Source organism: Lactuca sativa, chromosome 8 (assembly GCF_002870075.4).
Source record: "Lactuca sativa cultivar Salinas chromosome 8, Lsat_Salinas_v11, whole genome shotgun sequence".
Classification (NCBI taxonomy): domain Eukaryota; kingdom Viridiplantae; phylum Streptophyta; class Magnoliopsida; order Asterales; family Asteraceae; genus Lactuca; species Lactuca sativa.
The window spans coordinates 319469501-319541589 of NC_056630.2; the positions used below are offsets into that span (position 1 = coordinate 319469501).

Below are 72089 nucleotides of genomic sequence, written 5' to 3' on the forward strand. Positions count from 1 at the left end.
GTTAGTATGGTTACGAGTATCCCAGGTTACCTTATAATTCATGGCCTTAAGGTAATGGTTTTTCACTAGCAATTTACACTGTATGTTGGAACCCACTCTCGGAGTCACACTGTTTTAGACCTTGCTAGACGTATTATTCATTTGATACTGTCTGGGGTCTGTATTCACTGTCTTCACTGTATTCACTGTTTTAGACCTTGATAGATGTATCATTCAGTTGATACTGTCTGGGGTCTGTGTTCACTATTTTAGACCTTACTAGCTGTACCTTTCATTTGGTACCATCTGGGGTCTGTGTCTCTCTCTTTGTTAGACCGAGCCAGGCGTGTCGTTTGTTCGATACTCTCCTGGAGTCTAGGATTCCTTTTGCCTTAGTCAGCAGTCCTCACTGCTGAGGCATATGTTATTTTCCCTGATTCCTCTTGCTTTCTTTAATAAACAAATTCTGCATTTTGATAATGATAGTGATTAAGGGAAAACTATTTTTACCACGTAACTCCGACCAGTCTTGGTAGAAGACTGCTTTTAGTTAGAAAATATAGGATTTTCTAGAAAGGACTCTATTTCACTGTGTACTTGAAAACTACTACTTACATAAAGTTATTTGTATAAAAAGTCACTAAATACTTATGAACTCACCAGCATTTGTAAAAATGCTGATACTCGATTTTCAAATAACTTGTATTCTCAGGTCAGCATTATACAGGTACATTCCCGGAGCTGTTGATGAAGATAGCTTAGTACCAAATTGTACATATTATACATACTTGTATTACTTTGTTGTATTGTAATGTATACAATGTAAAACTATTACTATTAATGCAATGTTTTTTTGTACTTTGATTACTATAATGCATGCGTTGTGATACTTGACATGACGTCATCCACCCCAAAACGTTTCCGCTGTTCCGGTTTTGGGGTGTGACATATAAGCTGGAAAACGCGTCCCTGAGCACTCGGAGGCTCCGCTCCACCCTTACCCCTGCCTGTAATCCTCAAATTGGCCGGTGCTGGAGCCTGCACCGGTCTTCCAACAATCTGTGGACATTTGGCCCTCAAGTGCCCAACCTGATGGCAATGATAACAAATCCTCATATCCTGAACCGGAGCCGACTGAAGACAATCCCTAGCTTAATGCCCCTCTCTCCTGCACTTGCGACACGCACCACCAGATCTGCAAACTCCGGCATGACCCTTCCCACACTTCTCACAAGTGTGGTTGCTCTGACCCCGAATCCTAGAGTCAACGGTTTTGGACCATTTCGGCGTCAGCTGCGACTGCAACGGGGCCTGCCTCTGCTCTTGCAACTGCAACTCAATCTCCAACTCACGCTGGTTGGCGGCCTCCTGCAACTCTAACAAGGCATCACATCTCTGCGTGGACACAAACTGCCGGATATCCCTCTTGAGCATACTCAGATATCAGGACATCTGAGCCTGCTCCGAAGCCCGAGAAAAACATCGTCCTCTCAGTGAACATCCTGGTGATCTCCGTCACCGACTCTGAATCCTACTTTAGCTCCAAGAACTCATGAGCCAACCTCTCTCTCTCTCTCAACCCATGGAACATAACGAGTACTGGACATTTCCCGGAACTGATCCCACGTAACCGCACCCCGCTGCGCATCAGAATAAGATCTCGTAGTCAACCTCCACCAATCCTTGGCTTCGAGCCTCAAAAGGTTCAGAGCACACCTCACCCTCTGATCCGCAGGTCATGAACTGTAACATCTCGTTTATAATAAGATAATTAAATAATAAACCCGGGACCCCGAGAAGTAATTTCGTATTATTATTTAATATTGGTATAGTCTGAAATCAAATAATAATTAGTGGGGTGTTGGCTTCGGGAAGCCAAATGATGAGATTTGAATCTCCGACGGGTTAAAGCGTAATTTTGGTACTTAATTTGTAAAGATTTTCATAAGTCAAGGGGTGTTTGGTATTATTTGGACTTAAAATGAAAGAATTTATGGAAGCGGGGGCTGAATGGTAACATATGGATTTCATTTGAAAACAATTTGTAGAAGAGGGTCTGCTTGGTAACTGTTGGACCTAATATGAGAGGAATTGTTGGAACCAGGTTTTAAACGGTAAATATTAGGGTGAATTCGAAATGCCTTTTAGAAGGGAGGGACTATTGTTGTTATTATGAGAATTAGTTTGTAAGGTACCGGGTATATAACTTCCTTACCCTCTCAAACCCTAACCCTAAACCGGTGGTTATGAAACAGTCGTCACCCCCCTTCTTCTCCATCGTTCAGCCACCACCTCCATTCCTCACCAGGCTGTCCCGATCAACTAGGAGCACCGATGACATCCTCCATGACAGGAAATACCGAAGAGTGACGGGGGAATCACGGGAGAACCAAGAAACACATCGGTTGTTGTCGTTTTCCGGTGGAGGTGCGACCACTGCAGCAGAAGATGAAGAGTTGCCGACTGCAGCCGCTGTTCGCAAAGTCGGGGTCGTAACCCCTTCTCCCCATTCTTCTGTTTTAGCGAAGTCATGGTGGTCGAGTTCGTGGTTGTTATGCGATGGCGTGCGGGGGAGGGTTCTATTGAGTGAAAGGCGTGAAGAACCACCATGGCAGCCGGCCATGGTGGATGCCACCGTCAACGCTGTTGCTACCCACCTTGTAGTGTCGCCGCCTGCCGCCATAAACCACCTTGGGTGTGTGTGTGTTATCAGTGAGTGTGTAAGTGTTTATTAGTGTGATTGTGTGTGTTGGTTAATTGGGGTTTAGCATTGTAATTGTAACAAAAGAGGAATAGTGAAAAGAAGAACCCTAACCACCACCGTATGGTGGTGGCTACTGCCACCAGTCGCCGTGTCGGGTGGCCGTGTGCTTTGATTGTGTTTGGACCTCATTTGGGGGATGTTTGGACAATGTGGGACCAATGAAACCCTAATGGGCCCAAAGAAACCCTAGTAGGCCCAATGGAAATTCTAATGGACCCAATAAGGCCCAATGTGACCTAAAAGCCCAATCAATGGACTAATGGGCTAGTATTGTGTTGGAAAACCCTAATAGCATAAAACCCTAATTTTTGGGAATTGATCGGCACGCACACGAGAATTATTTAATAACTTGAAATATTAAATAATAGTCATTGGCAAATTAATGTAAGGCAATAATGGAGTTAATAGATTAAGTCCTTAATGGGTTAAGTAAGAAACACTTAACCCTAATCATCATTTCATGTGAAAGCTCTAATCTTACTCGGTCCTTGAGTTGGGCCTTACTATTGGGCTTTGGTGATTGGACTAATAATGGGCTTTCCAAGAATAAGTAATTGGACTAAATAATGGTATGGGCTTAAGGACAAGGCCCATGTGAGATCCTTGGGCCCAATTTGGAAAATTGGGCCATAGATGGGCCATATTTGGGCCATTATGAGTATGTGATATTGGGCCATGGAATTGGATTGGAATAATTGGATGGGCCTTAAGGAAATACCGTGTAGAGGTCTGGGCCCAATTTGGAAAATTGGGCCATATGTTGTACTTTGGCCCATTACTTGACCTTTTGGGTCTTTGGAGTGTGAGTTGGACCTTGGACTTGGAACCAAATAATTAATTGGGTGTTGTTTGATGTTGACAGTTCGGGAAGCTGTCAACCAGCAGCTGGAGTTTTATCTGCGGGACTTCATCAGTGCTAGGTGAGTTATCCTCACTATATCAACAGGGTCTATGGCACCAAGGCCGGCCCGTTATGAATTACATCCTTGTTTAGGATGGTTGCTATTTTATCGATATGCTAGAGTACATCCTGGTTTAGGATGGTTGCTATGTTATTGATATGCTAGATTACATCCTGGTTTAGGATGGTTGCTGTGTTATTGATATGCTAGATTACATCCTAGTTTAGGATGGTTGCTATGTTAATGATATGCTAGAGTACATCCTGGTTTAGGATGCTTGCTATGTTATTGATATGCTAGATTACATCCTGGTTTGGGATGGTTGCTATGTTTTTGATATGCTAGATTTCATCCTGGTTTAGGATGGTTGCTATGTTAGATTTCAGATAGATTGGTATCCTGGTTATAGTATGCTTGTATGCTGTTATGATATGTTAGATCGGTATCCTGGTAGATAAGATGTTGTTATGCTATTATGATTGTTATATCGGTATCCAGGTATATAGGATGATGGTATGTTAGTGACCTGGTTAGGTCAGTATCCTGGTTATAGGATGTGGTTATGATTAGTGATCTGTTAGATTGGTATGACTGCTGTTATATATATATATATACATATATATATATATATATATATATATATATATATATATATATATATATGTATGTATCTATATATATATATATATATATATATATATATATATATATATATATATATATATATATATATGCAAGTGTATGACTTTTATGTGCACATGCTTGTTTAATTTGGGGTTGGGTTGAGGCAATCCTGCTTTGTGCTGGAGGCCAACATACCCAGGGCGGTCCAGATAACCTGAAGGCCCTACAAAGGGATTCAGTCAGACCGAAAGACGAGCGGTCCGAATAGGCTGTAGGCCCTGCGAGGCGGTCCAGACGTGTCGAAGGCTCGGAGAACAGTCCACATAGACTGAAGGCCTGTGAGGCGGTCTAGTAAGGCTGACGACTTATTATGCATGCTGTTATGTATTGGTTATATGATATGGTTATGTTGTATGGTGTTGGTATTTTGGGGTAACTCACTAAGCTCTCGGGCTTACAGTTTCAGTTTATTGTTTCAGGTACATCAGATGATCGCAGGAAGGCAAAGGCATGATCATACAACTCCTCATATTTTATGGTCTTATGAATTGATTATGGGGATACTCTGATGTCTAAACTATTTTGAAAACAAACTATAATACTCTGATGGTTTTAAAATGTATTAAAAAGTTTTAATTTGGCTCAAATTTTATGGGTGTTACAAGTTGGTATCAGAGCCTTGGTTTGAGTGAATTGGAGGAACATTCGTGTGAATCCAGTCTCAAATCAAGGAAAGGTTTTCAAAGTGATTTCTAAAATGGTTTTCAAAATAAGTAAAGGAGGATGCAGAGTGTACGATCAGCCAGAGCCAGCAAGTAGACCCCAAAATACCATACAGTTATTTGATTATGTGATATGTTAGAACAAGATGCTAGTACTAGGCTAGGGATCTTCAGGAATTTCATGATAGAATTTCCTGATTACATGATGCCTGCTAGCCTAGGGTTCCCTTATATGAGATTGACATCATTATTGTAGTTGTTTAGTGTATGCATCACGATTGTACTTAACTAAGATCTTATAGCCCAAGAATGTTTGATTTGGCCTTATGTTCTGTTCTTATTGATTAGGGCTTAGGGTAAGATTAGATATTCGAAAGTCTATAGGATCCAGCGTTATGTATGTCTGGCATACACTAGTGCTACAGGGTTGGTGGAAGTTTCACGGATGGGTGGGTTGTGTGGGACCAGTAGACTAGTTATGAGATATTTGGCAGTCCTCTAGGGGTGAGGGTCGAGCGCTCACTATGTTTATGTTTATTGTTAGGGTGTTGTGGTGATACTTGAGACAAATACGGGTAGGTGTGGAAGGTAGTATGGGCCCGTACTACTGAAAGCACAGGACCCATACGCGTAGTAAGGAAGTTACAACCCCTAGGGTTTGGTTGGGAGTAGGTCCCCTATCATTATATGAGTTATCTGAGACCTTTCTGGTGTCTTACCAGAATGGTGGTTACAAAACGTCTTGAGACCGGATCCAGGTTAGGATCCCGTATTGTCAGAGGATCGTGTTAGTGAGATCAGGGAGGAGATATCTGAGATTGTCCAAGGACAGTTGTTGAAGATGTTGGGCCTATTAAGACTGTCATGGTTGAGTATTTCGACGAGCGTTATGCAGCCATTGCTGAGACGGCTGCCACAGCAGCTTCAACAACTGTAACGACGGCAGGACAGGAGCTGGTCGAGCTTTGCAGTATCAGGACTTGTTATCGGCACATATTTTGATGAGCAGAGTGCTGCAGTTTTCTGGGATCAGGGAGATGTTCTATACTCGTTACATTTCGCGGGATAAGCGGGAGTGTCTGGCACACGCGTACTAGATTGAGGCTCTGGGGGTTTTACTCGAGGCCAGAAGGTGAGTCGTGGGGACTCCGGAAAGGAGTAATGATTATTTTCAACTGGAGTTATGCAGCTGGATCTAGAATGGTTAATTGATAGGGTTGGAATGTTGTTTTCTAGGGCAAGGAATGTGCCCTTTAAGTTTACAAGCTCGAAGGATTGAGCAGGGCTGTGACCCTAGGATCAAGTTGTATTCTAGCTTGGGGTTAATTGGTCGCCAGGATTGGCGACAGTAGTTTAGCGTTGGTAAGCGCGAGTGGGCCGATATGGCATAAGTATTTTGGAGGTCCATTTCGCCTTGGATCTCTTGTATCAGACAACAAGGATTGATTGTGCGATCTATTGCACTTTCAGGATTGGAGACTATGTCTTGGGAGTAGTTGTGGCTCGGTTTAGGGCAAAGGTTGTTTCAGTTACTACAGTTTAGCTGTGGATGATCGAGCTGGTGAGTGAGTCAGGGTGTGAGATCCTAAATGATATGATTTCTAGAATCGAGAGCGGGAGATTTGTTGGAGCACCTTGGGAAGAAGGGTATTATATGGGAGGTCTGCAGACAGGGTCCCACATGAGGATTATTCAGCATTGTTAGGATTCAGTGGTTTTAATAACCATTATTGATTGGTGGATGAAAGCGCCAAAGGAAGTAACTCGTTGCTCATGTATTAGTGGGAGTATCTGTCTTTTGGTCTTCAAGATTTGAGCGTGGGATCATTCAAGTATCAGGGACTGTCAGTGTCACTAGGCTTCAAGAAGTGTTCAACTAGTTCTTAGAAGTGGGTGATCACTTGTGATTGTCTAGTTTTGAAGCACTAGTTGAAAGGAGTTGGTTGTCATCAGATCGATCATTAGAAAATGAGAAGAACTGGGAATTCTTTGATTTTCATGTGTTGAGAAGACTTAGTTGAATCTAAGTGGGGGAGAATCGTCCCGGAATGCAGAAGCAGAATCGGTTTTGAAACTGGGATAAGTTTCGTGTCATTTCCAGGAAAGAAGACAACCCTAGTGGTTGCTTGGTTTGAGAGCTGTGTGAGTTGGGAGTTCGGTAAAAACCCCCCAACATATGAACCGCGTTTTCTCGGTGCTTGATAGCAGGACTTGGGGAAATCAGGTTGGGTCTATAGCCATGAATTAAGTTCAGTGGTGTGTTAGGTCGAGCGCGTGTTCGACTGGTATGGGAAGTGTTTTAAGACTGCGGGGGTAGCCGTAGCATTCACTAGCAATCAGTTAGTATGGAAAGTGTTGTAAGACTACGAGGGTAGCCGTAGCATTCACTAGCGATCAGGTAGTATGAAAAAAAATGTTATAAGACTGTGGGGGTAGCCGTAGCATTCACAAGGTTAGCAAATAGTGCTAGATTGATGTAATTCTTTGGGGGTGTAGCCGCAACATTTGCTAGGTTGGTAGATAATATGAGCGCGTTGCTAGGACACGGAAGGGGCAGTAGTAACCACTAGTTCGGGTGTAGCAGTGAGGATATGGAAATCCATGGATTGGTTTATGGGTTTCTCCAGAGGGATTAGACCTGGTTAATCTAGTGATAAGACCATAGGAACGCCACTATAGTTATGAGATCAAGGAAGCAATGGATTGCTTAAGATTGCTTGTGATATATGGCTACCGTTGGTCAGGTAACAATCATTTTTAGCCGTATATTTGGAAACGACGGGATTTGACGCATGGATCCGACTGGTTGGATCAGGAGGTTGTTAAAGTTGCAGTGGCATGATAAACTAGTGGTAGCTAGTTCCAGTGAAGGATTTCGTTCGGGAGTCGTGTGAGGCAACTATGTGGGAGTCATTTAGCTCCGCGACCGGGCCGGAACCCGGTATGTTGGATGATTGGTGAACGAAATGAGACCAGGGAGACCTTGGTAGATTTTGGAAAGCAACCATGTGGCAACATACTGCGTCAGGCAGATCAGTGTTCAGACAGTTTCCGTGTTTAGGGCAGTATTGACAAATTAGGTCTTCATGTGTATGAGAAGTATCTAGATGACGGAACCCCCCATATATCAGAAGTTGAATAGTTAGATGAGAGACAAGTGGATTGGGCTCAACAATGGTGATTTGGTATGAGAGGTCTGTCAGGGAGCCAGGCCATCTCGAGACCTCAGGTTCAGATCAAGTAAATGTGATCATATTGCAAGGGTTTCGTTTGTTTTCAGATTTTAGAACCCTGCGAGGGTTGGTTACGTTTGCCTTGGAAAGGCTAGGGTTATGCTCATAGTTGTGGCCGTGTTGCTCAAGTTGTCTGGCGTGTAATGAATGATAAGAAACGATTTCGAGGACGAAATCAAATTTAAGTGGGGGAGAGTTGTAACATCCCGTTTATAATAAGATAATTAAATAATAAACTCCGGACCCCGAGAAGTAATTTCATATTATTATTTAATATTTTTATAGTCTGAAATCAAATAATAATTAGTGGGGTGTTGGCTTCGGGAAGCCAAATGATGAGATTTGAATCTCCGAGGGGTTAATGCGTAATTTTGGTACTTAATTTGTAAAGATTTTCATAAGTCAAAGGGTTTTTGGTATTATTTGGACTTAAAATGAAAGAATTTATGGAAGCAGGGGCTGAATGGTAACATATGGATTTCATTTGAAAACAATTTGTAGAAGAGGGGCTGTTTGGTAACTGTTGGACCTAATATGAGAGGAATTGTGGGAAGCAGGGTTTAAACGGAAAATAATGGGGTGAATTTGAAATGCTTTTTAGAAGGGAGGGACTATTGTTGTTATTATGGGAATTCGTTTGTAAGGTACCGGGTATATAACTTCCTTACCCTCTCAAACCCTAACCCTAAACCGGTGGTTATGATACAGCCGTCACCCCCTTCTTCTCCATCGTTCATCCGCCACCTCCATTCCTCACCCTGCTGTCCCGATCAACTAGGAGCACCGACGACATCCTCCACGACAGGAAATACCGAAGAGCGACGGGGGAATCACGGGTGAACCGAGAACCACAGCGGTTGTTGTCGTTTTCCGGTGGAGGCGCGACCACTGCAGCAGAAGATGAAGAGTCGCCGACTGCCACCGCTGTTCGCAAAGTCGGGGTCGTAAACCCTTATCCCCGTTCTTCTGTTGTAGCGAAGTCCGGACCACCGCCCCTCCGATCCATTGTGGAAGCTGGGAATCACCAACCCGACGCTGCCATTATTTCCACCGCCCAACGCCTGTCGTACGCCACCATGCCATGGTGGTCTAGTTCGTGGTTGTTATACGATGGCGTGTGGGGGAGGGTTCTATTGAGTGAAAGGCATGAAGAACCACCATGGCAGCCGACCATGGTGGCTGCCACCTTCAACGCTGTTGCTGCTCGCGTTGTGGTGTCGCCGCATGCCGCCATAAACCACCTTGGGTGTATGTGTGTTATCAGTGAGTGTGTATGTGTTTATTAGTGTTATTGTGTGTGTTGGTTAATTGGGGTTTAGCATTGTAATTGTAACAAAAGAGGAATAATGAAAAGAAGAACCCTAACCACCACCTTATGGTGGTGGCTGCCGCCACCGGTCGCCATGTCGGGCGGTCGTGTGCTTTGATTGTGTTTGGACCTCGTTTGGGGGATGTTTAGACAATGTGGGACCAATGAAACCCTAATGTGCCCAAAGAAACCCTAGTAGGCCCAATGGAAATCCTAATGGGTCCAATATGGCCCAATATGACCTAAAAGCCCAATCAATGGACTAATGGGCTAGTATTGTGTTGGAAACCCCTAATAGCATAAAACCATAATTTTTGGGAATTGATCGACACACACACGAGAATTATTTAATAACTTGAAATATTAAAATAGTCATTGGCAAATTAATGTAAGGCAATAATAGACTTAATAGATTAAGTCCTTAATGGGTTAAGTAAGAAACACTTAACCCTAATCATCATTTCCTGTGAAAGCTCTAATCTTACTCGGGCCTTGAGTTGGGCCTTACTATTGGGCTTTGGTGATTGGACTAATAATGGGCTTTCCAAGAATAAGTAAATGGACTAAATAATTGTATGGGCTTAAGGACAAGGCCTATGTGAGAGCCTTGGGCCCAATTTGGAAAATTAGGCAATAGATGGGCCATATTTGGGCTTTTATGAGTATGTGATATTGGGCCATGGAAATTGGATTGGAATAATTGGATGAGCCTTAAGGAAAGACCGAGTAGAGGTCTGGGACCAATTTGGAAAATTGGGCCATATGTTGTACTTTGGCCCATTACTTGACCTTTTGGGTCTTTGGAGTGTGAGTTGGACCTTGGACTTGGAACCAATTATTAATTGGGTGTTGTTTGATGTTGACAGTTCGGGAAGCTGGCAACCAGCAGCTGGAGTTTTATCCGCGGGACTTCAGCAGTGCCAGGTGAGTTATCCTCATTATATCAACAGGGTCTACGGCACCAAGGCCGACCCTTTATGAATTACATCCTGGTTTAGGATGGTTGCTATGTTATCGATATGCTAGAGTACATCCTGGTTTAGGATGGTTGCTATGTTATTGATATGCTAGATTACATCATGGTTTAGGATGGTTGCTATGTTATTGATATGCTAGATTACATCCTGGTTTAGGATGGTTGCTATGTTAATGATATGCTAGAGTACATCCTGGTTTAGGATGGTTGCTATGTTATTGATATGCTAGATTACATCCTGGTTTGGGATGGTTGCTATGTTTTTGATATGCTAGATTTCATCCTGGTTTAGGATGGTTCCTATGTTAGATTTCAGATAGATTGGTATCCTAGTTATAGTATGCTTGTATGCTGTTATGATTTGTTAGATCGGTATCCTGGTAGATAAGATGTTGTTATGCTATTATGATTGTTATATCAGTATCCTGGTATATAGGATAACGCTATGTTAGTGACCTGGTTAGGTCAGTATCCTGGTTATAGGATGTGGCTATGATTAGTGATCTGTTAGATTGGTATGATTATTATATATATATATATATATATGTATATATATGCAAGTGTATGACATTTATGTATACATGCTTGTTTGATTTGGTGTTGGGTTGAGGCAGTCCTGCTTTGTGCTGGATGCCAACATACCCAGGGCGGTCCGGATAACCTGAAGGCCATGCAAAGGGATTCTGTCGGACCGAAGGCCTAACGAGCGGGCCGGATAGGCTGTAGGCCCTGTGAGGCGGTCCAGACGTGCCGAAGGCCCAGAGAACAGTCCGCATAGACTGAAGGCCTGTGAGGCGGTCCAGTCAGGCTGGCGACTTATTGTGCATGCTGTTATGTATTGGTTATATGATATGGTTATCTTGTATGGTGTTGGTATTTTGGGGTAACTCACTAACCTTTCGGTCTTACAGTTTCAGTTTATTGTTTCAGGTACATCAAATGATTGCAGGAAGGCAAAGGCGTGATCGTACAGCTCCTCATATTTTATGGTCTTATGAATTGATTCTAAGGATACTCTGATGTCTAAACTATTTTGAAAACAAACTATAATAACTTGATGGTTTTAAAATGTATTAAAAAGTTTTAATTTGGCTCGAATTTTATGGGTGTTACATGAACACGTGAAGAAACAACCCTCCACATCTGACAACCATCTCATAATAATGATAGGATCCTGAACTCCATCAAAGGTAGGGGGCTTCGTAGTATCGAAGTCCCGATACTGAAAACCTCGACCGGTTCCTCCCCCTGCTGCTGCTACAGCCGTTGTAGCTGTTGCGGCAGCCGTCTCCGCAAGAGCTGCATAACTCTCATCAAAGTACTCAACCATGGCAGTCTTGATCGACCCAAACATCTTTGGAAACTCAGCCCGGAACATGGCATCAACCTCATCATGCAGGATCTCACGAATCCTGGCATCCAACCCATCTGTATTCATCTGACCAATGACCTCGGGTGGTACTGGTCCATCCTGACCACCCTCTCCTGATCCCGATCACGAACCGGATCCTGCCCCAAAACGTCTCGTAATCGCCATACTTCAATACACTAACAATACCCTTAGACACATCACATACTCGCCTGGGGAATTATCTCAAAACGATACCCTAGAGAGTTGTGACTTCCTTGATACACGTAGGGTCTTCTCCTTTTAGTAGTACGGGCCCATACTACCTTCCACACCTACCCATATTTTTCTCAAGTATCATCACAACACCCAAACCATATACACACACACAAACACAACGAGCGCTCCATCCTCATTCCTAGAGGAAAGCTGGATATCTCATATAAGGAAAACCCTAGGCTAGCAGGCATCACATAATCAGGAAATCGTATCATGCAATTCCTGAAGATCCCTAGCCTAGTACTATCATGTTGTTCTAACATATCACATAATCAAATATATTGTATGGTATTTTGGGGTCTACTTATTGGCTCTGGCTGATCGTACCCTCTGCATCCTCCTTTACTTATTTCGAAAACCTTTTGAAAACCATTTTGAAAACCCCTCCTTGATTTGAGACTGGATTCACATGAATGTTCCTCCAATTCACTCAAACCAAGGCTCTGATACCAATTTGTAACACTCATAAAAATTTCACCAATTTAAAACATTTTAATTCATTCAAAAGCCATTAAGTTATCACAACATGTTTTCAAAAGAGTTTAAACAGCAGAGTATCCCCAGAACCAAATCACAAAATCATGAAGTATGAGGAGCGGTATGATCACGCCTTCGCCTTGCTACGGTCTCCTGAAGCACCTAAAACAAAACACTGAAATTGTAAGCCCGAAAGCTTAGTGAGTTACCCCCAAAATACCAACCACATATAACCATACTCATATCATATCACAATACAGAACATCCATGCATATCGAGTCTACAGTGTGACTGGTCCGCCCGCACCGGGCCTTCAGTCTACCTGGTCCACTCTCCAAGTCTATCCATGTATATCGAGTCTACAGTGTGATTGGTCCGCCCACACAAGATCTTCAATCCACCTGGTCCACTCTCTGAGTCTATAGTATGACTGGTCCACCCGCACCGGGCCTTCAACCGGCCTGGTCCACTCTCCGAGCCTCGACACGCCTGGACCGCCCTTTTGGGGCCTTCAGCGTATCCGGACCGCTCGCTGGCCCTTTGGTCTATCTGGTCCGCCCTGGGTATGTTGGCCTACAACACAAAGCATGACCCGCCTCAACCCAACCCCAGTCAAACAACCATTTGCACATAAAACAGTTAATCACATAACAATCCTCAGCCAAACAAACGAATCTATCAGATCATGCAGCATAACTACATCCTAACCAGGATACCGACCTAACCGGTTACTAACATAACATTACCCTATATACCAGGGTACAGACCATAACCAGGTCACTAACATAACATTACCCTATATACCAGGATACCGACCTTAACCATGTCACCAACATAACATTACCCTATATACCATGGTACCGACCTTAACCAGGTCACTAACATAACATTACCCTATATACTAGGATACATATCTTGCAATTCAATAACATATTAAACAAATACCCGGATTCCCATTCGATAAAGGGCTGGCCTTGGTGCCGTGGACCCGGTTGATATAGTGAGGATAACTCACCTTGCAAATGCCGAACCGAATCACGAAAGCACAAACCCTGCATGTGCATCAAGATAGAGACTTTACGTGATTATTGAACTTGGGAAGGTTAGATCTAGGGATTAGAGGAATAGATCTGGCCTCAGAAGGTTGTTTGAGGTTGTGCATGAAATGAACTCGCCGAGTCCATGAGCAGACTCGACGAGTCGGAGCAGGTTGTCCCGTGACTCAGATCAATGGATGACTTGCCGAGTTGGGTGAGTGACTCTGTGAGTTAGAAAGGATTCAAAGGACTCAAGTTCACGTATGGACTCGACGAGTCTATGCAATACTCGACGAGTCGGGTCAAGGGTTGACCGTTGACCAGGGTTGACTTGTGTTGACCTAAGAGTATCAGTCACACTAATTCAGGAACGTGTTAATTAGAGATGTGTTCTGATATAGGAGGACGATAGGGCGTGGGGATCGAGCACGAGTGATTATCCGACATTAGCGAGGTGAGTCTTCTCGTTATACCTTGCCCGAGGGGGGTAATTATGTGTGACCGGAAGGTCTTATGTGTATGATGATTATGTGATGCATGTTATATATATGTGATATGCCATAATATGAATATGATATGGACCGAAAGGTCGACAGAGTTATGGGACGGAAATCCCATGAGACACATGGATCAGAAGATCCTATAGAGTTATGGCCTGGAAAGGTGTATGTGTTGTACGTGGTATTTTGGGGAACTCACTAAGCATTTATGCTTACCGTTTGTATGATATGTGTTTCAGGTACTAGTGATGATCGTGGGAAGGTGCCGGCATGATCAGTACGTACTTGCAGTTGATATGTTTTGAGATCTTGGGATGCGGACGTATGATTTATATTTGTGAAAATAATGGGAACATGATTCTTGGATAATTGAATATGAAATGTTTTTTTTATGAAAAATTGTTTGAAATTTCACGGGGTACAAATTGGTATCAGAGCCTTGGTTTGAGGGATTCGGATTCACCTTCGGGCATATTTGAACTCAAACTGTGAATTTGAGAGAGATTTTCATAAAATAAACAATCTTTCTAAAGAGTAAAGGAATTTGAAAGATATGCAAGGAAGCAGTGTGTATGATCAGCCAATGCCCAAACGATGATTTCCCAAATTACCCTTACATTAGATGTTACGAGATATGTTGTAATGTGTGATGCATGCTAGAGTAGGCTAGGTATTCATGTTAGGACTAGAGTGGCCTGATCTGTGATGCCTTAGCCTAGGAAGATTTCTGCTGCCGTGAGATGTTTTAGAGTGAGTAGATAGCAGTGAGGTGCTATGAGAGTCTACCGAAGGGTAGCATATGTGTAGTAAGAGATATAGTACTTATGACTTGGAATCCTTGGAGGATGACTTGGGATGAATACTAGTGCGGTGTGGAAGGTAGTATTGGGCCCGTACTACTGGAAACATCAGACCAGTGTGCAGTCAAAGTAGGAATCCTTAGGGTACTAGGAATCAAGTAGGGTTGGGTTATCGAGTGCGAGTACACTCGAGCGAGTCCCTGATATTTTATGTTGTATTTCAGAGACATCATGGTTGGGAGACGCCACAGACCGGGGACTAGCGGGGGAGGAGTAAGTGATGAGGAGCTCCGCCAGATGATTCATGATGAGGTGGCTGCTGCCATCAGGGCTGAGATACCAGAAATGTCCGGGTCTATCAAGACCACGCTGATTAAGACCTTTGATGAGTGGTATGCTACTCTTACTAATGCTGTTGTCGCTGCTGCTAGGCTGCATGGAGGTGATTCGTTGCTGTACCGAGAGTTCAGCAACACGAAGCCACCCGAGTTTGATGGGACGCAGGATCCGATTACTGTGATGAGATGGATATCTGACATTGAGGGATGCTTCTACACCTGTTCGTGTCCAGAGCATCTGAGGGTTTGGTTTGCGCTGAACCAGCTTCACTTGGGAGCGAGGGACTGGTGAAAGTTTGTGACGACACATCTTTCTTCTGCGGAGATTTCAGCAGTGATCTGGGAGAGGTTCACTGCGATGTTTCGAGACGAGTACGTTCCCCCTGTGGAAAGGGAACGTTTGGCCCAGGAGTTCTTAACCCTCAAGCAGGGGACTAAGTCTGTGACAGTGATTACGAGGATGTTTCATGAGCAGGCGTTGTTTTGCCCTGAGCACGTGTCGACCGAGCAGGCACGTATGAGCCGATACCTGAGCATTCTGAGGAGAGACATTCGGGAGTTCGTGGCGAACTCATTATACTGGACATTTGCTGAGCTCCAGGCAAATGCCCAGAAGACGGAGATTGAGCTGGAGACTCAGGCCAGGGAGGAGGCCAAGTCTCAGAGCAGGGATAGGCGGCCGACACAGTCTCAAACGGCATCCAAGCAGGTAAAGCCACCCGATTCGAGATCTGGGGGCCAGAAGGGTCACACTTGCGGGAAGTGCGGCGAGGGGCATGATGGGGTTTGTTGGTCTGGTGCTTGCTACAAATGTGGAAATGAGGGGCATATCGCCAAGGATTGCCCCAAGGAGTTTATGGTTTGCTTTCATTGCAACCAGACCGGACACCGGAAGGCCGAGTATCCACAGTTGAGGGGGACAGTGCAGGGGACGCCGCAGGGGTCGGCCCCTGCTGCTACACGAGCTATTGAGGGTCGGCCTGTGAAGGCTGAGGCACCGAAGGCGCGAGGGAGAGCTTTTCAGCTGACAGCGGAGGAGGTCTGTGCAGCACCCGACGTCGTGGCTGGTATGTATTCTACTCTTATTTATTTATGCTGTAATTAGATGTTGTGTTCATATTATGTTATGTGTAGGTACTTTCCTTGTGAATTCTGTACCTGCATTGATGTTATTCGACTCGGGTGCGAGTCGGTCATTTGTATCATTAGCATTTAGTAGGCACATCAGTATCCAGCAAGAGGTGATGAGTCGACCTCTACATGTTTCTATAGCTGACGAGCGAACAGTGTATGCCACAGATGTGATTCGGGGGTATGTGCCTGAGATCTTCGGCGTTGGGTTTCCGATAGATCTGGTCCCGATTGCGATGGGGGACATATGTGTTATCGTGGGTATAGATTGGTTGAGCCGATTTGGGGCAGTAATAGACTGCAAGTAGCAGCTGGTGATGATCTGAGATCCTAGCCGGGGAGTGCTGATAGTTTATGGTGAGGGGACTCGTAGTGGGTCAGCATTCTGTTCGGCTGCCAGGGCGATGCAAAGTTTACAACAGGGATGCAAGGGGTTCGTAGCCTATGTGATGGATACACAGGAGGCCTCAGGGAGGCTAAGTTTGTTTGGTGATGTTCCGATAGTGCGTGAGTTCCCGGACGTATTTCCCGAGGAGTTTCCGGGTGTGCCTCCCGAGAGGCAGGTGGAGTTTCGCATCGATTTAATTCCTGGGGTCGCGCCTATCGCTAAGGCACCTTATCGCCTAGCACCGCCAGAGATGCAAGAGTTATCCTCACGGTTGCAGGAGCTGTTGGGGAAGGGGTTTATTCGTCCGAGCAGCTCGCCTTGGGGAGCGTCGATCCTCTTCGTTAAGAAGAAGGATGGTTCACACTGGATGTGTATTGATTATAGGGAGTTGAACAAGTTAACGATTATGAACCGTTATCCATTGTCGAGGATTGATGACTTACTTGATCAGCTGCAGGGGGCATCTTGGTTCTCCAAGATTGATATGAGGTCTGGATATCATCAGATGAGGGTGCGTGATGAGGATATCCAGAAGACGACGTTCAGGATGCGTTATGGGCACTATGAGTTCGTGGTGATGCCTTTTGGGCTCACCAATGCGCCAGCAGCATTCATGGATCTCATGAACAGAGTATGTAGGCCAATGCTGGATCGATCGGTGATCATGTTCATTTATGATATTCTGGTGTATTCTAGATCCCGGGAGCAGCATGAGGAACACTTGATAGAGGTTCTTGAGGTGTTGAGATCGGAGAGGCTTTATGCCAAATTCTCCAAGTGTGATTTCTGGTTACGGGAGGTCCAGTTCCTGGGGCATCTCGTTAATCAGGATGGGATATTGGTTGATCCAGCCAAGATTGAGGCAGTGATGAGTTGGGAAGTGCCAAAGTCCGTTACCGAGATCAGGAGTTTTCTGGGGTTGGCCGGTTATTATCGGAGATGTATTCAGGATTTCTCCAAGATTTCAGTCCCACTCACTAGGTTGACCCGGAAGGGTGTTGCATTCTCATAGCGTCCAGAGCAGTAGACATCGTTTGATACTATTAGCCAGAAGTTGTGCGAAGCCCCGGTGTTATCCCTTCCAGAAGGAGTTGATGATTTTGTGGTTTACTGCAATGCATCGATATCTGGGTTAGGCGCAGTGCTTATGCATAGGGGGCATGTGATAGCGTATGCATCGAGGCAGCTGAAGCCTCATGAGGTGAGGTATCCCACTCATGATCTGGAGTTGGGGGCAGTAGTGTTTGCCCTTAAGATCTGGCGCCACTATCTGTATGGGGTTCGGTGTACCATATACACGGACCACAAGAGTTTGAAGTATTTGATGGATCAGCCTAACTTAAACATGCGGTAGAGGAGATGGTTGGATGTAGTAAAGGGTTATGATTGTGAGATCCTGTACCACCTGGGCAAGGCGAATGTGGTAGCTGATGCCTTGAGTCAGAGGGCAGAGAGTGCCCCGATCCGAGGTATGTGTATGAGGATGACTGTGATGACTCCGGTGTTGGATGCCATTCAAGAGGCTCAAGCCGAGGCTGTGAGACCGGAGAACCATAAGAAAGAGCGGGTGATTGGGCAAGCATATGAGTTTGTGACTGATAGCCAAGGGCTTATGACATTTCAGAGTCATATTTGGGTGCCGTTTATTGGTGGGGCACGTAGCATCTTGATGGAGGAGGCGCATCGATCGATGTTCTCGATCCATCCCGGGGCCACCAAGATATATTTGGATCTGAAGAGAGATTATTGGTGGCCATGCATGAAGAGGGATGTAGCGTGGCTGTAGAGAGGTGCTTGACCTGTCGTCAGGTTAAGGCCGAGCACTAGCGTCCGCATGGTAAGTTGCAGCCACTCGAGGTTCCCAGTGGAAGTGGGAACAGATCTCTATGGATTTCATCACCAAATTACCCAGAACCCCAAGGGGTGTCGATGCGATTTGGGTAATAGTGGATCGACTGGCGAAGAGTGCCCACTTTCTTTCTATCAGTGAGAGCTCTTCTGCGGAGAAGTTGGCATAGATGCATGTGAGGGAGATAGTGTCTCAGCATGGGGTACCGATTTCAATTGTGTTGGATCGGGATGTACGTTTGACTTCCAGGTTTTGGAAGAAGTTTCATGAGGAGTTGGGTACGAAATTGCATTTCAGCACTGCCTATCACCCTCAGACCGATGGTCAGAGTGAGCGGACTATTCAGACTCTTGAGGACATGTTTCACGCATGTGTATTGGATTTTGGAGGGAGTTGGGACACGTATCTGCCTTTGGCCGAGTTTTCCTATAACAACAGCCATCATTCGAGGATCGGTATGCCTCCTTTTGAGTTGTTATATGGGAGGAGGTTTCGGACTCCCATTTGCTGGGGAGAAGTAGGGCAGCAGGTAATGGGTAGCACAGAGATAGTACTACAGACCACCAAGCAGATTCAGCAGGTCAGAAAGAGGTTGATGACAACCCAAAGCCGTCAGAAGAGAGGCAAGTTGGGGCATCGGTATATTGGTCCTTTCAGGGTGACCACCAGGGTGGGCAGGGTAGCGTATCGTTTGGAGCTACCTGCGGAGTTGAGTCAGATTCAGGATACCTTCCATGTATCTCAGTTGAGGAAGTGTATCGCCGATGAGTTGGCAGTGGTTCCATTAGAGGACATTCAGGTGGATGCGAGCCTGAACTATGTTGAGAGGCCGATCGCGATTCGGGATAGGATGATCAAGGTTTTGAGAAACAAGGAGGTGTCATTGGTTCAGGTCCAGTGGCAACATCGGAAGGGTCCGAGCTGACTTGGGAGCCGGAGTTAGAGATGCGTGAGCAGTATCCAGAGTTATTTGTTGAGCGAGACTTTGAGGGAAAATTCTGATTCTAGTGGGGGAGAATTGTAACACCTAGTTTCCCAGGTATAGTGATTTATGTTGTATTTCTTTAATTATGTAAGGTGACTCGACGAGTTGGTGCTTAGACTTGTCGAGTCTGGTCGCGACTGGATGACGTGGTTAATGAGGGGACTCGACGAGTCAAGGGAGTTACTCTCCGAGTCAGAGCTGACGAAAGAAACCCTAATTTCTCGGGTTTGGGACCTATTTAAAGGCCCTTATGGCCTTCATTTTTGGCTACCAGTGCATAGAGAGAAACCCTAGAGTGCTTGAGCGTCTTGAGAGAGAAAGGAAGCCATTCTTGACCTTTGTGGTGTTGTTTAGCAAGAAGAAGGAGGTCCTAGCCGAGAGGAAGCAAAGGAGGTTGCTATTCTGTGGACTTGAAGCTAAGATCATCGCATTTGAGGTATTAATTCGTCTCTTCTTCTGTTTTATGAAGAGTATATGGATTTAGGGTTTCTTGTGCCCTTTGCTAGGTTGATTTGATGTCCAAATAGTCCCTTGCTGGTGATGAGGCTTTCGATCTGGATTCATAGAGGTCCAGAGAGCCTTACTCATCAAGCTTTATGAAGAACAATGGAGGTTATGACCTTGGGTTAAGGTATTTGGGGCAAAATCATCATATTTGGTCATATAGATGTTGCATGTGCATCAAGATAGAGACTTTACATGATTATTGAACTTGGGAAGGTTAGATCTAGGGATTAGAGGAATAGATCTGGTCTCAGAAGGTTGTTTGAGGTTGTGCATGAAATGAACTCGCCGAGTCCATGAGCAGACTCGACGAGTAGGAGCGGGTTGTCCCGTGACTCAGATAAATGGATGACTTGCCGAGTTGGGTGAGTGACTCGGTGATTCAGAAAGGATTCAAAGGACTCGAGTTCATGTATGGATTCGATGAGTCTATGCAATACTCGACGAGTCGGGTCAAGGGTTGACCGTTGACCAGCGTTGACCAGGGTTGACTTGTGTTGACTTAAGAGTATTAGTCACACTAATTCAGGAAGGTGTTAATTAGAGACGTGTTTTGATATAGGAGGACGATAGGGCGGGGGGATCGAGCACGAGTGATTATCCGACATTAGCGAGGTGAGTCTTCTCATTATACCTTGCCCGAGGGGGTAATTATGTGTGACGGAAGGTCTTATGTGTATGATGATTATGTGATGCATGTTATATATATGTGATATGCCATAATATGAATGTGATATGGACTGGAAGGTCAAAATGATATGGACCGGAAGGTCGACAGAGTTATGGGATGGAAATCCCCTAAGACACATGGATCGGAAGATCCTATAGAGTTATGGCCTGGAAAGGCGTATGTGCTGTACGTGGTATTTTGGGGAACTCACTAAGCATTTATGCTTACCGTTTGTATGATATGTGTTTCAGGTACCAGTGATGATCATGGGAAGGCACCGACATGTTAAGTACGCAATTGCAGTTGATATGTTTTGAGATCTTGGGATGCGGACTTATGATTTGTATTTGTCAAAATATTGGGAACATGATTCTTGGATAATTGAATATGAAATGTTTTTTTTATGAAAAATTTGTTTGAAATTTCACAGTGTTACACATAGCAATTAGAAGGGCTTTCTGCATATTTGATCCAAATAGAACTCAGATATGGAGTTTCAGCTCCAGATCTAACTCATGCACCAAGATCTCATCATATTATCTCCAAACAAACCCTAAAACTCCATGAAAGATGGATCTAGAAAGGAGAAGGCCAAGGATAATGATTCGTTACCTCCAAAACGATCTCCGACTAAAGAATAAGCCGAATCTCCACAAATCTCCTTGATCCAAGCTCCTTGATCTTCAAGATCTCTTCACAAAATCACTATCCTTATTCCCAGAATATATGCAGCCTCTCCGAGGTCCTTCATAGCGAAGCACTTTGCGAGCCAGGACTTTACTTCCTGCAGCGTCGGGATGTCGTTTCCTATGAGTAGTATGTCATCGATATACAATACGAGGAAGTTCACTATACTCCCACTGGCTTTGACATATACAAATGATTCATCCTCGCTTCGTAGAAAACCAAACTCTTTGACTTTCTCATTGAAACAAAGATTCCATCTGCGAGACGGTTGTTTCTGTCCATAAATGGAATTCTAAAGCTTGCACACTCTATCGGGATGCTTTGCATTGACAAAACCCTCTGGCTGATCCATGTAAACATCCTCGGCCAACTTTCCATTAAGGAAAGCGGTTTTGACATCCATCTGCCATATTTCATAGGCATGAAATGCAGCAATGGCCAGCATCATCCTAATAGACTTTATCTTCGCAACTGGTGAGAAGGTTTCATCATAGTCAACTCTGGGAGTTTGAGTGAAACCCTTCACGACCAATTGCGCCTTATAGGTGTGCACATTCCCATCCATGTCGCTCTTCTTCTTGAAGATCCATTTGCACCCGACCGTCTTACGACCTGGTACATTGTCAACCAAATTCCAAACTAGGTTGTCATACATGGACTGAATCTCGTTGTCCATCACCTCTTTCCACTTTGCAGACTCCGGGCCTGCCATGGCTTCCTTATAGCTGTTAGGTTTGTTCAAATTCACTACTGCACTATCACTAATGAACGTATTCCCTTCTGTAGTAATATGAAAACCATAAAACTGGGTGTAACACCCAATTTTTTGAAGGCCAAGAAAGGAAAGAAAACCCTAACTTTAAGGGGAGACTCGGCGAGTCGCCCAAGGGGACTCGGCGAGTCTGGTCTGTGCGAGGAAAACCCTAAATTCGGGACTTGGAGCCTATTTAAATGTCTCATTCTCTCCCCTAGGGTTCCTTTACTGCCTCTTTCACCCAGAACATCGAACCCTAATCCCCATTGTTGCCCGTTCAAGCTTCCAAGCCATTTTTGGAGTGATTTGAAGGAAGAAGAAGAAGGGGAATCATTGAAGCTTCAAGGATTGGCCTTAGATCTGAAGATTGGGGAAACTTTCTGAGTTATTGAAGGTATTAAGTCGTTTCCTTCCTTTAGATCTATTATGGTTGTGAGTTTTGGGGGCTTTTAGCCATGATTAACTACCCCTTTTGAGTTAGAAGCCAGATCTAAAGTTGCTACTTCGGATCTAAGCATATTATGGTCTTGAGAAGCATAAAGTATCTGCCCTTGAGTTGATTATGGAGCCTCTTTGCCTTAAACCCTAGTTTATGGTGTATTTTGCCTAGATCTCCTTCTCTACACGTAAAGTTTGCAACTTTACGTGAGGAATAGGCTTGGGAAGGGTAGATCTACAGTTTGGAGTCCATGCATGACTCAAGAGTCCTCTGCATGTATAGAGATCTGAATGGACTCGGCGAGTCCTTTGAGTGGAATCGGCGAGTAGCATGAAGATTTGGAGGAACTCGACGAGTGGGATGAACAGCTCGTCGAGTCAGATGAAGTTGGGCAGGAACTCGGCGAGTTGGATGAACAACTCGGCGAGTCTGTTGAAGCTTTTCTTGGACTCGGCGAGTCTGTTCTTGGACTCGGTGAGTCAGGTCATGAAACCCCAAACCCTTCGAGTTGAGACTCGAGTCAGTGAGTCGAATGGAGACTCGGCGAGTTGGACAGGTCAGGACTCGGAAATCGGTAGACTCGGCGAGTCGAGTCGCGAATAGAAGGGCTCTGAACATATGAACTCGGTGGGTCAATAGGGTGACTCGGCGAGTAGGGTTGACCTGGAAGGTTCACTTTGACCAGGACTTTGACTTTGACCAGAGTTGACTTGGTTGTCTTTCGGGGGTCAGTTAGACTCAGTGTTGCATTGATATTGGTAGCTCGGGGAGCGAGTGGAGCAGGAGTTCAGAGAGTTTCCGGGTAGCAGCTAATGGGTTCATCAGCCAGTTCAGCCAGTGCAGGTGAGTTTCCCTTTGTATGAATGGGTCTACGGCCACAATGCCGGCCCATGTAGTTATGAGTAAAAGACCCGGGGGTTACCCCTAGGCACAATATGCTAGTATGATATTCGGGACGAGGTCCAATAATAGAGGGCGGGTGCCCAAGGAATGGTTTATGTGATAGTTTATACTTGTTATCTGTGTGATACTTGTATGTGCCTGGTAGGGAGGTGAGTGTGGGCGAGGTCCCGTATCTCACCAATAGCAGAGTGTGGATGGTGTTCCACATCTCAGTAGCAGCAGATCAGGGGCGAGGCCCAAGTTAGGAAAGGAGTGAGGGTGGGCTGGGCCCATACCTCACCATCAGCAGGAGTATGGACGGGGTTCAATGACTCATCAGTAGCAGGACAAGGGCGGGGCCCAGAGATAGGCGAGGCCTTAAGACAAGATCCGTTAGTATGTGTTTAGCTTATGTGATGTGATGTGATATGTTTATGTGCTATTATATGTTAGTGAGCGAGGCCCTGTGACAGGCGAGGCCTAAGTGAAACAGATCTGTATCCGAGTAGGGCTCGAAGCCAGGCGGGGCCTGGAGCGGCGGGACCGTTGTAGCGGGCGAGGCCCGAGGTAGGGGGTGAGGCCCAGGATAGCGGGCGTGGCCCAATATGTGCAGTATGTGGTTATGCATGGTATGTGGTAGGGTGGGGAACTCACTAAGCTTCGTGCTTACGGTTTTCAGTTTTGGTTTCAGGTACTTCCGGTAGCGGAGGGAAGAGCTCAGGGTGATCGCATGGCACACACCATAGATTAGACAGCCTGGGAATGTTTTACTCTGATAATGAACATGTGTTTAGGAAATTAATACTCTGATTATATTTGGATTGATGATTTTGCTTTAAGTAATGTTTTATTAAAAGAAAACTTTTAGTCTTGATATTTGGGATGTTACACTGGGGTTCAACCCTAACTCTTTCGGAACGTCTTAGAGGTATGGACTCGTCAATCGGTTCAATCGGAGTTTCCTCCTCGGGTTGAGTGCCAACTTGGAGGTTCCTTTATCACTCAACTCTTGAATCTATTCAAGATCGATTTGCCTCCTATTGTCCCCTTGGTTTATGAGTTCTCACTCACGGAAAACCCCTCTCCTCATGATGAAGACAGCGTTGTGACTCAGTCTATAGAAGAGATATCCAAAGGACTTCTGTGGGTAGCCGATGAAAATACACCGTTCACTATGAGGTTCGAGCTTGTCATGAGTCTCTCGTCTTACGAAAGCCTTGCAACCCCAAACCTTGATATGTGACAACGAGGGAGCTTTCCCTGTCCACATCTCGTGAGGTGTTTTGGCAACCTTCTTCGTAGGGACTAAGTTAAGGATATGGATGGCAGTCTCTAAGGCATAACCCCAGAATGAGATAGGTAGAGAATCATGACTCATCATGGAGCGAACCATGTCTAGCAAGGTTCGATTACGCCTCTCAGCCACACCATTCAACTGCGGTGTCCTAGGTGGCGTCAATTACGAAACGATTCCGCATTCCTTAAGGTAGTCATGGAATTCAAGACTTAGGTACTCTCCTCCTCGATCGGATCAAAGCATCTTGATTTTTCTGCCCAATTGATTCTCCACTTCTTTTTTAAACTCTTTGAACTTTTCAAAGGTTTCTAACTTGTGCCTAATTAAGTAGATATACCCATATCTGCTATAATCATCGGTAAAAGTCACATTGAAGCGACCACATTCCTTGTGGTGGATCTAAAGGGCCCACACACATCGGTTTGTATGAGATCCAATAAATTCTCACCCCTTTCACAAGTGCCAGTGAAAGGTGACTTTGTCATCTTTCCAAGTAAACAATACTCGCACACGTCATCGTCCCTAAGGTCGAATGACTCCAACACTCCATCCTTTTGGAGTTGGGCTATGCGTTTATTGTTGACATGTCCAAGACGACAATGCCACAAGCATGCTTTATCCAAACCATTGGATGAATCAATACATAACACATCATTTCCTAAGTTATCTACAACAATCACAGTTTCATATATTCCATTACAAGGCAATGCTTCAAAATAAAAGACACCATTAAGATAAGCATTAAAAGAACCCTTTTCATTATCAAATGCATATCTAAAACCTTGTCTATATAAACCATGAAATGAAATGATATTTCTTGCCATATCTGGCGAATAGCAACAATTATTTAAATCTAATCCTAATCCACTACTGAGCATTAAAGAGTAAACTCCGATCTTGGTGACAGACGACGATCTTCTGTTCCCCATGATCAAATTTATCTTCCTATGCTCCACATCCCTATCTCTTCTTAGGACCCGCAAATTAGAACAAATGTGAAAACCACATCCTATATCAAGTACCCAAGAAATGACATGTGATGAATCATTATATTTAATAGTGTAAATACCTGCGTAGGATGGCTTGATCTTAACATCCTTGATTGCTTACATATATTCTGGGCAGCTTCGTTTCCAATGCCATATCTTGTGGTAGTGGTGGCACTTTGCCTCCTTGGGGTTTGATTTGGGTTTTGGTTCCGCTAGAAGAGGTACCATCTTAGGACTTTCCCTTGTGGTGGCTATTTGAGGGAGCCTTCCTCTTCTTACCCTTCCCTTTCCCAGTTGCCAAGACAGGGGAAGCAGCAGGATAGGAGTTGATGCAACAAAATTATCTTTTAGATTGCTCTCAGCCGTCCTTAGCAAGCCTTCAAGCTTGATCAAAGTGACCTCTTCCTTATTCATGTGGTAGGTCATGCGGAACTGGTTGTAGCAGGGAGGCAAGGAGTGAAGGATGATGTCTATTTCCAGCTCTCTATCAAAGTTAACATTCAACTTTAGCAGGTGATCAACATATCTCTGCATCTTTTGCAGATGAGCGGTAAGGGACTCCCCATCACCCATTCTGGTAGTGATCATCGAAGTGACGATCTCATAACTTTCTTACCTAGCACTCTGGTGGTACCGATCCAGCAGATCTTGATGCGTCTCATAGGGATACATGTCCTCATAGGACTTCTGGAGTTCTGCAGTCAAGGTCGCCAGCATGATGAAATGGACTTTTGTAGCATCACACTCATGGGCCTCAAAGGTCGCGATCTCTTTAGCAGAGGCAGTGTTGACGTTGATTTCCTTTAGCTTCTCATCGAGGACATACTCTTTGTCCTTGTAACGAGTGAGCATTCAGATGTTGCGGATCCAATCATTGAAATTGGACCCGTCAAAGAAAACCTCCCACACAAGTTCATGAGTGAGAACGAGTCGGAGGAATTTGAGCCGGAAGCATTGTTGTTGACGTTCGACATCTGAAAGGAGAAAGAACAAAGTTTGATTAGAAATGAATCCTCAATTAAACACCCAAATGAGAAATTAGGGCTAGGATCCAACAACATTATTTACAAATTTGAAGAGGGATGCTGTAATCTAACAAGTAAATAATTTAAAGGTAAGTGAATGACGATTCACTAACTCTCCACCATGAAAAACAAAAAAGAGATTAAGTTTTAAATGTATTGAAAACTCCTAGATCTTTTGAGATTCATTGAACTTTTCAATGGCATGTTTAAATCTCGATATGCCCCTCAAGTTTGTGACTTGGATACCGAGAATCACAAAGCGGGTGTGAATAACCATGCAAATGTACATGGTGCTCTCATTGTTACAGTCACCTATTCGATGTGCCGGTTAACCACACACGGTCCATCGAACTATGACAAACAATGAGTCACCCTTTGCCACCTTTGCTTAGAACCCAATTAGTGTGCCGGTTAACCACACACGCTCCACTAACGTCTTAGCAAGAGTACAAAGTGTAATTTCATGGAATTGCATCAATTCACTTTGCCTAAAGTAACTAAGATTGAGAATTTTGAAAAAAAAAAATATTTAGTTACTTTATTAATTCATTATACTTTTAATGAGGAAAGGGTTTCCCTATGCTACCCGTTCGGCTAACGACCCTCCACCAATCATGGAAGCGGTGGGTGAGAGTGGACACCCATTACACGACCATTTTATTGGCCATAACCTTATACCCTCTTGTAGATCGGCTTCGTGAATTAGGCCTACTAACGGTATGACTAGAATTTAAGTCATATATATATATATATATATATATATATATATATATATATATATATATATATATATATATATATATATATATATATATAATACTGTTGTAAAAATCCCGACTAGGTCCCGACTAGGTCTCATTTAAGATATATATATATATATATATATATATATATATATATATATATATATATATATATAATACTGTTGTAAAAATCCCGACTAGTTCCCGATTAATCTCCGATTAATCCCTAGGCGCTACTCGACCAATTAGAGGGCGCATAGCAATTAATCCCTGCATACATAATGAGTGAAAAAATATAAAACGATGAAAATTTAACATTTTGAAGAAGTTTTATCTCAACAAAAACTATTTGAGGCACGATTAGTATTGTATTAATCTTATTAACTTGTTTTGTTATCATATTAGTGTCATTTACGATTTTTGATATGATATTAGTCATATTTAATTTTTTAAAATTCAACAAATTAGCAATTAATGGTACCCGATTAATCCCCCGATTAGTCTCCGCCTAGCCGATTAATCCCTTGACCCCAGTCCACCGACTAGCTAACGTCGAGCATTTTTTGCAACATTTATATATATATATATATATATATATATATATATATATATATATATATATATATATATATATATATATATATATATATATATATACACTTTAGTTGAGAAATAGCAATGTACTTTCCTAATCTTAAAATAATAAATAAATAAATAAATAAATTTATGTACCTCGTGGATTCGGTCCAAGGCTCAGATATTGTCTAGAGTATCCAATGATGGTGAAAGCCCGCCATGTAAGCACAAGATCTATAAAAGATGTATGACGTGGATAATAAAAAAGTTAAAAAGAAAGAAGTATGACGTGGATAAAAATACAAACATTCTAAACCTGGCTTTCAATGAGTGTTGTAAGAGATAAGTAATCGAAAAGGTCTGTGAAATGCTTCCAAACATTTTCATTTCCGTATTTCCTCAAACATTCATCATAGAAACCGTATCTATTTTTTTTTAAAAGAACAAAATCAGTATTATAAAAGTTGTTCAAATCAGACACTTTTTAGGTAAACACATTAAATGCCTAAAAGGGTTTAAGGTGTTACACTTGAGTAATTTGGCGACTTTCATGATTTCCTCTAAGAATTGTAAGCATGTCTCTATAACGAACGTTTAGAGCCACCAACAGTGTGACAGTTTCCACTGAATAATACCCGCGATCTGCATCAACAATTTTATTAAAATGATCACAAAATAAACAATTTGTTTCCTAAACAATCAATTTTTTCGTTACTTTTTCTCTATTTAAGCAGCCTAATCTTCACTTTTTTCCATAAATAAGCTGCCTTTTCTTCACTTCTTATCCAAATAAGCAACCTTTTCTTATCTTGTTTCCTAAATAAGCACAACACTTTCTTCACATTTTCTCCAAACAAGACGCTTTTTTTAAACAAATGTCTTCTCTTCACTTTCTCCATTAATAAGCAGTCTATCAAGGACATAACGCTAAAAATGCATAACAACCGCATGTCAAATTCACTATAGATAGTATAAACTACATCTTTTCCTATTATATTGGTGTAGGCTCCCCATATTCAAGGATGAGGAGGAATTTCAGTCAATCATAAACTTCCATCAATGGACAAAGAACTTCAATATCTAGAATTCTGCATGCAACTCGAAGTCCAATTGGAAGAAGGAAATTAGAGCCATTGAAAAAATCTCATCAAACCCTAAAATCCTAATAATACTTCATTAAGGACATATACAAAAGTAAAAACAAAAGATAAACTCACCAACATAATCACCCATGAAGAGATAATTCATATCATGGGGATTTCCACCAATCCGAAACAGCTCAACCAGATCGTAAAATTGACCATGAATATCACCGCACACCGTCACCGGACACTCCACTAACTGCACATTCCATTCCTCCACAAATATAGTCCTGGCCTACTCACAAAGCATTTTTACCTCCGATTCCGTTAATGGTTTGCACTCCATCAGCTGCTCTATCTTTCGATCTAGATCCGCGTGCGACGACATTTTCGCCCTCTCTATTTCCCTATCAAATATAGAAAATTTGATGACAAGGAGTAAATCAACACAATATTTCTAACTCCTATAAAATGTCACAATCTACCAAACCAAAGCCAATTAACATTGAACATAAAATCTAGGGTTTGAATTAAGTAAAAAATTAAATGGTTACAGATATTCCTCCTCGCTAAAAGTTAAACCATCAAAAATTCCTCCCAAAATTTGATGTTTTAACATATTGTTTCGGATCATTCTCTGATTTAAGGCTTGTGGGCTATAATTCGGGAATGAGAAGATTTTGAGGCTTTAAAGGAGAAAGGTTTAGGCCCTTTTGGATATAGATAATGTTGGTTGTGTGATTAAATAGTTCGGGTTGTGCTTTAGAGCCCAAGAATATCGGTTAAGGCATTCGCTCGGTATTTGAAGGATTTTGGGTTTTGTTTGGGAAGTTTTAGAGCTTAGGTGTGTTGTTAGAAGTGCAGGGCTTCTCGCTACTTTTTCGTGGATATAAGGTTCGTCGAAAACGGATCTAAAATGAGAAAGTTATGACAAATTGAAATATTTGGCAGTTTTGGCCCTTAATGTAATAAAGGTTGCAAGTGGAGTCCCGTGAGTGGATTGGAGAAGAGCACGTGCCTGGGGTGAGTACGCCTAATGTAACGATCAGAATGTCAAACCCTAATTCTTAGGGTTTGGGCACTATTTAAACAACCTTATGAGCTCTAGGCTCTTTCATTATCTGCCTCCAACCTCTGCCAAACCCTAATCTCGTTTCTCTAGCTTGTGTGAGTGTTTGTGGCTCATTTTAATGTTCTTATGAAGCTCTTGGTGAAGAAGGAGTCTTGAAGGAGGATAGCTGTGCTTCTAGCTTTTGGATATAAGTTCGACTCTTGTTGGTGCATCTTCTAGATGTATCAAATACGAAACTTGCTCATTGGTATCATAGTTTTGGTTTTGGGTCCATGTTTAGGGTTTTATGTCCTAATATTGGAGCTTTGTGACTTTGGTGAACTCCATAGTAAATCTCCTGTGCTTTTAAGTGTATTGGGTTGTCCTGATTCATAAAAATGAGGACTCGGTCGTTTAGACCTCTCCATGCATGTGTTAAGGTGATTAAGGAGAGTCTTCATGGTTATTTTTAGATGTTGGGTCCCATTAAGTCATGCAAATTGTTAAAGTCGCCAAATTCATCAGTTATGGGCTTGTAATGAAGCTTCACTGAGGTTTGGATGCTTTGGGCTGAACTGGTTAAGTCGAAAATGGAGTTTTTGGGCCAGAGCAGTACGCCCCGCGTAAATATCAGGGCGTATTGTTCTAGTTCCCTAATCAGGAGTGCATGTACGCTGAGCGTACCACAGAGGTACGCCCCGTGTAATCTCGGTATGGATTTTAGGCAAGATCTCGTCTTGGGCCTTAAATGTTGGAGTCTTGGTTTTGGGCTTACTATATTGGGACTTTTGGTCAGAGGAATATAAAGTCTCGGAACTTGTGTTGGGATTGCCTTTTTGGTCTTAAGTTTAGGGTTGGGCCTTGGTGGGCCCAATAGGCTTGGGCTATTCAATGGCCGGAATTGTGGGCCATATTTAGACTTAATGTGTTGGGGTTGGTCTTAGATCCTAATTTAGTTGTGGGTTTGGCTCAGTGTTAGGGGTCGGTGTGCAGTAACAACACTTGAAGGATATGTTCATCATCCGAGGTGAGTCTTCTCACTATACTTACATGTGTGGTAATGCATGTGTGATCAGAGGGTCTTATTTGTATTATTGACCGGAGGGTCTTATTTATGTTATTGATCAGAGGGTCTTGTTTATGTTGTTGACCGATGGGTCTTATTTATGTTACTGACCAGAGGGTCTTATCTGCTTTATGTGTTATTATGCATTCTTTCTTTATAACTTATGTGTTATATTATTCTGTATATATATGTTGGAGCTATGAGTGGAGGGTCCATACCGAGACGTGGGACTAGAGGGTCTTCACCGAGACACATGACCGGAGGGTCCTTATCGAGACTTAGCCATGAGAGGCTTATTATTTGTGTATGTGGTATTTGCGGAACTCACTAAGCTTCATGCTTACCGTGTCGATTTAAATGTGTTTAAGATACTTCTGTAGATCCCGGGAAGGCAGAGGCATGATTGTAGACACCCGTCGACTTATGAAGTTCGAGGATTTTGGGATACTATGATATTGCTTTGATAATAACTTACAACTTATTTGATGACTTGAATTTATGAGTAATATTTTGAGAATTGAAAATGAAAAATTTGTCTTGAAAATTGAGGTCTTACAGATGTTGAATAATCTGTTTGTAGATTGTAGAATGTGTGTATTGAGCGCGGTATTCAAAGCAAGAGTGAAATGAAACTCAAATGAAATGCAGATTTTAGGCGCGTCAATTTTGACCGGATCAGGTGACACCCTCAAGTCAAAGTCATTTCGGAGATGGTTTCCACGTGGCATTCAAATGCTCACATTCACCGATTCAAGATTCAAGTAACGCACACATGATACTCTGATATTGTTTTGATAATAACTTACAATTTATGTGATGACTTGAATTTATGAATAATATTTTGAGAATTGAAAATGAAAATTTTGTCTTGAAATTTGAGGTCTTACAGATGTTGAATAATCTGTTTGTAGATCATAGAATGTGTGTATTGAGTGCGGTGTTCAAAGCAAGAGTGAAATGAAACTCAAATGAAATGCAGATTTTAGGCACTTCAATTTTGACCGGCTCAGGTGACGCCCTCAAGTCAAAGTCATTTCGGAGATGGTTTCCACGTGGCATTCAAATGCTAACATGCACCGATTCAAGATTCAAGTAACGTGCACACGATACAATTAGTTTAGTGAGATTAGGGTTTTAATAATAAGTATTAATTTATTAGTTTACTAGTTGTGAGACCTATATATTATATGGGTTAGTTCAAAAACAAATTATTAAATATAAATATCAAAATATTTGAGAACTTTGAATTATAAGAAAATAAGAAAGATATTGAATTATTATAATAGAAATGTTTTTTATCTTTTAAATTTAAACAAATACTAATTTAAATAAATAAAAGAAATATTTGAGAATTTTGAAATTAAAAGGTAAGTTTATTAATGAAATTGATATCCATTTATTACTACATTTATTGCAAGTATTATATTAAACTATTATATAAAATTTAATAAAACAGAAAAACTCATAAAATGACACGTGGAAAAAAAATTAATTTATGATAAAGATGATGTCACAAATGACAATTGACAAATTGAATGAGAGTGTGACAAATGGCAAAAAAAACATTCATTTATTATATATGATTAGTTTATGATAAAGATGATGTTAAAATGAAGTTTTCTAAAATGTGTTTAGAGGTTTTTGGTAAGTTATGAGGAAAGTAATTTATCAAAAATAATTTTTTTAGGGATTATGCCCGTAATAGCCATATTTTGGGCATGGTTTCAAAATATAGACATAAAAAAACATGTTTATACAAATAGACACTCATTCCATGGAGGTGACCTCCGTTTGTAACAATTGTTTTATTTATGTGAATATTATTTTTTAATTTTAATTAAAAAAAATTGTGTGGTCCAAATTTGTTTTCAAATGTTCTCGCAATGAGAAATGTTCTCGATTGAACGCTCGCAAAGAGCGTAGGCTGGTATGAGTAAGTGGCAGGCATGCGGGCGGGATACAGACCAAAGGTATTCGATTGTGGAGGGCCTGGGATCAGGTCGGGATTGAGTATGTAGGATGGAGATAGAGTTCGGAACCCCTGGAGGGCTAGAACAATATGCATGGAAGAGCTTCCCGGAGAGATAACTCGGGAGGATGAATGCTAGTTGAGCGGTCCGGGTAGACTGAAGGCCGGTAGGCATACCAGTCAGGCCGAAGGCTCGGAGAACGGTCCAGCTAGGCTGAAGGCCCTGGAGGGCAGTCCAGATCGGCTGAAGGTTCTGAGAGTGGTCCAGATTGGCTGAAGGCCTGGTAAGGCGGTCCAGTCATGCTGAAGACTCTGCAGGTATTGTTAGTTCGGTTCGAGGAAATGGGCTGAGTATGTCGCGATGTGTTAGCATTAGAAGGTCTGGCCCCGGGTATTGATCTTGATTAGCGGAGATAGTGCATGGACTCAAGGGTCCTTGCGAGAAGATTCAGAGCATGTATGTTGCGTGGATAGCGGTTATGCTATAGGGGAGTGGTGTAACGTTGGGCGAGCATCGTGGCACTTGTCGTAGTGACAAGGCGGCCAAGTGGATTTCCTTGGTAAGGAAAGAGAGAGAGGAATGTAGCTCCGAGAGGGAGTGTAAATTCACGGAAGTGAAAGCAGCAGTGCAGAGTTATGATTGGAGTGATCCAATTATGGTCATTGAGCAGCGTGATTGCGGCAGTTGTATGGAATCACATCCAGATGGGATGTCTGCTGAGGTTGCAGAAGGAGTTCCGTGGATGTAGAGCCAAGAGGCTCGGAAGGGATGCAGGGATGGAGTCTTGGATTTCCAGTTTGATTCCGATCAAGGAATTGTGTAGGTAGTGGTGATTCATCCTGGGGGATGTTTGGAGGTGTCGTCAGTGTGACGGGTTTTCCCAACCCGAGGGTGCTAGTGCTAGTTCAGCATGTGCATGCGATTGCAAGAGGAGAACTCATGGGAGTTGCTCTGAGGCTGAAGATTGTGTCATTCTGTCAGCATGGAGTGGATAGAGTTGGACTCAGATCGGGAACCCGGTGGTGCAGGTTTATATCTAGCTCGTAAGAGTCAAGTGATTGTTGTGATCAGGATCGAGAAAAGTGCCATGGAGTGGTACTCGGTTGATAAGTGTAGAATCTGATAGGTGTGGTTATCAGAGGGTGAAGCTGGTGGTCGGCTTGAGGCGGTGGTCAGGACAACGCAATAGAGGAGAAAGTGAGTTTCGGGTTTCGATGGTTGTGTCTTGAGGAACCTGGTCTGGTTAATGCCAGGTGGTGCGTTGCGGGAGAAGTTCTGGAGACGAGTTGTCGCAGGCTTCAAGGGCGAAGCCTAATTTAAGTGGGGGAGAATTGTAACGCCCCGTTCTTAAATGTACTTATTTCTGAGTCCCCGGGATTTAAGAGGAAGAGTATTTTGGTCCTTTTATGGGAAAAGTGGAAAGAAGGCCAAATATGGAAAAAAAATGGGACACGCTGAGTACGCCCAGCGTAGGCTGGGTTACGCCCAGCGTAAGTGAGTACATGGACGCGGGTGCAAGGTCGAGTACGCCCAGTGTACTAGAGGTACGCCCAACGTACTCTCAAAGTCCTAAAACCCTAAAATCAGGGTCAGCCACTATATAAGGAACATGTTGGTTCTTACCCTAGCCTCCATAAGCTCTCTCTTAACCTCAGAAACCCTAGATAGCCGTTCCACCTCCATTTTTGGGTGTGTTTGGCCTTGGAAAGCTTGTTTTGGCAAAAGGGAGGCTAGAAGAAGAAAGAGGAAGTTGTTAAAGAAGGAGTTGAGTGGCTGGAGCTTACAAATCTGGAAAAGATATCATCCTTTGGAGCCTATCTGAGGTATAAAGCTTCTTGCTTGACATTTATATTGCATAGATCTAAGTGTTGTGAAGTTTTGGCATCGTTCTTGTCCCAAAAGTCCTCATTTTGATGCATGTTTTGAGTTGGTCGAGATTATCTGTCCTTTCAGACCTTTGGAGAGGTCTTGAGTGAGAAAAATGAGGTCCCAAGGGTTGTGGTTGTCCCATGTGTGAGATAAGTAGGTCTTAATGGATTAAGACCTTGGATTAAGAGCTTTATGGAAGTCCCAAGTGATAAAGTTTGAGACTTTATGAATCTTAGGCATATTTGGCCTAAGGATCTGAAGTTTTGGCTTAAGAGCTTAAGCCATTAAGAAGTTATGTGGACTTGATGAGCAGTGAAGTTACGCCCCGCGTAACAAAGGAGTACGCCACGTGTAGCGGGTCAGTGCCCCGATCCCCAATTGCGAATCAGTGTGTACGCCCAGCATACCAAGCAGGGTACGCCCAGCATACTCCCTCTGTTGGGTTTTTCATTTTGGGCCTTAGGGATTGGGCTGTTATTGGGCTGCTGGATTTTGGGTTGTGACTGGACATTATGGATGGAGTATTGTGGACCATTAGTTGTTATGGACCATGGGTCTAGGCCCATTTGGTGAGGTGGGCCCAATTTACTAAATTGGGCCAATATTGGGAATTGCTTTGGACTTTTGGTCTTTGGGCCATTAAGGGGCTTGAGAGCTTATTTAGTGTTGGGCCTTTCATAATTTGATTGTGGGCCTTAGTCATGGGCCGGATTGAGTTAAGGGGTAAATTGGTCAATTTACCCTTGGAAGGATATTGTGCTTGGTCTAATGTTTGTTTTGCTGCTTCAGATAGTTCGGGATTTTCGGTGAGGCGGTGATTCGGGAATCTGCTTCTTCAGTTCAGAGTTTCGGCAGTTGTGAGGTGAGTTACCCTCACTATATCAACAAGGTCTAAGGCACCAAGGCCGGCCCTTTATCAGATAGAGATCCGAGTATTTGTTGTTATGTTATTGCTTTGATATGTTTGCATCCTGGTAGCTAGGATGGTATATGTTAGAGACCTGGTTAAGGTCGATATCCTGGTATGTAGGATGATGCTATGCTAGTGACCGGTTAGGTCGGTATCCTGGTTAGGATGATGATATGTTATGTGATCTGCTAGATCGGCTTGTTGACTGTGATTTGTTATATGATTGTATGTTTATGTGCACATGGTTGTTTGGACTGGAGTTGGGTTGAGGCGGGTCCTGCTTTGTGCTGTAGGCCAAGATACCCAAGGCGGACCGGTTGTCCCGAAGGCCCAGCGAGCGGTCCGGATAGGCTGTAGGCCCCAAGAGGGCGGACCAGACGTGCCGAGGCTCGGAGAGTGGACCAGGCCGACTGAAGGCCCGGTGCGGGCGGACCAGTCATACTATAGACTTAGAGAGTGGACCAGGTGGATTGAAGGCCCGGTGCGGGCAGACCAATCACACTACAGACTCGATGTATATGGCTAGACTCGAAGGGTGGACCAGGTGGACTGTTGGCCGGTGTGGCGGACCAGTCACACAGTAGACCCGAAGTGCATGGCTGTTCTGTGTTCTGATATGATATGGCATGTTATGCGAGTATGGTATATGTGGTTGGTATTTTGGGGGTATCTCACTAAGCTTTCGGACTTACAGTTGTGGTTTAATGTTTTTCAGGTTCTTCAGGAGACCGTGGCAAGGCAAAGGCGTGATCGTACCGCTCCTCATGATTATGTTTTATGATGTGATTCTAGGAAGACTCTGATAATAATTGTATTGAAAACCTTTTTGTAACAACATTAAGAAAATGGGTTGTTTTTGAAAAGTTAAAATTGGTTGAAATTTTATGGTCGTTACACTTACTTATAGTAAACAATGCAAGTTTAAATCGACATAAACTCATTTGATTTCAATTAAATCCTCGTAAATCCTCTATTTGTTAATACTTAATGTGAGTTATTATAACCATGCTATGAACTAGTTGGCCTGAAACGAAGTTCTTCAGGCGTCGGAAATGTTATGACATTTGTCACCCCAGACCTGCCGGTCTAGCTGTTGCATGCAGCTAAGGTGTGGGTTTGTCAGACCCAATATAGATCTATACACAACGATCACTCTCTCCCTACAAGAGATTCTGGTTACAATACATGACTTAAGTGTAATACTTGAAAAGTAATATGAAGCGAATGTCTCACGAAATCATTAACGAATTTACGTGTGGTATAATGAAAACCATTTTGTATAAGTGTAACCATTGGAAATGAGTTTGTTATGTAGATGAATCATAAACTATACCTATTATAGTTTATCAAAACAGTAGTAGTGGTAGTGTACATAAACTATACTTGTCATAGTTTACCAAATGTTTGTATGAAATGGACGTAAACATTGTTTATAACAATTTATTATTTACCATACTTAATATAGTAAAATCCATTTGTTTTTTGATGTACGTCTAAATACCAAGACAAAATGACATATAATATAATTACGTATAATCACAAAATGATACACACCTTGCACAACAAGTTACAAGGTGTAAACGAAATTAATAGCATTTTTCTAGTGTTAAACATTTCTATTACTGTTATTAGAAAATTTATAGAAAACTCATCAAAGGTCCAAATCAGAATCTGTAAATTTTGAGAGTTTGGAAAATGATTCTAGTCTGTTCATAAATTTTATTATGATTTTTAGTGACCTCCAACTTGTGTGAAAAAGTCCATAATCACAGACTGGTCCGGATTTGTTCTTGGGATGATAGGCATTTTTGTAAAAATCACCATAAATTGTAGAAAAATCGTATAGAGTTGTGCAAGTATCCATTTAAAAGGTATGGATCTCAACTATTTGCACATCGTATAGTTTTGAAAACTAAAATGTTTAAGTTATCCAAAAGAGTCTGTGAATGGAGTTTAACTTTCCTGATGAAAGCTGTTAGAAAAGTTTAGTTGTGTTCTTGGTATATTAACTTGTATTCCCCCCCCCCCTTAAAACTTAAGAAAACATGAAAATATAGGGGTATGAACTCACCTTGTGTGTTCTTAGTGGATGGATGATGTATAAAAGAAGTGTTCAACTAAAGAACACATAGAAGATGCCTTGAAGTTTAGAAGATCTAACACAAATGTGATGGAATTTGTGTAAGTAATCTATGATTTGGGTAGAAGGAAGTGAAATAATCATAAGGAGGATAATATCACTTACCAAAAGTGGAAGAAAACTTGATGATCAGCCCTTGAATCTCGAACTTAAGAGAGAGAGAGAGAAGTGAGAGAGAAAGGTGTTTGTTCTTTGGTGGAAAATAAGAGAAATGAGAGAGGAGAGATAATGATTCTACCTTTTGTTCAAGTGTATGGCTAGAAGAAAATGATGGAAAATGATGGAAGTGACTAGGTACGGTTGGTCATGGAGTGGGCATGGGGTGGTTGCTTGTGTCATACACTAAAGCAAAGTCAACACTCCACCAATAACATCCTACCCACTCTTCTTGGATAAAGATTATACCCCAAAAACATGATTAATTATGAAATAAGGGGTTCTATATGTTAAAATATGATTTTGTAACACCGTGAAAATTATAGCCAATTTAAACTTTTCAAAAACAACCCATGCTCATTAAGTTATTACAAAAAGGTTTTCAGTTCATTTATTATCAGAGTATCCCAGAAACATCAACATAAAACAGAGGAGCGGTACGATCATGCCTTCGCCTTACCACGATCTCCTGAAGTACCTGAAACAATACACTGAAACTGTAAGCCCGATAGCTTAGTGAGTTACCCCCAAAATACCAACCACAATACCATACACAAATCTTATCATATCGTAAACAGAACAACCATGCATATCGAGTCTACAGTGTGAGTGGTCCGCCTGCACTAGGCCTTCAGTCCACCCGGTCCAATCTCTTATCGAGTCTACAATATGATTGGTCCGCCTGCACCGGGCCTTCAGGCCACCTGGTCCACTCTCTGAGTCTACAGTATGACTGGTCCGCCCGCATCATGCTTTCCGTCTGTCTGGTCCACTCTCCGAGCCTCGACACGTCTGGTCCGCCCTCTGGGGGCCTTTAGCCTTTCCGGACTGCTCGCCGGGCCTTCAGTCTAACCGGTCCGCCCTGGGTATGTTGGACTACAACACAAAGCAGGAACCGCCTCAAACCAACCCCAGTCCAACAATCGTGTGCACATAAACATATAATCATATAGCAATTCACAACTAATCAACCGATCTAGCAGATCACATAACATAGCAACATCCTAACCAGGATACCGACCTAACCGGTCACTAACATAGCATCATCCTATATACCCGGATACCGACCTTAATCAGGTCTCTAACGTATACCATCCTAACTACCAGGATGCAGACATAGCAAGGCAATAACATAACAAACAACTACCCGTATTCCCATCCGATAAAGGGCCGACCTTGGTGCCTTAGACCCTGTCGATATAGTGATAATAACTCACTTCGCAAAGCCGATCTGCAGAAATAAGATCACGCTGCTCCAACCACCGACACGAACTCCACCGCTGATCAAAACCAAGAGACTGAACTCAATAAATATCAACAATTACTAGAATACCCCTGGGGGTCAACTGGTCAACTCTTGGTCAAAGTCAAGGTCCTCAATCAAAGTCAAACTCTCTGACTGACTCTACTCGCCGAGTCACCCTGCTGACTCGTCGAGTCCCTATGCTCTTAAAACTCCCATATCGCGACTCAACTCATCGAGTCACCCAAAGACTCGTCGAGTCCAAGAATCTTTGAGTCCCATCTTGCTCAACTCACCAAGTCGTCCCTCGACTCGTCGATTCTCGACTCAACCAAAAACGGTGAGGGTTCCATTACCAAACTCGTCGAGTCCAAGAATCGACTCACCGAGTTGTTCTTCCAACTGGTCGAGTTCCTGCCTATCTTCATGCAACTCGTCGAGTACACACATGTGACTCTCCGAGTTACTTTGGGACTCATGCCTAATCTGTAGTCCGACTCTCCGAGTCATCTCCCAGACTAGTCGAGTTCAACGTGAAGTTCCATAATCTTGAGTCACAGAGCCACTCCCTTACTCCAAACACTAGATCAGGGTCCCTATGGTTCACTAGCAACATAAAGTTGCTACCTTTACGTGCTTCCATGACCCATTCAATAAAAACCAAGTTAAAATGGAACTTAACTCATTAGGGTTGGCTTTTGCATGGCTAATCAAAGGACTTTCTTCACATAGAATCCATATGGAACTCAGATCTGGAGTTTCAACTCCAGATCTAACTCATGCATCAAGATCTCAACATAAATTCTTCCAAACAAACCCTAAAGCTCCAAAAGGGTGGATCTAGAAGGAATAAGGCCAAGATGACGAATCCTTACCTCAAAACAACCTCCAACTGAAGAGTAAACCAAATCTCCTCAAGCCTCCTTGATGCAAGCTCCTTAGTCTCCAAGATTTCCTTCTTAAATCACTTATCCAAGCTCCAAAATTCTCCCAACGCTCTTTTCTTATGATTTTAGGGCTTCTGGTCCTCAGCGGGGTAATAAGGGGCCGAAATGGGGGCTTAAGGCTCCTTAAATAGGGTGCAAACCCTAGAAATTATGGTTTCTCACTCCAGCACGGACTCGTCGAGTCCGGTCACTTAACATGTGCCCAGTACACGCTTCGGCTCGATGAGTTGAAGCTCCTACTCGCCGAGTCCTTCTTTTCCATACGTACACTTTACCCCCTAAAATCTTGATTTTGACTCGGGATGTTACAATTCTCCCCCGCTTAAATTAGGCTTCGTCCTCGAAGCATGCAACAACACATTTCCCGATAATACTCTTACAATGCCCCTCCTGGTGTTAATCGACCCAGGTTCCTCCGAACACTACCATCAACCTCTATAAAGTCGAACTCTTTCCTTCCAAAGGTACGACAACTGATTCAAGCTGGCCACCGACTTCTTTCTCTAATAATGACCTTTATTAATCAATGATCACCCGATGATACTTCATCACTCCAAAACACACAATCACTTGACTCTTACTAAGCTAGACACCACCCTGAATCACCGAGTCCTGACCCGGCACCAAGCTGCTACCCCTTTCCTTGACTGGCATATCCTTTATCGAATTCACTTTTGGGACTTATCCCGCTTTCCTTTCTGAATCCAACTCGTTTCTTTCCGAGCTGACAGGATGGCACATCCTTCGGCTCCTGAGCAACTCCCATGAGCTCTCCCCTGTAATCACATACGCATGTTGAACCTGCTCTAACATCCTTGGGCAGGAAAACCTGTCACCCTGACGATACCTCCAGACATCCCCAGGATGAATTACCAGCCCACACTCTTGGCTGACTGAAAAACTGCTAGATCCTAAACAGCTTATCAAACTCTAACGCTTATCGAGCCTCCTGAGAATTTTCCAATTCTCCCCCACTTAGAGCACTGACTTCCAACAACCAGTGACCGAACCGACATCATTTAAACAACCCTACTTAACATTTCCCCCCTATGCAAGAACTGATTCCCTCTAAAATGAGCAACCTCCACAAAATCACTCCTTTGGCATCGTACATGTTGAACTCTAAGGGAGTTCGACTCTCCGCTGAACACTTCTCAAATCGCAATTGCTATATCCGGCAACAAGACCATACAACCAAATTCTGACAATCAATCCCTTGGATGCTAACCATTTACAACACCTGACTACTATCACTTCAACCAACCCATGAAACATGTAGAATGACGAATAAAATACAACACCACAGAATAACAAGATAACCAGACAACAACGAAACGAATACATACCCGCAACCGCAACCGGCTCTGCCTGACCTCCTCTGCTGTGAGCTGAAAAGCGCGCACCTGATCCCTCAAAGGCTCCGCTCCACCCAGGCCCTCGCCAGTAGTCCTCAAAGTGGCCTGTGCTAGAACCTGTACTGGCCTGGAAACAAGCTGTAGACAGTTGGCCCTCATGTGACCAACCTGATGGCACTGAAAACAAATCCTCATATCCTGAACCGAGGCTGACTGACGGCAATCCCTCGCATAATTCCCCCCTCTCCCGCACTTGCGGCACGCACCACCGGATCTACAAACTTCGGTATTACCCTTCCCGCACTTCTCACAAGTGCGTCCGCTCTGACTGCCCAACCTGGAATCAACGGTCTTGGACCATTTCGGCGCCAACTGCGACTGTACCGGGGCCTGCCTCTGCTCTCTCAACTGTAACTCAATCTCCAACTCACGCCGCCGAGCGGCCTCTTGGAACTCTAGCAAGGTCTCGCACCTCTACGTAGACACGAACTACCTAATATCCCTCTTGAGCATACTCAGATATCGGGACATCTGAGCCTGCTCTGAAGCAAACGCAGGGCAAAACATCGCCCTCTCCGTGAACATCCTGGTGATCTCCGTCACCAACTCTGAATCCTGCTTCAGCTCCAGGAACTCCTGAGCCAACCTCTCTCTCTCAACCTGCGGAAGATAACGAGTACTAAACATATCTCGAAACTGATCCCATGAAACCGCAGCCCGCTACGCATCCGAATAAGATCTTGTGGTCAACCTCCACCAATCCTTCGCCCCGAGCCTCAAATGGTTCAGAGCACACCTCACCCTCTGATCCGCAGGGCATGAACACGTGAAGAAACAACCCTCCACGTCCGACAACCACCTCATAGCAATGATCGGATCCTGAACTCCATCAAAAGTAGGGGGTTTCGTATTATCGAGGTCCCGATACTGAAAACCCCAAACGGCTCCTCCACCTGTCGTTGCTACAGCCGCGACAACCGTCTCTACAAGATCCGCATAGCGCTCATCAAAATACTCAACCATGGCGGTCTTGATCGACCCAAACATCTCCTGGATCTCCGCCCTGAACATAGCAGCAATCTCATCATGCAGGATCTCACGAATCCTGGAATCCAACTCATCCGTACTCCTCTGACCGATGATCTCGGGTGGCACTGATCCAGCCCGACCGCCCTCTCCTGATCCTGATCCTGACCCGAATCCACCCCCGGTATGCCTCGTAACCACCATACTGGAAATACATCTTTAGAAAATCAAATGCTTCCCCAATAACCCGGGAACCAACTTCCAACACGACCCTAAGGGTTGTGACTTCCTTGATACGCGTATGGGTCCTGTGATTTCAGTAGTATGGGCCCATACTACCTTCCACACCTACCCATATTTATATCAAGTATAACCACAAAGCCCTAGCAATAAACATATACATGGAAACACTCAATCCTCACCACTAGAGGAACTGCTAACTACCCCACATAACAGGGAACCCTAGGCTAGCAGGCATCATATAATCAGGAAATTCTACCATGCAATTCCTAAAGATCCATAGCCTAGTACTAGCATGCTATTCTAACATATCACATAATCAAATAACTTTTATGGTACTTTGGGGTCTACTTACTGGCTCTGGCTGATCGTACCTCCGCATCCTCCTCTACTTATTTTTGAAAACCATTACAATTTCACTTTGAAAACTCTCCTTGATTTGAGACTAGATTCACACGAATGTTCCTCCAATTCACTCAAACCAAGGCTCTAATACCAACTTGTAACACCGTGAAAATTTACAGCCAATTTAAACTTTTCAAAAACAACCCATGTTCATTAAGTTATTACAAAAAGGTTTTCAGCCATGCATATCGAGTCTACAGTGTGAGTGGTCCGCCTGCACCAGGCCTTCAGTCCACCCGGTCCACTCTCTCTTCGAGTCTACAGTATGACTGGTCCGCCTGCACCGGGCCTTCAGGCCACCTGGCCCACTCTCTGAGTTTACAGTATAACTGGTCCGCCCGCACCGGGCCTTCAGTCTGTCTGGTCCACTCTCCGAGCCTCGGCACGTCTGGTCCGCCCTCTTGGGGCCTTTAGCCTATTTGGACTGCTCGTCGGACGTTCAGTCTAACCGGTCAACCATGGGTATGTTGGCCTACAGCACAAAGCAGGACCCGCCTCAACCCAATCCCAGTCCAACAACCATGTGCACATAAACATATAATCATATAGCAATTCACAACTAATCAACCGATCTAGCAGATCACATAACATAGCAACATCCTAACCAGGATACCGACCTAACTGGTCACTAACATAGCATCATCCTATATACCAGGATACCGACCTTAACCAGGTCTCTAACATATACCATCCTAACTACCAGGATGTAGACATAACAAGGCAATAACATAACAAACAACTACCCGGATTCCCATCCGACAAAGGGCCGACATTGGTGCCTTAGACCATGTCGATATAGTGATAATAACTTACCTCGCAAAGCCAATCTGTAGAAATAAGATCATGCTGCTCCAACCTCTGACATGAACTCCACCACTGATCAAAACCAAGAGACTGAACTCAATAAATATCAACAATTACCAGAATACCCCTAGGGCTCAATTGGTTAACTTTTGGTCACAGTCAAGGTCCTCAATCAAAGTCAAACTCTCTGACTGACTCTACTGGACGAGTCACCCTGCTGACTCATCGAGTCCTTATGCTTTGAAAACTGCCATATCGCGACTCAACTCGCCGAGTCACCCAAGGACTCGTCGAGTCCAAGAATCTTTGAGTCCCATCATGCTCAACTCACCGAGTCGTCCCTCGATTTGTAGATTCACGACTCAACCAGAAACGATGAGGGTTCCATTACTAGACTCGCCGAGTCCAAGAACAGACTTGTCGAGTCCAAGGCAATCTTCAACAGACTCGCCGAGTTGTTCTTCCAACTCGTCGAGTTCCTGCCTATCTTCATGCAACTCGTCGAGTACACCCATGTGACTCGCCGAGTTACTTCGGGACTCATGCCTAATCTCTATTCCAACTCACCGAGTCATCTCCCAGACTCATCGAGTCCAACATGAAGTTCCATAATCTCGAGTCAGAGAGCCACTCCTTTACTCCAAACACTAGATCAGGGTCCCTATGTTTCACTAGCAACATAAAGTTCCTACTTTTACTTGCTTCCATGACCAATTCATCTATAACCAAGTTAAAATGGAACTTAACTCATTAGGGAGGGCTTTTGCATGGCTAATTAAAGGGCTTTCTTCACATAGAATCCATATGGAACTCAAATCTGGAGTTTCAACTCCAGATCTAACTCATGCATCAAGATCTCAACATAAATTCTTCCAAACTAACCCTAAAGCTCCAAAAAGGTGGATCTAGAAGGAATAAGGCCAAGATGACGAATCCTTACCTCAAAACAACCTCCAACTGAAGAGTAAACCAAATCCCCTCAAGCCTCCTTGATCCAAGCTCCTTAGTCTCCAAGATTTCCTTCTTAAATCACTTATACAAGCTCCAAAATGCTCCCAAGGCTCTTCTCTTATGATTTTAGGGCTTCTGGTCTTCAGAGGGGTAATAAGGAGCCGAAATGGGGGCTTAAGGCTCCGTAAATAGGATGCAAACCCTAGAAATTAGGGTAGAAGGAAGTTAAATAATCGTATGGAGGATAATATCACTTACCAAAAGTGGAAGAAAACTTGATGATCAGCCCTTGAATCTCGAATTTGAGAGAGAGAGAGAGAGAGAGAGAGAGAGAGAGAGAAAGAGAGAAGTGAGAGAGAAATGTGTTTGTTCTTTGGTGGAAAATAAGAGAAATGAGAAAGGAGAGATAATGATTCTACCTTTTGTTCAAGTGTATGGCTGGAAGAAAATGATGGGAAGTGACTAGGTATGGTTGAAGGACAAGGGTTGGTCATGGAGTGGGCATGGGGTGGTTGCTTATGTCATATGCTAAAGATAAGTCAACACTCCACCAATAATATCCCACCCACTCTTCTTGGATAAAGATTATACCACAAAAACATGATTAATTATGAAATAAGGGGTTCTATATGTTAAAATATGATTTTGTAACACCGTGAAAATTTACAGCGAATTTAATCTTTTCAAAAACAACCCATGTTCATTAAGTTAATACAAAAAGGTTTTCAGTTCATTTATTATCAGAGTATCCCAGAAACATCAACATAAAACTGAGGAGTGGTACGATCATGCCTTCGCCTTGCCACGATCTCCTGAAGTACCTGAAAAAATACACTGAAACTGTAAGCCCGAAAGCTTAGTGAGTTACTCCTAAAATATCAACCACAATACCATACACATGTCATATCATATCATAAATAGAAAAACCATGCATATCGAGTCTATAGTGTGAGTGGTCCGCCAGCACCAGGCCTTCAGTCCACCCGGTCCACTCTCTCTTCGAGTCTACAGTATGACTGGTCCGCATGCACCGGTCCTTCAGGCCACCTGGTCCACTCTCTGAGTCTACAGTATGACTGGTCCGCCCGCATCAGGCCTTCAGTCTGTCTGGTCCACTCTCCGAGCCTCGGCAGGTCTGGTCCGCGCTTTGGGGGCCTTCAGCCTATCCGCACCGCTCGTCGGGCCTTCAGTCTAACTGGTCCGCCTTGGGTATGATGGCCTACCGCACAAAGCAGGACCCGCCTCAACCCAACCCCAGTCCAACAACCATGTGCACATAAACAAATAATCATATAGCAATTCACAACTAATTAACCGATATAGCAGATCACATAACATAGCAACATCCTAACCAGGATATCGACCTAACCGGTCACTAACATGGCATCATCCTATATACCAGGATACCGACCTTAACCAGGTCTCTAACATATACCATCCTAACTACCAGGATGCAGACATAGCAAGGCAATAACATAACAAACAACTACCCGTATTCCCATCCGATAAAGGGTCGGCCTTGGTGCCTTAGACCCTGTCGATATAGTGATAATAACTCACCTCGCAAAGCGGATCTGCAGAAATAAGATCACGCTGCTCCAACCACCGACACGAACTCCACCGCTGATCAAAACCAAGAGACTGAACTCAATAAATATCAACAATTACCAGAATAACCCTGGGGGTCAACTGATCAACTCTTGTTCAAAGTCAAGGTCCTCAATCATAGTCAAACTCTTTGACTGACTCTACTAGCCGAGTCACCCTACTGACTCGTCGAGTCCCTATGATCTGAAAACTCCCATATGGCGACTCAACTTGCCGAGTCACCCAAAGACTCGTCGATTCCAAGAATCTTTGAGTCCCATCCTGCTCAACTCACCGAGTCGTCCCTCGACTCCTCGATTCACGACTCAACCAGAAACGGTGAGGGTTCCATTACTAGACTCGCCGAGTCCAAGAACAGACTTGTTGAGTCCAAGGAAATCTTCAACAGACTTGCTGAGTAGTTCTTCCAACTCGTCGAGTTCCTGCCTATCTTCATGCAACTCGTCGAGTACACCCATGTGACTCGCCGAGTTACTTCGGGACTCATGCCTAATCTCTATTCCAACTCGCCAAGTTATCTCCCAGACTCGTCTAGTCCAACATGAAGTTCCATAATCTCGAGTCACAGAGCCACTCCTTTACTCCAAACACTAGATCAGGGTCCCTATGGTTCACTAGCAACATAAAGTTGCTACTTTTACGTGCTTCCATGACTCATTTATCAAAAACCAAGTTAAAATGGAACTTAACTCATTAGGGCTGGCTTTTGCATGGCTAATCAAAGGGCTTTCTTCACATAGAATCAATATGGAACTCAGATCTGGAGTTTTAACTCCAGATCTAACTCATGCATCAAGATCTCAACATAAATTCTTCCAAACAAACCCTAAAGCTCCAAAAAGGTGGATCTAGATGGAATAAGGCCAAGATGACGAATCCTTACCTCAAAACAACTTCCAACTGAAGAGTAAACCAAATCTCCTCAAGCCTCCTTGATCCAAGCTCCTCAGTCTCCAAGATTTCCTTCTTAAATCACTTATACAAGCTCCAAAATGCTCCCAAGAAAACTTGACGATCAGCCCTTGAATCTCAAATTTGAGAGAGAGAGAGAGAGAGAGAAGTGAGAGAGAAAGGTGTTTGTTCTTTGGTGGAAAATAAGAGAAATGAGAGAGGAGAGATAATGATTCTACCTTTTGTTCAAGTGTATGGCTGGAAGAAAATGATGGGAAGTGACTAGGTATGGTTGAAGGACAAGGGTTGGTCATGGAGTAGGCATGGGGTGGTTGCTTATGTCATACACTAAAGCAAAGTCAACACTCCACCAATAATATCCCACCCACTCTTCTTGGATAAAGATTATACCCCAAAAACATGATTAATTATGAAATAAGGGGTTCTATATGTTAAAATATGATTTTGTAACACTATGAAAATTATAGCCAATTTAAACTTTTCAAAAACAACCCATGCTCATTAAGTTATTACAAAAAGGTTTTCAGTTCATTTATTATCAGAGTATCCCAGAAACATCAACATAAAACAGAGGAGCGGTACGATCATGCCTTCGCCTTGCCACGATCTCCTGAAGTACCTGAAACAATACACTGAAACTGTAAGCCCGATAGCTTAGTGAGTTACCCCCAAAATACCAACCACAATACCATACACAAATCTTATCATATCGTAAACAGAACAACCATGCATATCGAGTCTACAGTGTGAGTGGTCCGCCTGCACTAGGCCTTCAGTCCACCCGGTCCAATCTCTTATCGAGTCTACAATATGATTGGTCCGCCTGCACCGGGCCTTCAGGCCACCTGGTCCATTCTCTGAGTCTACAGTATGACTGGTCCGCCCGCATAAGGCTTTCCGTCTGTCTGGTCCACTCTCCGAGCCTCGACACGTCTGGTCCGCCCTCTGGGGGCCTTTAGCCTTTCCGGACTGCTCGCCGGGCCTTCAGTCTAACCGGTCCGCCCTGGGTATGTTGGACTACAACACAAAGCAGGAACCGCCTCAACCCAACACCAGTCCAACAACCATGTGCACATAAACATATAATCATATAGCAATTCACAACTAATCAACCGATCTAGCAGATCACATAACAAAGCAACATCCTAACCAGGATACCGACCTAACCGGTCACTAACATAGCATCATCCTATATACCAGGATACCAACCTTAACCAGGTCTCTAACATATACCATCCTAACTACCACGATGCAGACATAGCAATGCAATAACATAACAAACAACTACCCGTATTCCCATCCGATAAAGGGCCGGCATTGGTGCCTTAGACCCTGTCGATATAGTGATAATAACTCACCTCGCAAAGCCGATCTGCAGAAATAAGATCACGCTGCTCCAACCACCGACACGAACTCCACCGCGGATCAAAACCAAGAGAATGAACTCAATAAATATAAAAAATTACTAGAATACCCCTGGGGGTCAACTGGTCAACTCTTGGTCAAAGTCAAGGTCCCCAATCAAAGTCAAACTCTCTGACCGACTCTAGTCGCCGAATCACCCAGCTGACTCGTCGAGTCCCTATGCTCTTAAAACTCCCATATCGCGACTCAACTCGCCGAGTCATCCAAAGACTTGTCGAGTCCAAGAATCTTTGAGTCCCATCCTGCTCAACTCACCGAGTCGTCCCTCGACTCGTCAATTCACGACTTAACTAGAAACGGTGAGGGTTCCATTACTAGACTCGCCGAGTCCAAGAACAGACTTGTCGAGTCCAAGGCAATCTTCAACAGACTCGCCGAGTTGTTCTTCCAACTCGTCGAGTTCCTGCCTATCTTCATGCAACTCGTCGAGTACACCCATGTGACACGCCGAGTTACTTTGGGACTCATGCCTAATCTATAGTCCAACGCCCCGAGTCATCTCCCAGACTTGTCGAGTCCAACATGATGTTCCATAATCTCGAGTCATAGAGCCACTCCTGTACTCCAAACACTAGATCAGGATCCCTATGGTTAACTAGCAACATAAAGTTGCTACTTTTACGTGCTTCCATGACTCATTCATCAAAAACCAAGTTAAAATGGAACTTAACTCGTTAGGGCTGGCTTTTGCATGGCTAATCAAAGGGCTTTCTTCACATAGAATCCATATGGAACTCAGATCTGGAGTTTCAACTCCAGATCTAACTCATGCATCAAGATCTCAACATAAATTCTTCCAAACAAACCCTAAAGCTCCAAAAAGGTGGATCTAGAAGGAATAAGGCCAAGATGACGAATCCTTACCTCAAAACAACCTCCAACTGAAGAGTAAACGAAATCTCCTCAAGCCTCCTTGATATAAGCTCCTTAGTCTCCAAGATTTCCTTCTTAAATCACTTATACAAGCTCCAAAATGCTCCCAAGAAAACTTGACGATCAACCCTTGAATCTCGAATTTGAGAGAGAGAGAGATAAAGAGAAGTGAGAGAGATAGGTGTTTGTTCTTTGGTGGAAAATAAGAGAAATGAGAGAGGAGAGATAATGATTCTACCTTTTGTTCCAGTGTATGGCTGGAAGAAAATGATGGGAAGTGACTAGGTATGGTTGAAGGACAAGGGTTGGTCATGGAGTGGGCATGGGGTGGTTGCTTGTGTCATACACTAAAGCAAAGTCAACACTCCACCAATAATATCCCACCCACTCTTCTTGGATAAAGATTATACCCCAAAAACATGATTAATTATGAAATAAGAGGTTCTATATGTTAAAATATGATTTTGTAACACCGTGAAAATTTACAGCGAATTTAAACTTTTCAAAAACAACCCATGTTCATTAAGTTATTACAAAAAAGTTTTTAGTTCATTTATTATCAAAGTATCCTAGAAACATCAACATAAAACTGAGGAGCGGTACGATCATGCCTTCGCCTTGCCACGATCTACTGAAGTACATGAAACAATACACTGAAACAATAAGCCCGAAAGCTTAGTGAGTTACCCCCAAAATACCAACCACAATACCATACACATATCATATCATATTGTAAACAGAACAACGATGCATATCGAGTCTACAGTGTGAGTGGTCCGCCTGCACTAGGCCTTCAGTCCACCCGGTCCACTCTCTCATCGAGTCTACAGTATGATTGGTCCGCCTGCACCAGGCCTTCAGGCCACCTGGTCCACTCTCTGAGTCTACAGTATGAATGGTCCGCCCGCATCAGGCCTTCAGTATGTCTGGTCCACTCTCAGAGCCTCGGCAGGTCTGGTCCGCCCTCTGGGGGCCTTCAGCCTTTCCGGACCGCTCGTCGGGCCTTCAGTCTAACCGGTCCGCCCTGGGTATGTTGGCCTACATCACAAAGCAGGACCCGCCTCAAACCAACCCCAGTCCAACAACCATGTGCACATAAACATATAATCATGTAGCAATTCACAACTAATCAACCGATCTAACAGATCACATAAGATAGCAACATCCTAACCAGGATACCCAGCTAACCGGTCACTAACATAGTAACATCCTATATACCCGGATACCGACCTTAATCAGGTCTCTAACATATACCATCCTAATACCAGGATGCACACATGGCAAGGCAATAACATAACAAACAACTACCTGTATTCCCATCCGATAAAGGGCCGACCTTGGTGCCTTAGACCCTGTCGATATAGTGATAATAACTCACTTCGCAAAGCCGATCTGCAGAAATAAGATCACGCTGCTCCGACCACCGACACGAACTCCACCGCTGATCAAAACCAAGAGACTGAACTCAATAAATATCAACAATTACTAGAATACCCCTGGGGGTCAACTGGTCAACTCTTGGTCAAAGTCAAGGTCCTCAATCAAAGTCAAACTCTCTGACTGACTCTACTCGCCGAGTCACCCTGCTGACTCGTCGAGTCCGTATGCTCTGAAAACTCCCATATCGCGACTCAACTCGCCGAGTCATCCAAAGACTCGTCGATTCTAAGAATCTTTGAGTCCCATCCTGCTCAACTCACCGAGTCGTCCCTCGACTCGTCGATTCACGACTCAACCAGAAACGTTGAGGGTTCCATTACTAGACTCGCCGAGTCCAAGAACAGACTTGTCGAGTCCAAGGCAATCTTCAACAGACTCGCCGAGTTGTTCTTCCAACTCGTCGAGTTCCTGCCTATCTTCATGCAACTTGTCGGGTACACCCATGTGACTCGCCGAGTTACTTCGGGACTCAAGCCTAATCTCTAGTCCAACTCGCCGAGTCATCTCCCAGACTTGTTGAGTTCAACATGAAGTTCCATAATCTCGAGTCAGAGAGCCACTCCTTTACTCCAAACACTAGATCAGGGTCCCTATGGTTCACTAGCAACATAAAGTTGCTACTTTTACGTGCTTCCATGACTCATTCATCAAAAACCAAGTTAAAATGGAACTTAACTCATTAGGGTTGGCTTTTGCATGGCTAATCAAAGGGCTTTCTTCACATAGAATCCATATGGAACTCAGATCTGGAGTTTCAACTCCAGATCTAACTCATGCATCAAGATCTCAACATAAATTCTTCTAAACAAACCTTAAAGCTCCAAAAAGTTGGATCTAGAAGGAGTAAGGCCAAGATGACGAATCCTTACCTCAAAACAACCTCCAACTGAAGAGTAAACCAAATCTCCTCAAGCCTCCTTGATCCAAGCTCCTTAGTCTCCAAGATTTCCTTCTTAAATCACTTATACAAGCTCCAAAATGCTCCCAAGAAAACTTGACGATCAGCCCTTGAATCTCGAATTTGAGAGAGAGAGACAGAAAGAAGTGAGAGAGAAAGGTGTTTGTTCTTTGGTGGAAAATAAGAGAAATGAGAGAGGAGAGATAATGATTCCACGTTTTGTTCAAGTGTATGGCTGGAAGAAAATGATGGGAAGTGACTAGGTATGGTTGAAGGACAAGGGTTGGTCATGGAGTGGGCATGGGGTGGTTGCTTGTGTCATACACTAAAGCAAATTCAACACTCCACCAATAATATCCCGCCCACTCTTCTTGGATAAAGATTATACCCCAAAAACATGATTAATTTTGAAATAAGGGGTTCTATATGTCAAAATACGATTTTGTAACACCGTGAAAATTTACAGCCAATTTAAACTTTTCAAAAACAACCCATGTTCATTAAGTTATTACAAAAAGGTTTTCAATTCATTTATTATTAGAGTATCCTAGAAACATCAACATAAAACTGAGGAGCGGTACGATCATGCCTTCGCCTTGCCACGATCTCCTGAAGTACCTGAAACAACACACTGAAACTGTAAACTCGAAAGCTTAGTGAGTTACCCCCAAAATACCAACCACCATACCATACACATATCTTATCATATCATAAAAAAAACAACCATGCATATCGAGTCTACAGTGTGACTGGTCCACCTGCACCAGGCCTTCAGTCCACCCGGTCCACTCTCTCTTCGAGTCTACAGTATGACTGGTCCGCTTGCACCGGGCCTTCAGGCCACCTAGTCCACTCTCTGAGTCTACAGTATGACTGGTCCGCCCGAATCAGACCTTCAGTCTATTTTGTCCACTCTCCGAGCCTCGGCAGGTCTGGTCCGCCCTCTTGGGGCCTTCAGCCTATTCGGACCGCTCGCTGGGCCTTCAGTCTAACCGGTCCGCCCTAGGTATGTTGGCCTACAGCACAAAGCAGGACCCGCCTCAACCCAACCCCAGTCCAACAACCATGTGCACATAAACATATAATCATATAGCAATTTGCAACTAATTAACCGATATAGCAGATCACATAACATAGCAACATCCTAACCAGGATACCGACCTAACCGGTCACTAACTTAACTGTTGGATTAATGTCTAAGTCCATAACTATAATTGGTAAGACTTGACTCGACCCGGCATGGTCCATTTGGGTTGCATACCATCATGCACTTGGATGAGAGAAATAAGACACTTATGGTTATTAATATATTATAAGTTCTAGTATATTAATAATAAGAATGATAAGATTATTTAATTAGTATTGATCAAGAATTAATCTAGGATTAATTAAGTGATCAAAAGAAGACTAATTAAATATATGGGTTGATTGTGTAAATCATCCATACTTGTATAGTGGGCTAATGCTCCATGGATAATCAAGTTGGGCTAAAACCCATAGGATGGTCCATGGATGCTCCATGGTGTATTTGAACCCATGGATCCAAGGAAATGGAAAGTCATGACAATTAGGTTTTGCCCTAATTGTATAACTATATAAGCATCTTATTATTGAGAAAAAATCGGCCACTAGAGACACTAGTATTATTCTAGAGAGGGCTAGCCGATTTCATGAGTTGTAAGAATTCTCTCAAGCTATTCTAAGTGTTTTGATGATTGTGATTCCATTTGAGGTGTCACACTTGGGGCACTAGGCACTCAAGCTTCATGAAGACTTTCTACATCAAAGAGGTATGTATTCTATCTTGCTATAGTTATTGTTTTGTATGCTAGATTAGGATAATACCTTGGAAGTTCTTATTTGCATGTATAATAGAGAAAACATAGATCCAAGGTATTTAGGGTTGCATGTACACTTAGGAGTGTTAGAATGCTCAATACCCAACAGTGGTATCAGAGCCAGGTTTGCTTTCTCTTATACTTGTAATTAAAAGTTGAAAAAAGTCGAAAACTTGCTGTCTGACGAATGGACTCGGCGAGTCCATGGGGGGGACTCGGCGAGTTCATGTGTATCTTCAACCTACTCGGCGAGTAGGTTCATGCAAGTCGGCGAGTAGGGTCGACAGAGTGCAGATTTTCGACTTTAGTTGCTGGAAATGGATTGGAAACATTACCCTAAACTGTTTTGGTACTTGAAAACTTGTTTTAGCCGGTGTAATGTTTTTGCTAATTCATTTACAACAACTAGTTATCAAAATTACAAAGTTTAATGTGATTTTGATTCTTGAAAGTGTTCATATTCATGTTCTTGTTCTTATGAAGTTTAGATGATCATAGGAATTATTTGTAACCTATATGGTAGTTTAATTCTTGATCATAATGTGTTTTAATGGAGTCCATAACTTGTCCTCAAGTTATGGAAAACCAAAAGTCTCTTGGATTAAAAAAAAACATTAAAAGAACACAAGAGTTAGAAAAATGAAAAGTCCTCATTTTATTACTCTATTAAACTCATAAGTTACAAGAAATGAAAAGTTTTGAATAGTTTCAAAACTTGCCCTCAAGTTTTGGAATTTGTAAAGTTTTCACTTATGAATACTTTAATTCCAAGTTAGCCCTTAGAATTTTAAAAGTTAAAATTCAACCCTTATACTTTATAATATTATAAGTTAATAATATATATATGTATAAGAGTAAAGTCAGTCTTACCGCTAGTACGCCTCATTCACGAAGCCGGTCTATAAGGTGGGTATAAGGTTGTTGCCTATAAAATGGCAACTTAATGGGTGTCCACTCTCACCCACCGCTTGCTTGACTGGTGGAGGGTCGTTAGCCGAACGGGTTTGACAGGACTAGAATTCTCCCTTCATTAAAAGTATTAATGATAAATACTAAGTAACTAAACTCTTAATAATACCCAATCTTAGTTACTTAGGAAAATGTGAATAAGGTGCTAATCCATGAAATTACACTTTACACTTTGTCTAAGTCGTTAGTGGAGCGTGTGTGGTTAACCGGCACACTAACTTGGACTTAACAAGGTAGGTAAAGGGTGACTTAATATTTATCATAGTATCGATGGAGCGTGTGTGGTTAACCGGCACATCGATTGAGGGGTAATTTATTACTGGTACCAAGTGGTTTGCATGGTTACTTCACACCTTGTTTTGTGATCCTCGGCATCCCAGTCACAAAACCTGAAGGGCACACTCGAGATTGAAACATGCCTTTGAAAAGTTCAATGAATCTCAAAGATCTAGGAGTTTCAAAACCAATTAAAACCTAATAATACATTTCGTTTATCTTGGTGGAAATTGGTGAATCGTCATTCACCTACCTTCAAATATTTTATAGCTTGGATTACGGCATACCTCTTCTAAGTTATAAAATAGTTTGTTGGGTCCTAGCCTTAATATTTCATATTGGGTGTCATAATAAGGACTTAAGATCAACTATCTTGAATATCTCCCAAAAGATGTCTGGTTTAGACATTTATGATCTTCCCAAATCTCTTGAAACAAGGTTTCCTAATGAAGATGATGTCCCATGGATATCATACTTCTTTCTCCTCCTCCAATCATTCTCCCTAACCCACAAGTTCTTGAAAAGTTTAAGGTCACTCAAAGCCCTATTGGCAAGGCAAGGTCTAGGTGTGATCACATCTTGGAGATATAGTCACATATTGACAAGCCGGGAGAGTTGGGTGTCAAAGTCTTGAGAAAGTTGGTGGTTCAATCACTTTCTAAGTCACATAGTGAGTTCCTTTGGGACACCTATGAAATAGACTATGACAAGACCCTTAATGATCTTATCTAAGATCAACTTTCTTAAAACTTGATGGACATTGACAATAGTGACACAGGAAATCTCGGAAAGCATTCTCTTCCCAATGGAAAGGGATCGGCCATAGTCAACTCGGTTGACCAAATGGTAAAGAGAAAAGCTAAGTCTGTGATAGTCCCGTGTACCATTATCAAAGGGTCCATATGTTTATATTGCCAAAGGAAGGGGCATTGGTTGCGAAGATGCCAAATTTACCTAAGGATGTTAAAGTCAATAAGTTTGACTATACTTCAGGTAAATTCCACTATCTAACTCTGTTAAGTTTCTATTCTGAGATTCTTGATACATGATGTGACTGGGTCACATGGTGATGTTTTAAGAATCAAAGAAAGGTAAAGGAACTTAAAGGAAGAATATGCTGAATCTGATCGCGTAGATGGATTTCTATCGCATAGTTTGAAGATCGGATTCTTGAGCTACTTCTTAGGAGTTATGAGATATTGCTTAGGAATAGATAACAACAAATTTTCATATGGATTGTAAGGATAAGTTTTTCCGCAAAGTTTTAAAATAAAAAAGAAAATTTTTGATTTTATTTATTTTAAAATATCCTTACAATGGCATTTGAGGAAAAATTGTTGCTTATATGATTCCATTAAGAGCAAGAGTGGAAAAATGAAATTGATTCTTTCATTTGTGGTAATGTCTATATTTACCAAATAAGGAAAGATTCTCATCACCCAAGTCTCAATTGGACCGGAACTTGGAATCATGCAAATTGTATAGCATGATGAATGAGAACTTTCAAGTTTTGGAAAATTAAGACTAATTACTCGGCCACATGGATGTGTGAGTCAAGTAAAGGACTAAGGGATCGAGTACACATTCTTGTGCACTGATCAAGTGCACCACAAAAGATTGATAAGACTATTCGTCATAGTTTACTAAAGCTCAGTAAATATGATTATACTTACAAGCTTAAGTGTAACTCTGAGACATTGGAAAAGGTTCCAATGTATGGCAGGGCGAATAAGAAGAATCAATTTAGGCAGAAGGATAAAAGTTTCTCTAATCTGAAGAGATGGGAGAGTACTTTAGTATCAGTTTTGTGATCATCTTAATGATTAAGAAACCATAGCACAATTAGTTCTCTAAGAAAATCTTAGTGCATTCTTATGACTAAGAAGAGGAACTTGAATTGTTGAAGTGGTTAAATCAAGAAGATGAGTCATACTTCGTTCCAATACAAGTCTTAGAGTCATACTCCAAGATTGTAACTTGAGTGACATGTCTCAAAAGAAGGTTAAAACACTTGTCAAATGTAAGAGTAAAAGTTTTCTACTCTTGTACATTTGAAATTGGTAAGTTGTGATGTTTTGGATAAAACAAAGACCAACTTAGGCCAATTGTGTGAAGTGTTTGTCTTGATTAGAATCCTCACTATCTCTTGGATATTTGACAAGGGAGTCTTATATGTCAAGAGGATAGTGGGAGTCTTAAAGGTCTTGAAAGTCTCAAGAACTAATCAAGAGTAAAACCTGAAGTGCTTCACTAGCACACGACTTGAGGTTTATAACCTATCGTGTTGACATATTCTGTGCCCATTCCAGTTAAAGTTGGCTTTGCATATGAGTTCTTAGAGTTCTCAATTTGTTGCACAACAACTTGGAAGCAATGGCAGGCCCTTGAGCTGCTAGGTGGCAAGAGATTAGATTGAGTTCAATCCATATGGTTTTGGATTTGTCATTATCTTTGTCTTGTGATTATGGTTTTGACAAATTCACATGGATAAGAACACATACACCATATAAATCTAAGTGTCATAAGGTTTCTCTCCGATTCATGAAAATGATGGTGAGGAAACGCTTTCACTAAGTAGATTTTATCTAGATAGCAATTGTGATATTTGCATTCTCAAAGTCGTTAGTGGAGCGTGTGTGGTTTACCGGCACACTAACCTGGACTTGTGAGAAATGGAAAAAAGGTCTAACCATTATGATTACGTCATACCTCTTCATAATTGTTTAGACACACAAGTATGCTATCTAAGGGAAGGTGTATGATTTTGATAAAGTTTTATCAAAACAATCTAGTATCAGAAATCTGAACTTTGGTAAGAAAGTCAATGGTGTATTGATTTCTAGAAGTCCAGGTGATTTTTGAGAACATGTCAAAGCTAGTGGGAGCATAAGTGTTATGCTAATAATCATCATGTTAGTGGGAGCATGATAATTATGATAAGTATTGCAAGTTAGCAATGTTAATTATAGAAAACAAAAGTTTCAATTGGGAAAAGTTGTTTTGCTATAATTAAGGGAGAGGAAATTATACTTCATCTCAAATCTATAAGCTTAGATCGTGAGGTTTTAATCATTTAGTCAAGGATATATATATGAATTTCATGTTGGAATGGCTCAACATAAGGAAATTCTGTATATGGGTCCATTATTTGCGTTCTAAAATTCGATTATGATTACGGCATCCCTTTTCATAATCTGAATTATGGGAACTTGGCAAATTGAAATGGAAATATTATAGCAAAAGACTGGTTTAGTCTTTATGTAAGACATCATGAATCGTGTCCCATATGCTTCAGATATAGGATCGATTACATGTGCTATATTCATCCGTTCTAAAATTTTCCAAATGCCTGGGGCATTAAGAAGGGAAAAGGTTTAGAACTGGATATGACTAAAAGGATTAAACAATTGTCGAGGACAATCTAAGGTTTACCAAATATTGGTTACTCAAGGACAATTGGAAGTATAGTGATAATTTTGGAAGGACCATGTTGACATAATCTGTAAGGAGGCAACTCTTGTTCAGTAGTGATAGTCAAAATGGAATCTGGAGATGTTTCAAAGTTAGAATTTTTCAATCTGTGTAAGATTAAGGAAACTTAATGCAAGAAGGATATTTCCAAGGAACTGATCTCCTTTGGAATGCTCTGTAATGTTTGTTGTCAAGTCTTTTTGACTTTGTGCATAATCATTACAAGAGGATCAATGCATATAAGTTTAGAATCTAACAGATTCCAGTAAATGGCATGAATTTGGAATTCTTGCATTTGCAGTAAGGATTTGGGAGTGTGAAAAGAGAATCATTGAAGTTATGTTCAATGGATCTAGTTCACAAAGTAAAGATCATAGACAAACATAGTATGCATACTTGGTGTGTGGCATGACTAGTGTTTAGAAAACATAGTGTACATGCTTGGAGCATGGGACAACTATTGTTTTAAATTCAAGAATAAAGTTGATAGCTGAAACAGTATACAATGAATAATGAGTAATCATATGGTGATAAATAAAAGGTGTTTTATTTATATTCATAAGTTCTGAGACCATATTGGATTCAACTATTATTGTGTTTCACTTTGCATGTTTTGACTTCCCGAATAAACTGGGTTATTCTTTCGGAATGACTAAGTTATTCAAACCATCCACAGTCGGTCATATGTTGGAAGTAGATATGAATTAAGACTGTCATGATGGGTTGTATAGGTCTAAGGTGTTGGACAAGGCTACAACAATCATGAGTGCTCATAAGTTCTGAGTATTGGATTCAACCCGTGCTCATTGGAATCACTTCATGGATTTTGTCACGAGTGATCATGAGACGATAATATCTTATATTCTTCAAACCTAGAGATATGAGTTGTTACTATGAGTTGATAGTACATTGATTGCACGAAACCGCATTTGGTAACTCGGTGCTATAAAACGTGCTTTTGTGTATGATTCAACAAGTAGTAGAGCAAGCCATATGAGTCGAAGTTTATCCGTTCCTTTTACCTTCGGGATAAAAGCGATATCTGTGGGCCCCTCGATGATTTGATGATGACAAATGGAAGTGCTCGGCCGGGCCAGGACTGATTTGATTTGTTCAATTAGTCAGTCGTCATAAATCGGAAATCGGGAAACAACAAATGGACAGAGAGAATGATTATAATCCATGTCTCAGTCCATATGATATCTAGAATGGAGGAATATATGATCCCTTATCTAATGGACAAGTCACTGACAAAGGTCAGAGTTCCACAGAAGCTTTTGAGAGCTACGATTGCCAGTTGGTTCCTGAAGTCATACGCAATAATAGTTTTAGACTTATCCAAGTGAGAGACTGTTGGATTAATGTCTAAGTCCATAACTATAATTGGTAAGACTTGACCCGACCCGGCATGGTCCATTTGGGTTGCATACCATCATGCACTTGGATGAGAGAAATAAGACACTTATGGTTATTAATATATTATAAGTTCTAGTATATATTAATAATAAGAATGATAAGATTATTTAATTAGTATTGATCAAGAATTAATCTAGGATTAATTAAGTGATCAAAAGAAGACTAATTAAATATATGGGTTGATTGTGTAAATCATCCATACTTGTATAGTGGGCTAATGCTCCATGGATAATCAAGTTGGGCTAAAACCCATAGGATGGTCCATGGATGCTCCATGGTGTATTTGAACCCATGGATCCAAGGAAATGGAAAGTCATGACAATTAGGTTTTGCCCTAATTGTATAACTATATAAGCATCTTATTATTGAGAAAAAATCGGCCACTAGAGACACTAGTATTATTCTAGAGAGGGCTAGCCGATTTCATGAGTTGTAAGAATTCTCTCAAGCTATTCTAAGTGTTTTGATGATTGTGATTCCATTTGAGGTGTCACACTTGGGGCACTAGGCACTCAAGCTTCATGAAGACTTTCTACATCAAAGAGGTATGTATTCTATCTTGCTATAGTTATTGTTTTGTATGCTAGATTAGGATAATACCTTGGAAGTTCTTATTTGCATGTATAATAGAGAAAACATAGATCCAAGGTATTTAGGGTTGCATGTACACTTAGGAGTGTTAGAATGCTCAATACCCAACAGTGGTATCAGAGCCAGGTTTGCTTTCTCTTATACTTGTAATTAAAAGTTGAAAAAAGTCGAAAACTTGCTGTCTGACGAATGGACTCGGCGAGTCCATGGGGGGGACTCGGCGAGTTCATGTGTATCTTCAACCTACTCGGCGAGTAGGTTCATGCAAGTCGGCGAGTAGGGTCGACAGAGTGCAGATTTTCGACTTTAGTTGCTGGAAATGGATTGGAAACATTACCCTAAACTGTTTTGGTACTTGAAAACTTGTTTTAGCTGGTGTAATGTTTTTGCTAATTCATTTACAACAACTAGTTATCAAAATTACAAAGTTTAATGTGATTTTGATTCTTGAAAGTGTTCATATTCATGTTCTTGTTCTTATGAAGTTTAGATGATCATAGGAATTATTTGTAACCAATAAACATATACATGCCAACACTCAATCCTCACCTCTAGAGGAATTGCTAACTACCCCACATAACAGGGAACCCTAGGCTAGCATGCATCATATAATCAGGCAATTCTACCATGAAATTCCTAAAGATCCCTAGCCTAGTACTAGCATGCTATTCTAACATATCACATAATCAAATAACTTTTATGGTATTTTGGGGTCTACTTACTGGCTCTGGCTGATCGTACCTCCGCATCCTCCTCTACTTATTTTTGAAAACCATTTCAATTTCACTTTGAAAACTCTCCTTGATTTGAGACTGGATTCACACGAATGTTCCTCCAATTCATTCAAACCAAGGCTCTTATACCAACTTGTAACACCGTGAAAATTTACAGCCAATTTAAACTTTTCCAAAACAACCCATGTTCATTAAGTTATTACAAAAAGGTTTTCAGTTCATTTATTATCAGAGTATCCCAAATACATCAACATAAAACTGAGGAGCGGTACGATCATGCCTTCGCCTTGCCACGATCTCCTGAAGTACCTGAAACAATACACTAAAACTGTAAGACCGAAAGCTTAGTGAGTTACCCCCAAAAATACCAACCACAATACCATACACATATCATATCATATCATAAATAGAACAGCCATGCATATCGAGTCTACAGTGTGACTGGTCCTCCTGCACTAGGCCTTCAGTCCACGCGGTCCACTCTCTCTCTGAGTCTACAGTATGACTGGTCCGCTCGCACCCGGCCTTCCGTCCACCTGGTCCACTCTCTGAGTCTACAGTATGACTGGTCTACCCGCACCGGGCCTTCAGTGTGTTTGGTCCACCCTCCGAGCCTCGGCACGTCTGGTCCGCCCTCTTGGGGCCTTTAGCCTATCTGGACCGCTCGGCGGGCCTTCAGTCTAAACGGTCCGCCCTGGGTATGTTGGCCTACAGCACAAAGCAGGACCCGCCTCAACCCAACCCCAGTCCAACAACCATGTACACATAAACAGACAATCATATAGCAATTCACAACTAATCAACCGATCTAGCAGATCACATAACATAGCAACATCCTAACCAGGATACCGACCTAACCGCACACTAACATAGCATCATCCTATATACCAGGATACCGAGCTTAACCAGGTCTTTAACATATACCATCCTAACTACCAGGATGCAGACATAGCAAGGCAATAACATAACAAACAACTACTCGGATTCCCATCCGACAAAGGGTCGGCCTTGGTGCCTTAGACCGTGTCGATATAGTGATAATAACTCACCTCGTAAAGCCAATCTGCAGAAATAAGATCACGCTGCTCCAACCTCCGACACGAACTCCACTGCTGATAAAAACCAAGAGACTGAACTCAATAAATATCAACAATTACCAGAATACCCCTGGGGGTCAACTGGTCAACTCTTGGTCAAAGTCAAGGTCCTCAATCAATGTCAAACTCTCTGACTGACTCTACTCGCCGAGTCACCCTGCAGACTCGTCGATTCCCTATGCTCTGAAAACTCCCATATCGCGACTCAACTCGTCGAGTCACCCAAAGACTCGTCGAGTCCAAGAATCTTTGAGTCCCATCCTGCTCAACTCACTGAGTCGTCCCTCGACCCGTCGATTCACGACTCAACCAGAAACGGTGCGGGTTCAATTACTAGACTCGTCGAGTCCAAGAACAGACTTTTCGAGTCCAAGGCAATCTTCAACAGACTCGTCGAGTTGTTCTTCCAACTCGTCGAGTTCCTGCCTATCTTCATGCAACTCGTCGAGTACACCCATGTGACTCGCCGAGTTACTTCGGGACTCATGCCTAATCTCTAGTCCAACTCGCCGACTCATCTCCTAGACTCGTCGAGTCCAACATGAAGTTCCATAATCTCGAGTCACAGAGCCACTCCCTTACTCCAAACACTAGATCAGGGTCCCTATGGTTCACGAGCACTATAAACTTGCTACATTTATGTGCTTCCATGACCCATTCATCAAAAACCAAGTTAAAATGGAAATTAACTCATTAGGGCTGGCTTTTGCATGGCTAATCAAAGGGCTTTCTTAACATAGAATCCATATGGAACTCAGACCTGGAGTTTCAACTCCAGATCTAACTCATGCATCAAAATCTCAACATAAATTCTTCCAAACAAACCCTAAAGCTTCAAAAAGGTGGATCTAGAAGGAATAAGGCCAAGATGACGAATCCTTACCCCAAAACAACCTCCAACAGAAGAGTAAGCCAAATCTCCTCAACCCTCCTTGATCCAAGCTCCTTAGTCTCCAAGATTTCCTTCTTAAATCACTTATACAAGCTCCAAAATGCTCCCAAGGCTCTTCTTTTATGATTTTAGGGCTTCTGGTCCTCAGAGGGGTAATAAGGAGCCGAAATGGGGGCTTAAGGCTCCTTAAATAGGGTGCAAACCCTATAAATTAGGGTAGAAGGAAGTGAAATAATCATAAGGATGATAATATCACTTACCAAAAGTGGAAGAAAACTTGACGATCAACCCTTGAATCACGAATTTGAGAGAGAGAGAGAGAGAGAAGTGAGAGAGAAAGGTGTTTTTTCTTTGGTAGAAAATAAGAGAATTGAGAGAGGTGAGATAATGATTCTACCTTTTGTTCAAGTGTATGGCTGGAAGAAAATGATGGGAAGGACGATGGAAGTGACTAGGTATGGTTGAAGGACAAGGGTTGGTAATGGAGTGGGCATGGGGTGGTTGCTTGTGTCATACACTAAAGCAAAGTCAACACTCCACCAATAATATCCCACCCACTCTTCTTGGATAAAGATTATACCCCAAAAACATGATTAATTATAAAATAAGGGGTTCTGTATGTTAAAATATGATTTTGTAACACCGTGAAAGCTTACAGCCAATTTAAACTTTTCAAAAACAACCCATGTTCATTAAGTTATTACAAAAAGGTTTTCAGTTCATTTATTATCAGAGTATCCCAGAAACATCAACATAAAACTGAGGAGCGGTACGATCATGCCTTCGCCTTGCCACGATCTCCTGAAGTACCTGAAACAATACACTAAAACTGTAAGACCGAAAGCTTAGTGAGTTACCCCCAAAAATACCAACCACAATACCATACACATATCATATCATATAAAAAACAGAACAACCATGCATATCGATTCTACAGTGTGACTGGTCCGCATGCACCAGGCCTTCAGTCCACCCGGTGCACTCTCTCTTCAAGTCTACAGTATGACAGATCCGCCTGCACCGGGCCTTCAAGCCACCTGGTCCACTCTCTAAGTCTACAGTATGACTGGTCCGCCCGCATCAGGCCTTCAGTCTGTCTGGTCCACTCTCCGAGCCTCGGCAGGTCTGGTCCGCCCTCATGGGGCCTTCAGCGTATCCGGACTGCTCGTCGGGCCTTCAGTCTAACCAGTCCGCCCTGGGTATGTTGGCCTACAGCACAAAGCAGGACCTGCATCGACACAACCCCAGTCCAACAACCATGTGCACATAAACATATAATCATATAGCAATTCACAACTAATCAACCGATCTAACAGATCACATAACATAGCAACATCCTAACAAGGATACCGACCTAACCGGACACTAACATAGCATCATCCTATATACCAGGATACCGAGCTTAACCAGGTCTCTAACATATACCATCCTAACTACCAGGATGCATACATAGCAAGGCAATAACATAACAAACAACTACCTGTATTCCCATCCGATAAAGGGCCGGCCTTGGTGCCTTAGACCCTGTCGATATCGTGATAATAACTCACCTCGCAAAGCCGATCTGCAGAAATAAGATCACGCTACTCCAACCACCGACACGAACTCCACCACTGATCAAAACCAAGAAACTGAACTCAATAAATATCAACAATTACCAGAATACCCCTGGGGGTCAACTAGTCAACTCTTGGTCAAAGTCAAGGTCCTCAATCAAAGTCAAACTCTCTGACTGACTCTACTCGCCGAGTCACCCTGCAGATTCGTCGATTCCCTATGCTCTGAAAACTCCCATATCGCGACTCAACTCGTCGAGTCACCCAAAGACTCGTCGAGTCCAAGAATCTTTGAGTCCCATCCTGCTCAACTCACCGAGTCGTCCCTCGACCCGTCGATTCACGACTCAACCAGAAACGGTGCGGGTTCAATTACTAGACTCGTCGAGTCCAAGAACAGACTTTTCGAGTCCAAGGCAATCTTCAACAGACTCGTCGAGTTGTTCTTCCAACTCGTCGAGTTCCTGCCTATCTTCATGCAACTCGTTGAGTACACCCATGTGACTCGCCGAGTTACTTCGGGACTCATGCCTAATCTCTAGTCCAACTCGCCGACTCATCTCCTAGACTCGTCGAGTCCAACATGAAGTTCCATTATCTCGAGTCACAGAGCCACTCCCTTACTCCAAACACTAGATCAGGGTCCCTATGGTTCACGAGCACTATAAACTTGCTACATTTATGTGCTTCCATGACCCATTCATCAAAAACCAAGTTAAAATGGAAATTAACTCATTAGGGCTGGCTTTTGCATGGCTAATCAAAGGGCTTTCTTAACATAGAATCCATATGGAACTCAGACCTGGAGTTTCAACTCCAGATCTAACTCATGCATCAAAATCTCAACATAAATTCTTCCAAACAAACCCTAAAGCTTCAAAAAGGTGGATCTAGAAGGAATAAGGCCAAGATGACGAATCCTTACCCCAAAACAACCTCCAACAGAAGAGTAAACCAAATCTCCTCAACCCTCCTTGATCTAAGCTCCTTAGTCTCCAAGATTTCCTTCTTAAATCACTTATACAAGCTCCAAAATGCTCCCAAGGCTCTTCTTTTATGATTTTAGGGCTTCTGGTCCTCAGAGGGGTAATAAGGAGCCGAAATGGGGGCTTAAGGCTCCTTAAATAGGGTGCAAACCCTATAAATTAGGGTAGAAGGAAGTGAAATAATCATAAGGATGATAATATCACTTACCAAAAGTGGAAGAAAACTTGACGATCAACCCTTGAATCACGAATTTGAGAGAGAGAGAGAGAGAGAAGTGAGAGAGAAAGGTGTTTTTTCTTTGGTAGAAAATAAGAGAATTGAGAGAGGTGAGATAATGATTCTACCTTTTGTTCAAGTGTATGGCTGGAAGAAAATGATGGGAAGGACGATGGAAGTGACTAGGTATGGTTGAAGGACAAGGGTTGGTAATGGAGTGGGCATGGGGTGGTTGCTTGTGTCATACACTAAAGCAAAGTCAACACTCCACCAATAATATCCCACCCACTCTTCTTGGATAAAGATTATACCCCAAAAACATGATTAATTATAAAATAAGGGGTTCTGTATGTTAAAATATGATTTTGTAACACCGTGAAAGCTTACAGCCAATTTAAACTTTTCAAAAACAACCCATGTTCATTAAGTTATTACAAAAAGGTTTTCAGTTCATTTATTATCAGAGTATCCCAGAAACATCAACATAAAACTGAGGAGCGGTACGATCATGCCTTCGCCTTGCCACGATCTCCTGAAGTACCTGAAACAATACACTAAAACTGTAAGACCGAAAGCTTAGTGAGTTACCCCCAAAAATACCAACCACAATACCATACACATATCATATCATATAAAAAACAGAACAACCATGCATATCGATTCTACAGTGTGACTGGTCCGCATGCACCAGGCCTTCAGTCCACCCGGTGCACTCTCTCTTCAAGTCTACAGTATGACAGGTCCGCCTGCACCGGGCCTTCAAGCCACCTGGTCCACTCTCTAAGTCTACAGTATGACTGGTCCGCCCGCATCAGACCTTCAGTCTGTCTGGTCCACTCTCCGAGCCTCGGCAGGTCTGGTCCGCCCTCATGGGGCCTTCAGCCTATCCGGACTGCTCGTCGGGCCTTCAGTCTAACCAGTCCGCCCTGGGTATGTTGGCCTACAGCACAAAGCAGGACCTGCATCGACACAACCCCAGTCCAACAACCATGTGCACATAAACATATAATCATATAGCAATTCACAACTAATCAACCGATCTAACAGATCACATAACATAGCAACATCCTAACAAGGATACCGACCTAACCGGACACTAACATAGCATCATCCTATATACCAGGATACCGAGCTTAACCAGGTCTCTAACATATACCATCCTAACTACCAGGATGCATACATAGCAAGGCAATAACATAACAAACAACTACCTGTATTCCCATCCGATAAAGGGCCGGCCTTGGTGCCTTAGACCCTGTCGATATCGTGATAATAACTCACCTCGCAAAGCCGATCTGCAGAAATAAGATCACGCTACTCCAACCACCGACACGAACTCCACCACTGATCAAAACCAAGAAACTGAACTCAATAAATATCAACAATTACCAGAATACCCCTGGGGGTCAACTAGTCAACTCTTGGTCAAAGTCAAGGTCCTCAATCAAAGTCAAACTCTCTGACTGACTCTACTCGCCGAGTCACCCTGCAGATTCGTCGATTCCCTATGCTCTGAAAACTCCCATATCGCGACTCAACTCGTCGAGTCACCCAAAGACTCGTCGAGTCCAAGAATCTTTGAGTCCCATCCTGCTCAACTCACCGAGTCGTCCCTCGACCCGTCGATTCACGACTCAACCAGAAACGGTGCGGGTTCAATTACTAGACTCGTCGAGTCCAAGAACAGACTTTTCGAGTCCAAGGCAATCTTCAACAGACTCGTCGAGTTGTTCTTCCAACTCGTCGAGTTCCTGCCTATCTTCATGCAACTCGTCGAGTACACCCATGTGACTCGCCGAGTTACTTCGGGACTCATGCCTAATCTCTAGTCCAACTCGCCGACTCATCTCCTAGACTCGTCGAGTCCAACATGAAGTTCCATTATCTCGAGTCACAGAGCCACTCCCTTACTCCAAACACTAGATCAGGGTCCCTATGGTTCACGAGCACTATAAACTTGCTACATTTATGTGCTTCCATGACCCATTCATCAAAAACCAAGTTAAAATGGAAATTAACTCATTAGGGCTGGCTTTTGCATGGCTAATCAAAGGGCTTTCTTAACATAGAATCCATATGGAACTCAGACCTGGAGTTTCAACTCCAGATCTAACTCATGCATCAAAATCTCAACATAAATTCTTCCAAACAAACCCTAAAGCTTCAAAAAGGTGGATCTAGAAGGAATAAGGCCAAGATGACGAATCCTTACCCCAAAACAACCTCCAACAGAAGAGTAAACCAAATCTCCTCAACCCTCCTTGATCTAAGCTCCTTAGTCTCCAAGATTTCCTTCTTAAATCACTTATACAAGCTCCAAAATGCTCCCAAGGCTCTTCTTTTATGATTTTAGGGCTTCTGGTCCTCAGAGGGGTAATAAGGAGCCGAAATGGGGGCTTAAGGCTCCTTAAATAGGGTGCAAACCCTATAAATTAGGGTAGAAGGAAGTGAAATAATCATAAGGATGATAATATCACTTACCAAAAGTGGAAGAAAACTTGACGATCAACCCTTGAATCACGAATTTGAGAGAGAGAGAGAGAGAAGTGAGAGAGAAAGGTGTTTTTTCTTTGGTAGAAAATAAGAGAATTTAGAGAGGTGAGATAATGATTCTACCTTTTGTTCAAGTGTATGGCTGGAAGAAAATGATGGGAAGGACGATGGAAGTGACTAGGTATGGTTGAAGGACAAGGGTTGGTAATGGAGTGGGCATGGGGTGGTTGCTTGTGTCATACACTAAAGCAAAGTCAACACTCCACCAATAATATCCCACCCACTCTTCTTGGATAAAGATTATACCCCAAAAACATGATTAATTATAAAATAAGGGGTTCTGTATGTTAAAATATTATTTTGTAACACCGTGAAAGCTTACAGCCAATTTAAACTTTTCAAAAACAACCCATGTTCATTAAGTTATTACAAAAAGGTTTTCAGTTCATTTATTATCAGAGTATCCCAGAAACATCAACATAAAACTGAGGAGCGGTACGATCATGCCTTCGCCTTGCCACGATCTCCTGAAGTACCTGAAACAATACACTAAAACTGTAAGACCGAAAGCTTAGTGAGTTACCCCCAAAAATACCAACCACAATACCATACACATATCATATCATATAAAAAACAGAACAACCATGCATATCGATTCTACAGTGTGACTGGTCCGCATGCACCAGGCCTTCAGTCCACCCGGTGCACTCTCTCTTCAAGTCTACAGTATGACAGGTCCGCCTGCACCGGGCCTTCAAGCCACCTGGTCCACTCTCTAAGTCTACAGTATGACTGGTCCGCCCGCATCAGGCCTTCAGTCTGTCTGGTCCACTCTCCGAGCCTCGGCAGGTCTGGTCCGCCCTCATGGGGCCTTCAGCCTATCCGGACTGCTCGTCGGGCCTTCAGTCTAACCAGTCCGCCCTGGGTATGTTGGCCTACAGCACAAAGCAGGACCTGCATCGACACAACCCCAGTCCAACAACCATGTGCACATAAACATATAATCATATAGCAATTCACAACTAATCAACCGATCTAACATATCACATAACATAGCAACATCCTAACAAGGATACCGACCTAACCGGACACTAACATAGCATCATCCTATATACCAGGATACCGAGCTTAACCAGGTCTCTAACATATACCATCCTAACTACCAGGATGCATACATAGCAAGGCAATAACATAACAAACAACTACCTGTATTCCCATCCGATAAAGGGCCGGCCTTGGTGCCTTAGACCCTGTCGATATCGTGATAATAACTCACCTCGCAAAGCCGATCTGCAGAAATAAGATCACGCTACTCCAACCACCGACACGAACTCCACCACTGATCAAAACCAAGAAACTGAACTCAAAAAATATCAACAATTACCAGAATACCCCTGGGGGTCAACTAGTCAACTCTTGGTCAAAGTCAAGGTCCTCAATCAAAGTCAAACTCTCTGACTGACTCTACTCGCCGAGTCACCCTGCAGATTCATCGATTCCCTATGCTCTGAAAACTCCCATATCGCGACTCAACTCGTCGAGTCACCCAAAGACTCGTCGAGTCCAAGAATCTTTGAGTCCCATCCTGCTCAACTCACCGAGTCGTCCCTCGACCCGTCGATTCACGACTCAACCAGAAACGGTGCGGGTTCAATTACTAGACTCGTCGAGTCCAAGAACAGACTTTTCGAGTCCAAGGCAATCTTCAACAGACTCGTCGAGTTGTTCTTCCAACTCGTCGAGTTCCTGCCTATCTTCATGCAACTCGTCGAGTACACCCATGTGACTCGCCGAGTTACTTCGGGACTCATGCCTAATCTCTAGTCCAACTCGCCGACTCATCTCCTAGACTCGTCGAGTCCAACATGTAGTTCCATAATCTCGAGTCATAGAGCCACTCCCTTACTCCAAACACTAGATCAGGGTCCCTATGGTTCACGAGCAATATAAACTTGCTACATTTACGTGCTTCCATGACCCATTCATCAAAAACCAAGTTAAAATGGAACTTAACTCATTAGGGCTGGCTTTTGCATGGCTAATCAAAGGGCTTTCTTAACATAGAATCCATATGGAACTCAGACCTGGAGTTTCAACTCCAGATCTAACTCATGCATCAAAATCTCAACATAAATTCTTCCAAACAAACCCTAAAGCTTCAAAAAGGTGGATCTAGAAGGAATAAGGCCAAGATGACGAATCCTTACCCCAAAACAACCTCCAACAGAAGAGTAAACCAAATCTCCTCAACCCTCCTTGATCCAAGCTCCTTAGTCTCCAAGATTTCCTTCTTAAATCACTTATACAAGCTCCAAAATGCTCCCAAGGCTCTTCTTTTATGATTTTAGGGCTTCTGGTCCTCAGAGGGGTAATAAGGAGCCGAAATGGGGGCTTAAGGCTCCTTAAATAGGGTGCAAACCCTATAAATTAGGGTAGAAGGAAGTGAAATAATCATAAGGATGATAATATCACTTACCAAAAGTGGAAGAAAACTTGACGATCAACCCTTGAATCACGAATTTGAGAGAGAGAGAGAGAGAGAGAGAAGTGAGAGAGAAAGGTGTTTTTTCTTTGGTAGAAAATAAGAGAATTGAGAGAGGTGAGATAATGATTCTACCTTTTGTTCAAGTGTATGGCTGGAAGAAAATGATGGGAAGGACGATGGAAGTGACTAGGTATGGTTGAAGGACAAGGGTTGGTGATGGAGTGGGCATGGGGTGGTTGCTTGTGTCATACACTAAAGCAAAGTCAACACTCGACCAATAATATCCCACCCACTCTTCTTGGATAAAGATTATACCCCAAAAACATGATTAATTATAAAATAAGGGGTTCTGTATGTTAAAATATGATTTTGTAACACCGTGAAAGCTTACAGCCAATTTAAACTTTTCAAAAACAACCCATGTTCATTAAGTTATTACAAAAAGGTTTTTAGTTCATTTATTATCAGAGTATCCCAGAAACATCAACAT

At 42.7% G+C, this 72089-nt stretch overlaps 1 pseudogene; it reads right to left on the minus strand.

The window, feature by feature from the left end:
• Positions 1-28384: 28384 nt before the first annotated feature.
• Positions 28385-29677, minus strand: LOC111917951 (serine/threonine-protein phosphatase PP2A catalytic subunit-like; annotated as a pseudogene).
• Positions 29678-72089: the final 42412 nt, after the last annotated feature.